The sequence below is a fragment of the Carlito syrichta genome, unplaced genomic scaffold (genome assembly GCF_000164805.1).
Source record: "Carlito syrichta isolate Samal-C Ts95f unplaced genomic scaffold, Tarsius_syrichta-2.0.1 Scaffold304335, whole genome shotgun sequence".
Lineage (NCBI taxonomy): Eukaryota > Metazoa > Chordata > Mammalia > Primates > Tarsiidae > Carlito > Carlito syrichta.
Genome location: NW_007248431.1, coordinates 530,756 through 593,037, shown reverse-complemented (window position 1 = coordinate 593,037; position 62,282 = coordinate 530,756). Strand labels below are relative to the sequence as shown.

The following is a 62,282-nucleotide window of genomic DNA, read 5'->3' as shown; positions in this document are numbered from 1 at the left end:
CGGCCACGGAAACTTTCCAGCGGCACGAGGGGCAGCAAGGCCGGGAACTTTCCCGGGTCGGCGCAGGGGCGCGGACCGGCCAGGGTTTGTCCCCGCGCCGCGCTGCTCCTGCCTCGGGGGAGTGCGGGGTTGGGAGTGCTGGGGGAGGGGTGAGCAGGGCGCCGCCCGGGATTCCTGCCGGGTGCCCTGGCCTGGTTCTCCTCCCCGCGACGCCCGACACCCCCTCGAGCACTCAGAACGCAGGAAGGTGTTTCCCACTTGGAGTGATGCTTAGCCATTAAGCTGTGCAGTCGCCCCTGAGCAGGCAACCTGAGAACCCTGGTCTTCCTATTTGATTTTAAATAATTACAATATTTCACCGTTTCTAACCTACATGTAATGTGTCCTACTGAAAATGGACTAAGGCACTCCTACTCCCCTTTCCCTGTACACCCTGGCATATTTAGAAACAGAGAAAACCACTCTAAAGGTTTCAGCTCTGAGGGTAGGCTTTTTAATGTTTCTGACAACCTTAAGCAGTTACCCACGCTCCTGAGGAGGACCCTCCCTATGAGTATGCACCAGGAGTGCGGTGAGAGCCTCCATCCCCATGACCCCAACCTCTCTGCCTTTACTTAATGATCCAGGCTGTGGTCAGAGGTCTAGTCTGTCCAGGTTAGGTGCTACCCATCTCATGCTCACTGTGTCTTTGGACCTGGGGTGGTGCTAGATGCAGGGGACAGTCAGAGCCCTCTTGTCAAGTGTGCCAGCATCCGGTCAGTTCCTGAGCAGGTGGTTAAGGCCTTTGGTCAAGCCACAGCATGGGGAGGCAGTGTGTCTGGGAAGGCATAGACCTTTCCCCCATCCTTCCCCCATCCCATCTGCACCCCACCCCCACCCCTAGTCTGGGGTCTACCAGGGCCCAGCACCAAACTGGGCACAGTATGTTCACTCAGCACAGAGATCCAAGTCCCATTCTGGTGAGGAGGGTTGCCAAGCACAGCCAAGCCAGCCCCTGCCAGGCTTTTGGTTGAACTGCTCTCCTGGGATTTTCAGCAAAAATGCAAGGCCCAGCACCAAACTGGGCACAGTATGTTCACTCAGCACAGAGACCCAAGTCCCATTCTGGTGAGGAGGGTTGCCAAGCACAGCCAAGCCAGCCCCTGCCAGGCTTTTGGTTGAACTGCTCTCCCGGGATTTTCAGCAAAAATGCAAGGCCCAGCTGACTAAGGTCCCTCCTGGGTGACTGGGTCTGGCCCTCAGTCCTGCTAAATTAGGCACCACCCCCACCACATCTGAACTGAGCGGCCCCCATTTTGCTTTGGCACCCCTCTAGAGGTGCTTCTCTGCACTTCAAGCCTCCGTGAAAGCATGGTGGCACCTCATCCCTGTTTGTGCTAGAGTGATTCAGGGTAAGTTCATTGTGTTCCTTCACCACAAGAGCCTGTTTTGGGGTGCTCACAAAATGGTAAGGCAGTAGCAGCAGGGTTCCAGCCTCTGGGATGAGCTGGGAGTTGCACACAGCTGGCAGGGCCACAGACTCTAGGCCCCTCTGTTTAGCCCGCCTTCCCACTATCTGCCTGTCCCCATTGAGGGAGTTGGTAGAGCTAGGGGTGATGGGCAGGGTCCACTCTCTAGTTGGATCCAGGAATGGAGGGCTGTTCCCAAGGGCAGCACTGCAGGATGCCAGGTGGGCCACAAAGGGTTCTAGGGACTTCCCTGACTGTGACTCCAGTCAGGGCAGAGCATCTATGCTTTTGCTGCTAGCTTCCACAATCACTAGGGTGAAGTCTTGGGGTACTCTGCAAGAGTCCCAGGATTAGGGGGAGACAGGATCAGGACCTGCATGGCCTACAGAATTACCTTTTCCTTTCCGAAACCTGAGTCAGGCATGGACCCTGACTACGGCTCCTGGGGACTGAGGGCCTGCTGCCTCTAGCAGAGCAGCCAGAAGCTGAGTGTGGCCACAAGAGGGCAGAAGGAGTCCCATGACTGGCAAGACCAGCTCTGCCCAACTGCCCCCATGGTCGGGATCCTTCCCCAGGTGCCTGGCTCAGGAGGCCAGAGCTGGGCTTCCTCTGTGCTGTCTGTTGAGGGTGTGGAGCTAGAGAAGAACAAAGGTTCCTGGAGCACGGGTGCCTGCACATGCTTGGTGCGGCAGAGAAACCCTGAGGGCCTGGATAAGTGTTTGCATAGGCTCACGGGGACAGGGAAGGATGCAGCCCTGTCCCTTGTAGCCCCAGAAGCACAACCTCCTTAAGGTGTGTGCCCAGGAGCCTCCTTGGCCTCTCCATGTCCAGCCTGCCTCTGCTTGGGGGTCCAAGCCTCATCAGTGCCTCAGTGTCCACAGTGAAAGTGGGTGTGTTCTCATAATATGCCCAGGGTAGCTGCAGCCTGGAGGAGTGCATGGGTTTGCCATAGTGGATACCACTGTCATTGAGCAGCACGAGTCTTTCTTGCCTGGTGGCCGAGGGGCACTGCACATGCCTACCACATTGGCCACTGCAAGTACATGTTTCCAGTGGTCAGTGTCACTTCCTTCCCACAGAGCAGGAAGCTGGGAGGCTTGGCAGGTGGCAGTCTGCCGAAGCCATGCTGTGAGGAGCACAGAGCAAGTTCTTAGGCAGGCCTGCTGACCCTTACCCACACTCCTCATTGCCCACCATGGCCTTGAGCAACACTCCCCAGTCTGCATTGTCCCTGCTCCAGTTCTGGAGCAGTTTGTGCTGTGGGAGCTGCCTTGTGCACCCATCCGAGGACCCTTGTCTGCCAGTCTGGCTTTGTGGTTGGCCCTTGCAACCTGGGCTGGCCTCATGCCCCAGTCTGAGACCCCTCAGGTCTCTGGTTGGGCCACTGATGCAATGCCAGAGCCACAGGCCTTCCCAAGGCTGGGGGCGAGCCTATGGGGTATAGGCAGAGGCCGGCCAAGCCCCATGGCCAGCCAATAGGTCTGGACAGTTTGGCAGGATGTGGGGGGCCCCAGCAAGAGTAGGCCCACCTGGACCATCCTCTCATGGGTAAGAGAGCCCAACAAGGATCACGGCCATTCCTTGATCTTGAGACTGCTGGTACTGAGTCCTTAGCCAGGCAGGTGACCCCAGAGCCTGCACAGCAGACCTTGAACTGGTGCTCAGAGGAGCTGCCTGAGTCAAGCACCCCCACCTTCCTGTCATGATCCCATCACCAGTTCTGCTGTGCGAGCTGCCTTGTGCAGCCATCTGAGGGCCCTCACTACCAGTCTCATTTGTCCATCTGCTGTCCAGGGCCCCTGGCAGGCTGACTGCAGAGGCTCTGCCCTGTCCCTACCTGTGTGGCATCACTGTGACAAGGGCATCCTGAGGGTGGAGACCCATACCCTGACTATGCCCCTACCCTGCTTTCTGCAATCTTCTGTTCCCCTGCTCACAGCTGCTTCCTAGAGGAAGCCCTCAATGGGGTCCCCCATGTCTCCTGCTGGCTTTCCCATTTCTGTGGAGTCTTGGCTAAGGGGGAGTATCATGGGGGGTGGCCCGAAAGGGAGGAGCCACATTCATCTTGTGGCCACACTTCCCCAACTGAGTAGGCAACTTTCGGGGGGCCCTGGGGCAGGAAGACCTGAGTTCAGATCCTGGCCCAGCCACTTTCTGGCCTGGATCCAGTTCCCCATCTGTAAAATGGGGTGTTAGGCCTACCCGCAGTACCCAATGGGAATCAGGAAGGTGGCAGTCGCAATCAGCATTGCAGGGCCATGGCACATGGCAACTCCAGGGAAAGGCTGGTGCTTTTCAGGGCTGGTAAGAAGGTCACATGATTCTCTGTGGGACAAAACCTATGTGAATGCTTAAACTGAAAGCAGAAGTGTCCTAGAAATGTCACAGTCAGAGCAAAAGCAGGCTCTTGAGCCTCAGGCTGCAGGTAGGAGCAGCAGCCCCTCTGCTTGGGGGTAGTGTCAGAGGCTGGCTCCTAGGCACATACACATGCACACACACACGCACTCACACAGGGCATGCACACGTGTGCACACATGCCTGGCTCAGTCTCAGTTCTCTCCTGCCTCTGGCCTGGGTGTTCTGCTCCACTCCATGATCCCACCCTGACACCAGGCCAATCTTCCACCCTTGCTCCATCCGCTTCTCCATGAAGAAGTGGCTGTTGTGAGGCAGGGAGGCCCACACTTGAGCACCTCAGTGAACCTCAACCACAAAAGAATGTTGGGCAGAAGCTGAGAAGGATCTGGAAAATGCAGTGGAGCTGGGGGAAGAAAGCTCTGGTTACCTACATTCCCAGAGACAGCCTTCCCCAGGCCTGGCTCTCCTGCCTGTCTGTGCTGTCCTGTTTTTCATTTTTATGACATGAGCACTTTGGCAGCATCCCCGGGCCTAGATATAATGAGAGGAAATGTATATCCTGGGCTGTCGCCTGAGATGGGAGCCACAGTTCTCTCTTCCCCTAGGCAGGGCTACAGGCTATGTAAGTGTAGGCCCCACCTTGTCCCTACCCCAGCCCATAAATCTGAGCACCCCAGACTTGAGTGCCTATACTGGGGTCTCTGACAAGTGGTCACACTTAGCCATAGTCCCAGGGTCAGGTGCTTGTCTGCCAGTAGCACCCTGGGTCCTGGCAACGAGGGATCCAGCTGCATGCCTGGGAGAAATCAGGACCCAGCTGGGGAAGTGTGGCCACAAGTTTAATGTGGCTTCTCCCTCCTGGGCCACCCCCTATGATACTCCCCTTAGCCAAGACCTCACAGAAATGGGAAAGCCAGCAGGAGACATGGGGGACCCCAGGGAGGGCTTCCTCTAGGAAGCAGGTGGGAGCAGGGGAACAGAAGACTGCAGAAAGGCAGACTCTTCGGGGCTATAACCCCCTGTGAGGGCCAGGAGACTTGAATCTGGCTGCCCTTGGACTGGGGAGTGTCCTACCTGCCTGCATTTATCATGAAACATGCCCAGTCTTCTGGAGGGGAAGACATCCTTCTCTCGCTACATCTTTGACCAATAACATGTTTGGAGGATGGTCCCCAGTGATAGAGATGCTCAAGAGGACACGTGGCCACCCTTGTAGGATGCAGCCTGGACATGTGGGGCATGAGAAGGTGCATATGTGTGTATAGTTATGAGCCAGGAGCACCACAGGATAACCTTGCTGTCAGGGATGACAATATCCTGCTTAGGGAACAGTCTGGCCAGTATACCTTTATCCAGCAGGACCCTAACCTGGCCAAGTTGGCCTCACCTTGTGCCCTCTGGTTTCTCTGCAGGAGTTGGCATGATAGGTATCAGGACATGCTGATCTGCTCTCCCCTCAGGACAGGTGAGTGGCCTGGGCTCAGCCTGGGGATGTCCCCTTCTCATGTGGGACAGCAGAGTGTCTTGGTGGGCTTAGCAGGTGGGGGTAACAGGGATGCACCATGACCCTGGGCACTGTGTGCTCTTGGTCTGCTTTACCCCAGGCAGGTGCCACCCCTGGGCTGGATGGGGTGGATGTGGGGCCTTCTGCCCCCTGTGTGTGTTACCAGCCTGCGTGTGGACAGCAGCCCCCAGTGTACTATCTGACATGAGGGTGCAACCTGTCTTGGAGTCAGCCAGCAGGTTGCTGGTGGGTGTTGACTAGGACACACATGGGGTCTGCACTTGGCTGACTTGGCATGGACGCCAGTCTGATATTGACACTTGGCTCTGGGTGGCCCCCGGCTACCCTGCAGGGACAAACCGACCCCAGGATAGGGCAGGCCCAAAGGCCAAGCTCACTCAACTCGCCTGAAAGGGCCAGGTGGTAAATCTTTCCATACTGCAACTGTACTGCTCTGTGGTTGGAGGGTGGGCACAGCCACGGATGGCCTGAGGTGGGGGAGTCTGACTGTGTTCTGAGCTCAGCTGGGTCCAGTGTGCTGGCCGTGGCCTGGGGAACTACCCGTACTTGGGATTCATCTGTTTCTTCTAGCTGCCAACTCCAGCAGGACTCAGGAGTGGTGCTTGGGATGTGGCCAGGGTAGAGCTGAGCAGCTCCCCTGGACCCTCCATGCCCTGCCTACACATACCCATCAGGATTTTGCTCTGATGGCTGCTGTTCTACAGATGGGTGATAGCTTTAAAGTATGTCCCCTGCCCACTCTTGCTCCTCCATGTGGCCCAGTCCCCAGCTTGGCCGGCTGTAGTCTCCCAACTGAGCTCTGTGTCCGTGGGAGGCTTGGCTAACCTCAGCCTTGTGATTCTCAGTGAGGCTTCAGTGCCCAATGTGGAAGCCACACAGCCAGTGCCGTGTATGGGTGATAGGAAGGTGCTGACCTCCAGATGCCTGAGTATCCTGTGCTGAGGGCTGGGACAGAGACAGTGTGAAACAGGCCAGGGCAAATGGAGTCAGTGAGACAGCATAGCCAGCTGTTTGCCTTTTCCCAGGGACCTCAGGTGTGGGAAGCTGCTGGCTAGGCCAGGCTGGTGGAGGCAGGTCTGCTGTTGCCTGACTGTGTGGGAGGCCATTGTATGGTCAAGCGTCTTGCCACTCAGACTGTAGGCCACACAAGGAGCAGCCATAAGCCATGCGGGGCCTTTGGGTTGAGACAAAAGAGGCTCAGGCGGTACCCAAAGCTAACTGGACAGGCCTTGGAACATGACATTGATTGTGGCACAGGTGACATGGTATCTAAGGGCAGGGGACCAAGGGGGCAAGGGGACTGCTTCACCTTTCCTTCTCTCTTCATAGGCCACCACGCTTCAGGCAGGCCTGGTCAGCCAGATGCCAGATGACAGCCCTGGTAACAGGGCCTTTAGAAGGGTGGTGGGCCAGACACCCACTCTCCTGGCTGTTGCTCATTCCTCTTCTGTTCCTCTTTCTCCTCCCTGCCTCCAGCTCATGGTCTCCTCCCTGTCTCTCTGGCCCTCTCTGTGTCCTGCTGTCTGGAATTTTGGAGTGAGGTAGTTGACTGTTCACATCTGCCTTGGGTTTTTGGAAGAGTAGTGGTGACATTCTTGCTGTCTCTGCTCTGGGCTGGGCCCTGGTTCACAGTCTTTGAAGCAGACCTGGGTCCTGGCTCAAAATTGCCTGCTCTGCTGGGCACTGGCATGTGGTCCTGCCTACACCAGGAGGTAGACAGGGCTCAACTGGGACAGGGGCTGATGGTAACAGCCTTGGCTTCCCCAGGCTCAGCTCAGCTCACCGAGCCCCATGCCAGACCCTGGGCATCACAGCCACATCAGGCCCAGCCCTGTCCTGGCTGAGATGGGCAGCACACAGAAATCAGTGGCCGATAGATTATTGCAAGGTGGTGGTGCACAGCAAGACTACCTAAGGAGGGGCTTGGAGGGCTTGAGGGCATGATGCGTGCTGAGACCAGGCCCAGGTGAGAAAACTGGTAGGGTCGCCACTACTCTGCTCTTTGCTGCAGCCAGGTCAGCACTGGTGCCCCTCAGAGACTGCCACCAGTCTGGCCCCCACCGTCAGCTCACTTGCACCTGCAGAGGGTATGGCCACACGTTTCCCTTGGGTTTTGGTGTGTTTCTCTATGCTGGTCTGAGTCTCTGTGTGTTGCAGATGTGAACTCCTCACTCAGCTCTCTGCCTGCTGCATGTTTATTCTCAGCCTTTTATTTTCTGTTTATGATGGCTTTTGATGTTCACAGATTTTTTTGCATTTTGTGATGAAGTCTGTTGACTCTCTTGCTCATCATTAGTTGTTGCATCCCTCTGTGCAGTCGGCCTTCCCTGGTGTGTGGCCAGATAAGTGCACATCTGTCTTTTCTCCTGGTAGGTGTTCCCACTTAGGTTCTGCACAAGGACCGACTCCATCTGCCCTGTCCTGTTTTGTGCTGCCAATCAGAAGACCCAAGACTGGGTAGCTTGTAAAAAACAGAGCTGTGTTCTTACAGTTCTGGGAGCAGGGAAGTCCAGAGTGAAGGGGCCATATTGGGCAAGGGCCTTCTTGCTGCATCCTCTGCAGGGCAAGTGGAAAGGGGGAGCGTGGATGGGGGACTTCTCCCTTTGTCAGGAGCCCACACCTGAGACAGCATGCCTATTCTCACGCCCACTTAGCCAGAGCTCCCACGGCCTAGTCACCTTTTACAGGCCCACTCTCAGCTCTGTTGTGCTGGCGGTGAAGTTTCCTTTGTGAACTTTGGGGGATACATTCAGACACAGCACCACCTAGTTAGTATTTGTTGAGACATAAATGCAAGGTGATGATGTGACTTGTTTCTACAGCTGCTTCTGAGCCATTTCTTGACTAGTCTCTTCTGTCACTGGAAGCTAGAAACATCACATGTTCTCAAGTCTGTGGTTGCTGGTGTTAAAAGGATCAGATGGGCACCCCCTCACATCAGTCTTTGTTCTCAGGAGTCCCAGTTATCCCTTGTGTGTTTCTGCAGATGCATGTGCATTGTATTTCCCTCCTGGAGCCTCTGGGGACACCCCACAAGTTGGCATTGTCCAAAGTAGGCCAGCTCTCCCTGTGCAGGTCATGGTGTGCCTGGGTCCGTTGAGAGGACAGGGCCTGGTCCCAGCTGTGGTGGGCCTTTGTGGGTGTCCAATCTTGGATGCCACGTGCTAACTGAGGCTGGAGATGCTCTTGGGACCTCAGGCCTCCCGGCCCCTCAGCCACCCTGCGGTGAGGGGCATATTTCCTGACATGAGCTCATGTGGCCTTTCACATGGGAGTGTCCCTTGCCTGAGTGACTCTGGCATCCTTGTGATCCAAGACAGAGGCACTGCTGGATCAGGGGCTTATGTGCATCCTCCCATTCATGTCCCAGCCTCAGGGTCTGGTGAGCAAGTTGCGGTTGACCCTTTCCCTCATGGCTGGAGAACCTCATACAGGCCAGCCAGTTGCCTCCACCTTACCGTCCCTACTCAGGAGGACTCGTGGCTGGCTGTGTGGTTCGTACTATAGGGCCAGCCTAGTGGGGGGCCTGGTTGTACACTGTCTCGGGTTCTCCTGCTCAGTCTCCACAAGCTGCAATTCTGGTGCATCCCCTCCCTGAGTCTACCCAGCTTGGCCATCAGCAGGGCGTACTCTTTGAGCTGAGTCCTGTGTAGTGGAAATGACCCCATGGGAACATTCCTTGCAGCTCGAATTTGGGGAGTCTGTCATTAAGGCATTTCTCTTCTACAGCTGGGAAAGACAGAAGTTGGGTGCCTGTACTCACCCCCCCCATGGCCCCTGAACCCTCTTCCTATCATGCCCATACCGCCTTTCCCCTGGTACCCATACCCTCTCCCCTGTGGCACTCAAACCCTCTCCTTGTGGTTACCACACCCCCTCCTGTGGTGCCCGCACCCCCTCCCCCTCCCCTGGTGTATCTTGCCGGTTGACATGAGTTGGTATTTCGAATATGCCTTTTGTTAAACTTTTTTTTTTTTTCCAAAATATTTTCACTCTCCCTGAAATTCTAATCAGGCCATTCACACATCTGAATGTACTTGCTGCTGTCTGCATTTTGCAGGATAATGAGGCTGCAGAGATGGCTACCAGCCCTGTCCTTCCTGGGGCTTTCACTGTCAGCCACTATGTGCCCTGGATGAAAGTACTGGGCACCTCCAGGGCCCATCCTGGAGGGATGGATCTGGCCACAGTGCCTGGGGTGTGAAGGTGGGAAAACTGAGGCCTGGGCTATTGAAGAGTCAGGGATGACATAGGTGGAGGGGTCTCAGCCCGGGCAAGCCCCATCCTTCACAAAGCAGCATCTCCCCCCAGGCCTTGCAATCCAAGGATGTGCCACCCTGAGGTGTACTCAAGAGACCAAGGTCAGGTGGAGACCAAGAGACCAAGCAGCAGAGGTTGGGTGACTGTGGTGCCTTTATTTTTTAATAATAGAGCAGTGAGGCTGGGCATGTTCGTTCCTGTAATCCCAGCTACTCAGGAAGCAGGAGGATCACCTGAGCCCAGGACTTTAAGACCAATGTGGGCAACATAGCAAGACCTTGGCTTTACAAAAAAGGTAACAATAACTAGTAATAATAAAGCAAAGTACCCTTGTTTATAGAAGAAAGTAGAAGACAGAAAAGAAAGAACAAGCGCTCATGCCTGCCACAGGTCCACAGCCCAGTGTGTCTGACCTTCCCCACCTCCCCAAGTGTGGTCTCTGAGTATGAGGTATGTTGTGATTCCATTGCTTCAGTGCTACCCTGTCTTCGTCTCTTGCTGTCACACCCACAGTGCCCAGATGCCCACGTGCTGGGCTGTCTCCCCTCTGACACGCCCGGTTCCTTCCTCACTTCCCCCAGGCATCCCATTTTGGACATTCAGGCTGTTTCTAGCTCTTCTCCACTGCCAGGGCCACAGCAATAGAACTCTCATCCCCAAAACTGCTCTTCTGTATTTGAACACCTTGGGCTTAACCTTGAGTTCCCAGCGGGCAGGGCATGTGTACAATAGAGTGGATCCTTGATGGGACATTAGACACCTGCAAGGCCTGGGGGAGGGCCCACGACAGCTCCTCTCCTGAGAGACAGCCAAGAAGACCTTCTGCAGACAGAGCCCATCCTGGGCTCTGTACAGCGGACAGACCCCCACTGAGAGGGCAGTTCCCCCACCCTGCCCATGGTTCCTCATCTACAGAATGGGATCCCAGATCCACCAGCAATTATGTGTGAGGTGACACTTCTCCTGGTGTTGTGCTGATGGGCCCAGGCCATCCTGGGCCATCCTGGGGCCAGGGTTTATCCTCACGAAGCCTGCTGCAGGCACCATACACAGTAGGTACTGAGGCTTCCCCCTCAGCCTCTGCCCCTGCCACATCTCCCTGCTGTGTGCACTTCCTTCACCTGCCTGGTCCTGATGGGAGTTGGCACCTGGCAGTGCCAGCACTACCACAGATCACTTCCCAGGTGAGGCAGTAAGACCTGCAGCAGTTGCCCATGGACCTGATCATGAGGGTAGTGGCTTCAGAGCTGAGCCTCTGCACACAGCAGGAGGTACCTCAGCTCCCCCACCCTCATCAAGAGTCCTTTAAGGGATGAGAACTGCAGAGCTCTACAAAGGGGTTGGCCATGGGCAGTGCCCCTGGGAGCATGCATGGGCCTCTCAGTCTGCCACATGGGTGAGGGTGGGGCTCTGGGACCCTGTCTGGAAGGCCTGACAGCATGAGGGGAAAGTAGGAGGAGTGTAGATGACAGGAAGGATAGGAGTACAGGAGATAGATTGGATACAGAAGGAGGTGAGAGGTGCAGGGGACAGAGGGCATGAGGCTGTCAGCCTGGGTCATCAAGTCACAGATGGCCTCCTTCCTTGCATCACACCCTGGAGCCTGCCCATGCACACTCCCAGCAACACTGGAAGACCCTGGCTCTGTAAACATAAAAGCCTGTGAGCACAAAGCCTTAATTTAAAATTAACCAATGCCTCTGTCTCACAGGTTTGGTAAACAAATGTCTGGAATTATTTCTTCAAACATAAATACTCACTAAATTAGTCTCGTCACAAACAATAGCTCCCTGCAGACTGGCAAATGCCAGAGAAACGTCATCAGGAAGACTGGAAAGGGAAGGCATGTGCTCTGCTCGTTGAGCCTTGGTTTTACCAGTGTAAGATACTCCCCTCCTGCCTGGTATAAGGCCCAAGAGGAAGATGGTCTTAGTCTCACCCTGGTCCCTGGCCCCATTCAGGTCTGGGGCTTCAGTGGGCAGGGGAGTGGTCAGGGAGAGCCCCAGTTGAGAGTTGGGCCCAGGTGGCGTCCTGGTCATACTCTGTCCTCTCTGGGGCCCTGGATATGTTACTTCCCTCCTGGGAGGCAATGAGTACCCCATCCTCCCTACATAGGAGGGAATAGATGAAACTTTGCCCATTGACCGGGCCTCCCAAAGTGTTGGGATTATAGGCATGAGCCTCCAAGCTCAGTCAACTTTGTTCTTTTTCAAAATTGTTTTGGCTCTTTGGGCTCCTATAAGATCTATTATGAATCTTATATATTTTTCTGTTTCTGCAAAAATGTCATTGGGATTTTGATAGGAATTGTATTGAACTTGTATGTAGATCACTTTGGTTAATCATTGTAACAATAGTAAATCTTTCAGTCTATGAACATAGGATGTCTTTCCATTGATTTAGGTCTTCTTTAATTTTTACCTATTGTACTTTTGTAGTTTTTAGTATACAAATCTAACATTTCTTAAGTTTAGTGCTAAGTATTTTATTCTTTTTAATCTTATTATAAATAGAATAGTTCTTCATTTGTTCATTGTTAGTGTGTAGGAATGCAGCTGATTCTGTGTATTGATTTTATATCCTGCAACTTTGCCAATTTCACTTTTTAGTGTCTAATAGGTTTTTTTTCAATGTGTAGAGTCTTTAAGGTTTTCTGCATATAAGATCATGCCATCTGTGAACAGAGATAATTTTACTTCTTCCTTTCCAGTTTGGATGCCTTTTTTTTCTTTTTCTTGCCTAATTGTTCCGGATAGAACTTTCAGTACTATGTTGAATGGAAGTGACGAAAGCAGGCATTCTTGTTTTGTTCCTTATCTTAGTGAAAAAGTTTTCAATCTTTCACCATTGGGCATGATATTAGCTGTGGGCTTTTCAATTATAGCTTTCATCATGTTAAAACAGTTTCCTTCTCTTCATAGTTTGAGCGTTTATCATGAAAGGGTGCTGAATTTTGTCAAATGCTTTCCTGTATCATTTGACATAATTCCCCCCCCTTAATTTCTATTGCTGTGGTGTATCTCATTGATTGATATCATTATGTTGAACCATCCTTGCATTTCAGGAGTAAATCCCACTTGATTAGGTTTTTAATGCTTTTTATATGCTGCTGAGTTCAGTTTGCTAGTGTTTTGTTTTATTAAGAATTTTTGCTTCAATATTTATAAGGGTTATTGGCCTGTAGATTTATTTTCTTGTAGTGTCTTAGTCTGGCTTTGGTATCAGGGTAAGGCTGGCCTCATAAAATTAGTTTAGAAGTGTTCTCTCTTCTTCAGTTTTTGGGGAAAGTTCCAGAAAGACTGATGTTGGTTCTTTGAATATTTGGTAGAATTTATCAGTGAAGCCATCTGATCCTGGGTTTTTCTTTGCTGTGAGGTTTTTGATTACTGATTCGATCTTCTCACTAGTTACAGGTCTATTCAGCTTTCTTTTTTTTTTTTTTGTAAAGTCTTCATGATTCAGTCTTGGTAGGTTGTGTGCTTCTAGGAATTTATCTATTTCATCTAGGTTATCCAATTTGTTGGTACATAATTGTTTATAGTATTCGGTTACAATCTTTTTATTTTAAAATAATAGCTGGGTATGGTAGTATGTGCCTGTATTCCTAGTTATTCAAGAGGCTGAGATAGGAAGATCTCTTGAGCCCAGGAGTTTGAGGCTACAGTGAGCCATGATCACACCACTTTGCTCCAGCATGGTTGACAGAGTGAGACCCTGTCTCTAAAAAAAATATTGTACAAGGAAAAGAAATACCAAAACAAATGAACAAGTGGGGATTTTTGTTCTGTTTTGTTTGATTGTGGGTTGCTATTTGGCTTGGTTGGATTCTGTTTTGTGCTTCTTGGATTCATACCCAATCTGTTGGAGTCATCAGTCCACAGATCCATGGATTTCCTGAGATAGTGAAAATGCTCCCATGGGCAGCTGACAGAGGACTGCTACAGACAACTGAGTTGCCTTAATGCATTCAGAATTGCAGGCCCTTGCTGAAAAAATCGATTCTACACTTCAGCAGCCTTGTTCCCGCATGGGGCATAGCCTTCGTGCCCAGGCTATGGACTTCTCACTAGCTCTAGTGGTAGCAGCCCCTGGATTTGAATCCTGACTGTATGAGCACAAGACCCCTTGGATTATCCAGGCCTCATGGACTCGAAATTTTCTCTTTTTGTGGGGGGTGGTTCTTAAAGCAAAACTGCTTCTCCAAGTCATCAGGGCTCCAGGTGAGATGAGTTTGCCACCATCTAAGGGAAAGAATGGCAGAATCTTGACTCTAGAAGTCCAGAAACCTCACCATGATGTTTCCATCAGGAATTTCAGAGCTAGGTTAACTTTATAAAGGATCTCAAGTAAGAAGGAGAGGCGTTTGTTTATTTTAACAGAGCTGCCAGCTCTTCTTTATCATAAAACAGTGTCTGAGCCATGACAGACGGGCGCCAGGCAGCCGTATGCTGGAGTTGGTGTTTGTGGACAGTCAGCATCCAGCCTTGTAGGCCTGTGAACAGCTGGCGGAGAGAGTGACCCAGCCTTCAGCATGGCCACAGGTCAGGGCTGGACAGGCCTCCCTATACCTTGAAGTGGACACAGAGCATTCAAGGCCGAAGGAAATGTCACTCTGAGGACGGGCCTGAATTGGAAAGCCAGAGAGGTACGTGTCCAGGCTTTCCTCTGCTGCTGGCCATCCACTGGAGGCTGTCCCGTTGAAGGATAGTCTTCAGGATTGTCCTATGGTTGGAAGAGCATCTGCTGTCCTTCTCCTGCTGGGAATTCTCATTCTATGGAAGCTCAGCCTTGAGCTGTCTCTCATGGCTCTTTTCTCTCCTCTCTCACCTTCTGTCACTTTCTGCCAGGACTGGAAGGGCTTTTGCAGGTATGCTCCCTGCCTCCACTCTGTGTGGGTTTTCTGCAGGGTTCTGTCTGCTATTTGTTCCTCTCCTGGATTTTTCTCTAAATCTCCACAGAATTCTCATTGTGAAATGCAGCTCCTTCTCATTATGGTCTGTCCCCACACTGTCTTTAACCTTTTAGGGGACATGTCAGCTGTTCCCTAATATCTGTACTAATAAATGTTCTAAGTGTGATTCACAGAAGGCAACATTCTGAGTTCTCCCGTGGCCACAGGTTTTCCTGGGCACTGAGTGCAGTGGTGGTCTCCTCCCCACAGCCACGTGGGCCCAGTTCCTCCCACCTGCCTCAGAAGGACCCCCAGTAGGGATCAGAGGCAGGGTTTCCTGCAGACTGATGTTAGGGGTCAGCCTGGCCTTAGGGCTTTCAATAGGGATACCTGTGTGTTCAGGATAGAAACCTAGTCTGCCCAGATGCTGAGCCACCAGTCCCCTACCACCTGAAGAGCCTGTCAGGGTTTTCAGACCACCTACCACTGATCTTCTAGGCAGAATAAGCAGTAGCCACATGAGTGTGGATGGGTGTGCTGCCTGTGTGTGCCTGTCCTGTGGGTCCCTATGTGTGTTCTCTGTGTGTGTGTGTGTGTGTGTGTGTGTGTGTGTGTGTGTGTGTGTGTCTTGATCTGTTCAGGCTGCTGCAACCAAATACCACAGAGTAGGTCATTTATAAACAACGGGTATTTATTCCTCAATGCTGGAGCTGGAGGCTGGAAACCTAAGACCAAGGCTCTGGCAGACTCAGTATCTGGTGAGGGTCTGTTCCTCAGAGGTGATGCCTTCTGTGTGTCCTCACATGACAGAAGGGTGAAAAAACTCCCTCGGGCCTCTGTTATAAGGACACTAACTATATAAGGGTACGAACCAACATTCAGATCATAGCGGTATGGTTGTCTGTGCCTGTGTGTCTTGAGGAGAGCCCCATGCTGTCGGCATTTCCTTCCTCAGGGTACCACCTGGACACAGTCTAGTTCAGAGGTAGTCATGGTACATGGAGGGGAGCCTGTCGGGATGCTGGAGGCCTAGAGTCTATAGGGGGAAGGGGAGGTGTGTGGGGGTATGGGAGGTGGAGCCCTGGCCCGTTCCCCTTTGTTGTTTCCATATAAAAGGCAGTCCTGTTGTCATGGGCATTCGAACTGAGCTGGCTACCAGGCAGGGGAGGGATGGGAGCGGCCAGACTGCAGCATCTAGCTCAGCTTGTGGGAGGGAAGCGTTGTCCTGGGGAGCCTAGGGAGCAGCCAGAGCTGGCTAGGGGCAAGAGCAGAGCAAAGGCCCTGGAGCCCCCTGTGCACATGGGGTGGGCTCCAGTTCCTGAGTGGGTCCTACTCTGAGTGCTGGACCGAAAGAATGGTATGCTGGGAAACACCTTTCCCCTGAGTCTTGGGACTTCCAGTGGATGGGTCGTCATCCCTCAAGGATGGCAGTGCTGCCTCCTTTCTCAGGCTTGCCTCTCAGTGTCAGGTCCCAGTCTTGTCCCTTCCAGTGCAGGGTAGTTGTTAGCCAGGAGAATGTCATGGTGTTCTTGTTCCTGAAGCTGGGACGCCTTCTGGGAGGTGTGGACTTCACAGCTGTCTTATGTCTTGACTTCATGGCTGAAGGTGCCAGTGGTTTCATCTTGGGCCTGAATTCCTCTCTCCCAGAACCTTGTGCATCCAGTGGCCCCAATAGGACCCTCATGCTCAGGGCTGCAGTTTCTTTCGTCTGCTGCCCAGGCCTGAATTCTTGCAGTTAGTATGTCCTATTCTCTCACTCACTCCTGCCTCTGATGCTTCTGGAGCCAGATAGTCCCGTCTACCACAGCAGCCTCCCCAGGCTGCCCTATTGGTCCTACCTCATCCCCGTAGGCATCAGCAGATAGAGAATGCTAGTGGGGCAGGCAGGCTGGGAGGGGGGCAGAGTGGGGGCCGCAGGGAGGCACAGGGTGCTTGCTGACTCAGTCACTGCTGTATACCCACATAGATATGCTCACAAAAGGATGGATCACTCTCTGGACCAGCACTGCTTCATGCTGCTACAGGGCTAGTGCCCCTCACCCCACCCCAGGGCTTAGTTAGCAAAGCTGCTGTGGGTCAGACTGAGGTCACCTGGGGAGGGATGCGGCAGGGCACCCAGCAAGCAGGGTGGGCTGCCAAGCGCCTGGTCAGCAGGAGTCAGGGTGGTCAGGGACCCTCAAGCCAGGCAAGATAGGGGTGTGGCCTGGCCCCCTCTGCCTCCCTGACATGGGACTGGAGCATGGACAGGACAATCATGCTGGGGGGTCTGCGCTGGGTCCCTGTCACTGTGCCTGGGAGCCACGTTGTCCTTAGGGCCCTATTTCCCTGGCCCAGGAACAAGCCAAAGCCAGTCCATGATGAGGTTGCCTATTGCCTAAACCTGTCCCAGGGTTGAGGCTCCCTCCAGGCCACACAGCCCGAACAGTTGCATTCTTCCAGAGGAAGGCAGGTAAAGACGGAATACCCTACCACAGGTTCTGCTGCTGAGAACTGTGAAGCAAGGTGATGGTGAGATGGGGCAAGGCCCATACACCACCCAGTCCTGAGCAGACCTGACTCCAGACCACCTGTCCTGGGACCTGCTGACCTCACAGCCCTCACTCACCCCTCCAACCCCCTGTGGAGGGCTTCCTGTTTCCAGCTCCCACTGGGCACTGTCTCTGAGCTGCCCGGGCATCTCCCACCAGGCAGGGTTCCCCTGTCAGTGCCATTTTCCACTTATCTGAGCAGAACGCGTTCCTTGTCAAAGTGATAGGGAGAGAGTGGGAAAGCCCCAGCCCCTGCAGAGAGCCACTCCTTGGTACTATGAGGCTCTGCCCAGCCTTGGCCTGGCTTCCCAGGCCACAGAACTTGCCCACCCAGGGACCCTTCCGTGGGCAGCTTGGGGTGGGTGGCTCTGGGTCCCAGCCCCTAACCACCAGGCTCTCCCTGCCCCAGCTTTCTTGGCTCTGCAACCTGGGACGCGGGCTGGGCTGGGGGTGGGCCATCTCACCCTCCAGAGGCCCTTTGGCCGTAGGCTCCCGGGGCTGTACCCTTGCTGCCCCTCAAAGGAGCTTTGTGTCACCACAAAGACGCTCTGTGCCTCTGGAGAAGCCTGAATGTTGCCATGGTGACAGAGGGGCCAGGAAGAAGGGGTCCACCCACCGTCTACAGCGGGAAAGGGCGTTCCAGATGGAGGGCACCGTGCACACAGGCCAGTATGGTGACTGCTGCACCTGCCCTGCAGCAGCCCCTCTGCCTGGCTGGACAACTGTCCCCTGTGGTGCTTCGCTGGGGCCATCAGGGCATCAGTAGGGCAGGGCTTCCAGACCCTGTGCCCATCTGTCTCTGGTCCAGCCTGGCTGTGAGCCTCAACTCCTCCTCAAGAATGCCTTGGTCCCTGTTCCCACCCCAGAGTGTGGGGGACAGAGCTCCACTGGGTGCTTCGGACCTCGTGACACCCCTACTACCCTGTTCCTATTATCCCTGAGAGGTGGGATGAGCCACATGGGGCACCTTGCAGGCTGGGTTCCTGTCTGGGGAGACAATGGAGGGACCAGGCTGGTCACTTCCTCTGGCACTGACCCCACTGGTGGGACAGCACCCCTCCCGGTGTCTCCACAGGCTTCCTGTTCATGACTGGGGGCATGGGTGGCTAAGCATGCAGGGGAGACAATATTGTGTCAACTGCCCTTATAACCCTCATGCCTGAGCTCCCTAGACCTTAGGGGTGCCCTGGACCAGCTGCTGCAGGGACCCCGGAGGAGGTGGGCCCTCACTGCCCATACCCCTACCTCAGATCCTTCAGGGCATCACTCTTCACCACAGCTGCAGCTAGGATCTGAGTCTAAGCACAGGAGGAGTGTTAGGGGGATACTCTGAATCCCAGCCTGGGACCTGGGGGACTCCTGTCCACTCCCATTCCATGTGTTCTTATGGAGAGCTGGGTCCCAGGGAACCAAGGAGCCTTGTGAGGTGCTGCCAGTGGAGCAGCAAGCACATGTCTTTAGCCTGCCCCGTTGAGAATCTTAGACCTAGACCCTTTAGGGGGCTTCAGCAGCAGCTCTGACCATCCACAGAGGAGGGCCAGTTGCTGCAACATTCACCTGCCCACCTCCTACCCACCATGTCCTGCCTGCAATCAACAAGCTTGTTTGGCCATTGACAATCCTTTGCACCAGCCCTGGTACCATGCTCAGGCTGCCAGAATCCAAGGTTGCTCAGATCCCAGGCTCTCCACACCTCAGGCTGCCCAACTCGCTGGTCCCCAGCAGTGTCCCTGCCTCCACCTGATCCCTACCCTCCTACATCAGCCCCCTGCCCTTAGTCCCTCTGGACCTCCAAGCAGCAGCACTCCCACCATCCTGGGCTTTACAATGTTGCTCTGGTCCTGGCCTCAGATGCCTGTTAGTACAGGGCAAGAACCCCTTGGGAAGAGATAGCCCTAGGGTGTTCTCCCTGCATGTGGGAGTTGTCCCCATGGGATCAGCAGGTGCTGCCAGGTGACATGTGAACACACTGGGGGCAGGAGGCTGACCCTGAGGGGTGATCTGTGTCCCCATTGCTCACCCATAGCGTCTTGTCCCGCCTGGTGCCTCTTGCACTGGGGAAATCAAATTTCCAGGTTGAATCTGATTAGGGATCTCCCACCAGTGAGCGGGCGAACAGGCACCTCCCTGGCAGGGTTGTGGGGAGCAGATTCCCCTGGCCTCCATACTCACTTGCCCGCATAGCTGGACAGGTGCCTCTGTTTCCATTTATCACTGAGGTTCTGACTATAGCAGTGGTGCCTGCTCCTCCTAGCACACAGGCCATGGCACGTGCTGCACTGCAGAGCCCTGAGCAGCTGAGCTGGGAGCCCAGCCAGCTACCGCTGTGACCTCGGAATACAGGTCCTTCCAGTCAGTTTCCTGTGAATGTATGTTTACATGTGTGCACATGTGCACTTGCGTGTGTATGCATATGTGTGTGTACAGGTGTGCTCATGCTCGTGTGTGTATGTGTGTATGAGCATGGTGTGTGAGTATGTGCATGTGTGGGAGTACCTATGCATGTTTGTGAATGTGTGCATGGATGCACATGTGCATGTGAGTGCACCTGCACAAGCAAGCATGTCCTTTTGTATTTGCGTGTACATGTGTTTGTGCATGCACACCAGCATCTCCATGCTTCTTGTTTTGCACCATTTCTCTGACCACATTCCTGGGTGATACCGACCACATTCCTGGGTGACCCACTTCCAGTTAGGTTCCTAGTGTGTTCTTACTGATTTTTGAGACCTCCTTATAGGCTGAGGATGTCATGTTGATATTGGACATGACAAATACTTGATCCCAACATGCCAATAGTCTTTTGATTTTCTTATAGCTTTCTTTTCTTTTTTTTTTTTAATTTGAGGTGGAGTCTTACTCTGTCACCCAGACTGGAGTGCAGTGGCACGCTCCCAGCCTCCGCTGCCTTGACCTGCTGGACTTCAGCGATTCTTCCGCCTCAGCCTTCCAAGTAGTCAGAACTATAGGCATGCACTACCATGCCTGGCTAATTTTTTATTTATTGTAGAGACAAACCTGTGGACTCAGGCAGTCTACTCACCTTGGCTTCCCAAAGTGGTGGAATTACAGGCTGAGCCATGGAGTCCGGCCTGGCTTCTTTTTCTATTGTGGAAAGTTACAAATGCACAGAAGTAGAGAGGCTAATGTGATGGGTACCACACCCCACCCTGGCATCCTGTGCTGAGTCACCATCTAGAAGTAGAGCCATTCCATCCAAAAAGCTCAGTGTATGTGTTGCTCTGTGGTGTCACTTCTTTAAAAAACATGCCCACTCTACGTGGTGCTTTTTTGGTTGTACGAAATGTTTCACTCTCACAAAGTCACACTAGTGCATCTTTCCTTGGTGCTTCAGAGAGAATGGCCATCCCCAGCCCAGGTGCCCCAAGCCCAGCACTGCCTGTGAGGGACTATGACCCTGGCCTTGGCACAGATGGACGTAGACTCATTCTGCCTTGTGAGCCCTACACCCAGGCCTCTGCTCCAGCTCTGTCCCCAGAGTGGGCACATTGCCTGTGTGCCTGGACAGAAGCTATCCCTGAGGCTCTGGGCACTATCTGACAACAGCTGAGGCAGCAGGGTAAAGATGAGGCCCCCACAAGTCCTGTCTGGCAGGTGGGGAGCAAGACAGTGCTGGCAACTCCCATAGTGGCCTCCCAGTGGGAAGTGGTCTTTGGCATCCCTGGACCTGGGCTCGACTCCTGTTGGACCACTTCCTGGCACCGTCTTCTCCTCATGGGGATGGGCAGAGTATACAGAGGGTTTGGGAGGAGTCTCAATGGTCATCAGCCCCTCTCCTCCCTCATGGGGGGCCAGTGTAGCCCTGGCCATGCTCTGGTAGACAGCTGGCCAGGGATCAGGACAGGAGCCAGCCCCACCCCCACCTCCTCCTGCTGGTCTGACCTTTAGGAAATTCTTCTAATTCCTTATCCAAGATTGGACTCAGGCCCCATAATTTGATTTTCCGGAGCAGGGCTTTGGCAGGACAACTTCTGAGGAGGAATGTCTGGGTTGCCTAGAAGACGTCAAGTGTCAATTTGGGTTTCAGGGGGAGATTTTGTTTCTCCCGTCAGGTTCCGGTGACCATGCCTTCACTTTCTTGACAGAGTAAGCACTGACCAAGCTTTGCCCCACAGGATGTGGGGACACGGCTTCCTCTTCAAATGGGTTCCATCTCCCATCTCCCACACTGTCCACCCACTCATCCATGCATGTATTCGTGTGTCCCATTCTCATTTCTCCTCCATCTACTCCTCCAACTGCCCAGCCTCTGACATCACTTCTGTCCACAGCCTACCCATGTTCCACCTTCCTTTTTATCCATCCACTGCCAACCCATTATCCACTTACCTACTATCTCACTAATCAACATTCACTCACCCTCCCATTACTTCTAATCCTCTTATTTGACTGTCTACTCACCCTCCTGTCCACACCCTGCTCACCCACTCATCAGCTGGCCTCTAATCCCCCCATCTCCCCATTCAGTCGTCCACCATCTATCTGCCTCCACAGTTCATCTGTAAATCCATCCAGTGACCCTTCTAGCAAGACACCTTTCTGTCATTCCATCTCTCCATCTACCCATCTCTCATCCATTTGCCACGGACCCACCATTACCCCCTGCCCACCCATCCATTTACCATCTTTCTGTTCACCCCCTCACCCCCACCCATCCTTTCACAATCTGTTCACCCCACCATCCACCCCTTACCTACTCATGCACTCACTATCTGTCCATCCCACCATCCACCCCCTACCAACCCATCCACTTACCATCTTTCTGTCTATCCCATCATCCACCCACCTACTCATCCATTCATCATCTGTCTATCCCACCATCCACCCCCACACCCATCCACTTACCATCTATCTGTCCACCCACCTACTTACCAATCCCTCTATTCACCATCTATCAGTCTATCTCACCATCCATCCCCATTCACCCATCCATGCACCATCTTCTGTTTATCCCCCCACCCCCCCACCCACCCATGTATTCACTGTCTATCTGTCTTTGTGTCTCCCACCATCCTGCCTTTATTACTGTTTCTACAGTCTCTCTCTGAAGGTCTTTGCTACCACCTTCTTGCCCATCTTTTTTTTTTTAGCATCAGGGAGATTTTCATCCTGATCCTGGGTCACTATGGATACGTAGCCAGTGTTTATTTTTGCTGTGTGTGCGGGCTATCACTTTTGTGTGTCAGTTAACTTTTTCAGGGATTATTCCATCTCAGACTTTTCCAACCCTTTCCCAGTTCCTGATGTTTTCTGGCCTGGACATGGTGTCTTATGTCCTGGGGACTGGTCACTCCTGAGCTGCCCCTGTCATTACCATCTTATTGCTGAATCAACTTGGTGAGCAGGCACCTTTGACACAATTTGGCCTCCTCTGAGTTGGGTGTGGAGTTGAGTGCTGCCTTCTGGGTGGGGTGTGAGGGGACTACCCAACAGGCAGTGCTGGGCCCTTCCCAGGTCAGTGGAGGCTGTGATGTCATTGGCCAGAGAAAAGAGCCAGGGTCCCCACAGCATCCTCCCTGCCTGCTCTGTGGCTCTCCTGGGCCCCAGCAAAAGCCCATCCAGTGTCCACCCCACTCAGCATCAGCTGCTCTGCCCCAAGCCCCTGCTTAATCTTAAAAATTCATGCACATTTGCCTTCCATTACACCACATGTTTATTGTTTTAATATACAAATTATGCCTTGAGTCACCATCTGCAAAGCTGCCCTCTGTGGTTCTAGGCTGGGTCACCTGTGTCCACGTGTGCTTCTGTCACAGGCCTAGGGCCACCACATTGAAGGAGCTGGCCTGGGCCATTCATGATTTGCCTAGAGTACCCTGGGCTGCTCTCCTGGCCCCTGAGCTGCAGAGGCTGTGGCCAGCAAACTCAGGGAAGCCCTGAGGGCAGGTAAAGGGCTCACCCTGGGGTTGGGGCAAGTGGCCCAGGCCAGCACCTGGGTCTCTGCTTTCCTGTGGGGAAGCTGCCAGGACTCTCTACACCTGAGCTGGCTAGTATTTCTGGATGTCTCCAGGAAGACACATGGTAATTTTATCCCAGCTGAGCTGAGTTGAGCAACTGGAAGGCCATTGTGGGTTTGTCCTCCTTTCACCTTGACCTCAGAACTCTGGGGCCCCAGCCAGCCCCCAGTCTGAGCCAGTGGGCCTCTTTCAACATGGACCTCCTTGGACTTCAGAGCCAGGGCAGCTGGAGGGGCTCAGGGCAGGGCAGCGGTCCACAGGGTCTGTAGCCCAGCCTGGTCTTGTGGATGGGTGTGGGCCACAGTCAGGCACAGCCAAAACCCATGTCTCCACAGGAAGGGAAGTGAGCCAGCAGCTGTCCCACAGATCGTGACCAGAGGCAACATCCCATTCCCTCCCACCTGTGGTTCTGAGGCTTATGGGTGAGACACACCAAAGCCGCAAACAAGACTCAGTTGAGGGCTTTGGGTGACCTGACTTCTGCCCACCACCTGGCCCTTCCAGGAGGAAGGTGCCACCATGCCCACCATCAGGTTCAGCCATACATGTACCAGTCCTGGCATCAACACCAGCCTGTACCCTCTGCTGGCATGTCTGGAGCCTGTAAGTGGGCTGTGGTGAGTGTCTTCTCATGCCATGGTGGCTGGAGGGCCTAGTCTGCAACCCAGTCCTCACTCTTCCCCCAGGCAGTGGCCCCAGCCTCCTACATGCTTCTAGTCTTGACTGGCTGACAGCAGCTCTCCCCTCACACTGGCTTCCTTGCAAGGTCATGTTGACAGTTTAATTGTGTGACAGGTGCCAGGGAAGTGGAGAGCAGCTTCAGGGGCCCTCGCTGACTTCTCACCCTTGTGGAGTCTCCTTTTCCCCAGCTGTCATGGTGGGGCTGGACTCCATGGTGTTCCTTCAGCTCTGAGGTACACCCACACCCCTACAAGTTTCTCTTGCCCGGCCAGCTCTGGTGAAGCCAAGCCCAGCACTGCTTTTCCTCTCAAGGGCTCTGTCCTTACAGCTGGCTCTGGAGGGTATCACCTGTGGTGCGTATCCCCCCATGCAAGACTGTTGGTGCAGGAGCTAGGGAACCAGTGGAGTAGGCCTCAGCAGGTTGGTGGGACCAGGCTGGGAAGAGGCTGCAAGTAGCACTGGGCAGTATGGCCAGTACCCACCCCCTTGCTAAGCCTGGGTCTGCATGCTGCATACGTGTCCTGCTGCTTCTTGCCCATGAAAAACAAAGGCAGGGCAGCCAGGGAACAAGCTGAGGGGAAGTGCTGGCTCCTGCAGCAGCTGCCAAGCCCCCACCCCACCCGCTCCTCTGGGGCCTGGGGGCAGTACTGGGCAGCAGGCCGGATCCTGCCCCAGCACTAGGCCTCAGACGCTGGCCCTACCCTCTCTGGATGGGGCATCACACATCCAGTCACCTCCAGGAATCTTACTTCATGCAACCCAGCCTAAGCCTCAGCCAGGTTTGTCTTCAGTGTTCACTCTGCCACAAGGGTCAGGTGCCACCCTCATTCATGGCCAGCATGGCTGAGTGGCAGCTGGACTGCAGGTACACAGGAGCTCTGAGGCTGTGGTCCTCCTGCACTAACCTTGGCATCCAGGCACCCAGCAGTGGACTGGCCTCTCACTCCCTGCTGCTAGTCACACCAGCTGTGTGGCTACACACAGTCTCTTACCCTCTCTGAGCCCTGGCATCTGCCTATGAGCGAGATGGGGTGAGCTAGCATGTGCTGGGGGCAGCAGAGGACCTGGGAGGTAGTAACCCTCATCACACCAGCTCTTCCCACTGTCCCAGCGGACATGGAGACACCCACGGCCTGTGGTTCTGCTGGGCCTGACAGGAAGCAGAGGAGCCGGGTCAGAGTCCCACTCCAGGGGGAGTGGGCCAGCTGCTTCCGCCCAGCCTCAGATTAATGACTTTTAATTTAGAATTCAATCAATGCAGCTTCCCTCCAGAGAGCTGATGCTCTGGTCTGGGAGTACATTGTATGGTCTGTGAGTGGGGAGGCAGGGGGACCATGACGGCCTTGCCAGACCTGCCCCACCCCACATGAGTTTGCTCTGCTTTGCCTGCAGCTGGCGGCACCCAGTCATGGAGGACTGCAACGTGCACTCAGCTGCCAGCATTCTGGCCTCAGTGAAGGAGCAGGAGGCCCGCTTTGAGCAGCTGACACGGGCACTGGAGCAGGAGCGGCGCCATGTTGCCCTGCAACTGGAGCGTGCCCAGCAGCCTGGTGTGGGCAGTGGTGGCGTTGGCAGTGGGCAGTCCCTGCCAATGGCCTGGCAACAGCTGGTCCTGCAGGTAACAGCCTAGTGACTTGGGAAGTGTGAAAATGGCCAAGTGGGGAAACAATCAAGGGGTCCTAGTGGACCACTAGCCAGCATGCAATGGATTATAGCAAGACCTGCTGGAGCACCTGGGGAGGGAAGGAAAATAGGATCCCAAGAGTGCTGGAAGTCCCACTTGGGTATGCTGGGTACCATGTGAAGAGTGGGCAGGGCACAGTCTGACCCTCAGAACAACGCTTCCATGAAATGAGCGCTCAGGCCCAGGCAGCTAGTCTGTTCTGGGCAGTTGCTTGGTCAGCCTGGAGACCAAGTTTTGCCTGCCACAGAGTCTCTGTGCCATGGTGTTCTCCATTGCACACACTGCTGGGTCAGCCCCAGGGCACTTGCAAGGCCCGGGCTCTGCCTACAGCTCAGGGGGTGACCTGGGAGCCTTGTTTTCCTACAGGCCATGGTCCAGCTCCAGGAGGAATGGGCCCTGTCTGTTCCCTGGACAGGTCCTGAGAACTCATAAGTCAGGGCACATACTCAGAAATCAGGCCACTTGGACACCCCTTCCCTGTACCCACACCCTTGCCTGCAGATGGGCAGCAATGACCCTTGGATCAGGTGGTGAGAGCAGAACGAGGAAATGCAGGGAAAGCTGGGGTTCTGTGTGGTTATTGTGGTTCCAGTTATTGACAGAGACCCAGGGCAGGAGGTAATCGGACGGACGGTCCCAGCAGCCAGTGGAAAGAGGAAGGCCTCTCCTTACCAACCAACTCAGAGGCTGAGGGACCACCTGCTGTGTCCTCTGGATGCCTCACAGAGGAACCCTAGAGGGCCCTTGCAGTAGAGTCCTGTTTCTGTGGCTTAGCTCCCTGACCTCCAAAACCCAGCAGCTAGACCTCCCCCCAGCATTCCCCCAGCACCTACACACACCTGCCCTTCTCTGGTCCTGCTGGACCCTGGCTCCAGAGACCTGTGCCTGGCACACATGTGCTGGTGCCTTGAAGCAGCCTGGCTCTTGGTGCCTAGAGGGGAAAGGATCCAGGTGCTGGGCTCTGCTGAGGCTGGCCCTGTGGGCTCACCTCCCCAGCTAGGCATGTGGGCACAGAAGCAGCAGCCTATGTCAGGCTGGGGAATCTGGGGCTAGTGACTACTCCCTAATCCTTGATGTCTGCCAATGAACAGGTGATGGTTTCTGTGTCCACTCATGAGATCCATTGGAATGTGCAACCCAGCACAGGTGTAGTCAGAGTCAATATCTCCAGAGGACCCCAGCCCCACTAGGAGCCCACTTTCTAAGCCCCTGGTGCCTAGAAGCCTCCAGAGGTTTAGGTGCCAGGGCCATCCCCATAACCCCAGACTCCAGACACTCCAAAGGATGAGACCTGCACCCCCCCAGACTTAAGGTGGAAGCAGAACACCCTGTCTGGGCCACATGGAAACAGTGGCAGCCAGTGACCCCAAGGCTGCCCTTCTGGCACCAGGGCCCTCAGTCTAGCTCTTCCAGGCTGGAACAGGCTCTATTCTCCAGCCCATGGACAGGCAGTGTGGGAGGATTGACGACATCCCAGAGGGTTGATGCCCTTGTAGGGAGATGTTCCCATGGCCTGGAGCTGCCCTGATCTCCTTAAGGCGGAGGAGTGCAAGACATTGGGCTGTTGCCCCACTGCCTCTGCCCACCTCCTTGATTTTTCTCAGGCAGAGATAGGGAAAGCACATGCTCCCAGGGCTATAGCTGAGTGGGCTAATGGGAGTCTGGGGGAAGAGGGACCACAGCTGACCAGGTCCAGCTGCCTCCATGCCAGACTTGTTTTCCAGTTTGATCTCAGCAGAAGTGCCTAGTGATCCACCCACTAAACCCCAGGGTCAGAGCTGGGGGTTTAAGAATCTTAGGGTTGGTGGCGAGACAGGTGGCTGTTGGCAGAGGCTGGAAAGCCAGGCGAGGTTGTGCTACTTGCTCTGCATTCTTCAGCAGAAAGGGCCCCTCCTCCAGATACCTAGCTGGAGCAGGGCTGCTCCCCGGCCCTGTGGACCTGGCCAGCTGGACTGTTGGGCTTACCCTGAGCTCAGAAAGGTGGGTATGTGGCCGGGGCACTGGCAGTTGGTGAAATTGAGAAGATGGAACCAGCTTAAACATCAGATCCTGGTCATTCCCTTAGGGCAGTGTTCCGGTCTTCCTACACACTGCCCTGGGTGGCTCCACAAAGGCCTGCGCTAGATGGAAGATAAGGGCACCAGCAGTCAGGTGGCTCACCCTGTGCAGGTGGGGAAACTGAGGCTCAGAGGGGCACGTGGTAGGCACCAAGTCTTTAGCGTGCTGGCCACATAGCTTCTGTACATGGTACATGTGGAAGCAGGGGGTGGAGGTGGCCCCAAGAGAGGCTGTTTGCTGAGAGGGTTCCAGAGAGGAGCTGGTGGGAGGCCTTGGGCTGGGGGCCTTTCTCTTGCCAAACCCACTAGGTCTCCCTGAGCTGGTCCCAGCTCTTTTTATCTCAGAGCTGTTCACATGCTGGAGCCATTGGCTTGCCTCTGTAAGGTGTGACTCAAGAAGGTGGTCTTAGCTGGGTCCCTCTTTCCCCTTGCCTCCAGCAGAGCCAGACTCCCCAGGGTGTGGCTGAACATTTGTACAGGCTCCGGGAGGGGTCTCGTTAGGGAGAACTCAAGACACAAAATGGAACCCTTGCAGGACTGTTGTCTAGGTCCTCATTGAGCTCTGTGAGGACGGTTCCTTGGAAGCCCATTCTGGTTAGGGATTGGTCTGCGGCGGGCTCTGGGAGACCTGCAGGACCTTGCAGCGCCGACACCAGCCCCCATTTCACAGCAGGGTGACACTGAGTCGCAGCCAGGCTGAGCGGTTTATGCCAGTGGGGGTGACCTTATGCTCGGCCCATCGCGGCACCGGTCCCTACCCTGCGGGAGTTCACTTTCTCCTTCCACAGGCAGAGACACTTATGCTCATTTATGGGGAAAACGGAGGCCTGGGAGGCAGGGCCTGGCCCAAGTCACTCGGCGGGGAATGTCACCCTTGCCGCGGAGAGGGGTGAGGAGCTCACAACCCTGGCTGAAGATCGGGGAGAGGGAGGGGAGGTAGCCAAGCTACTGGCCCCACTCCACCCGCCCAGGTGCCCCGCCCACTGGCTTGTGGCCCCGACCCACCGGCCCAGGTGCCCCTCCCATTGGCTACTGGCCCCGCCCCACCAGGGTGCCCCGCCCATTGGCTGCTGGCCTCGCCCTGCCGGGGCGCCCCGCCCATTGGCTGCTGGCCGTGGCTGCCGCCGGATCCGCCCCGCGGGGAGCGAGTCCGCAAGCCGAGCCCGAGTGCCGGAGCAGCCGAGCCCGGTCCCGCTGCCGCCTGCGCCCCACGCCCCGGCCCGATGCCCGCCGAACTCAGACAGGTTGGAGGGTGCTCAGCGGGGGCACCGGGGGGAGGCCAGCCTGTCCGCAGGACCCGCTTTGTTCCGCGGATCCCGGCGCGGACTGCTATTGTCTGTCCTCTCGGTCAGGCTGTGAGGGCCGGGTCGGGCGGGGTGAGCGCTGCCCCCCGTGTGCAAGGCGCAGGCCCCGGGTCTCTGGAGCGCCTCGGGGCTGGGATTGGGCCCAGGCTGTGCGACCCTGCGCGGAGTGTCCGGAACCCTGGGGGGCGCACCCTAGCGGGTGCCCAGGACAAATACGAGAACCTGGCGGGGGGGGCATCCCGACCAGTACCCAGGACAGGTGCGGGGACCTGAGGGAGGCTGAGTCTGGAGGGGGAGCCCTGCTGGGCCTCCTGCTCCCTGGAGGATTATTCTCCTCTCCCCTGCACCTCCCACTCCGGGGACCAGCGAAGGAGCTTCTGGAGCTTTAGTGGAAGCCCCCCTCTGCCAGGGTGCACATGATGGAAGGCCGGCCCTGCCCACATGCAGGCGGTCAAGGGGGTCTCCAAGGAATACCAGGACCTTCTGCCTAGGTGCCGAGGTGGAAGGGAAGGCATGGGCAGCCTGCACTCTGCCGACAGGGGCCAGGTTCAGTAACAGGCAAGGAAACTAAGGCTGAGCTGGGTAGAGACCACCCAAGACCCCCTGGGGTGGGAGTCAGGTCTCCCACACACCTGCCTACCTGGGCAACCAGCTCTCTGCCTGTTGTGCAACCCTGATGTGGTCCCCAGGTTCTGGCTGCTGACTGCCCCAGAGATGGAGGGGCCAGTTGTGGGAGAGATTTATGTCACAGTGTGGCTGATCATCCAGGATAAGCTTGGGGAGGCTGGAGATGGTGACAGCTAGCCCTGCTCTCTCCCAGTTTGGTCTTCCAGCTTGGCCTTTTGGCCCCTCTGCCTGGGGCCACACCCTCGAAAGTGCACTGCTGTGTGGAGTGGTGAGCTCTGGGTCCCTGGGATTGGGCAGAGACCATGGGCACGAAGGGAAAGGGCGTTTTGTGATGGCCAAGGGCTTGCTACCTGGTGAAAGAGGTCAGCCTGACTTCTTTACCTGGGAGAACCATGCTGGGAGTGGAGGAACTCACTCCTCCATCCTTCCATTCATCCATCCATCTGGTGGCAGCCATCTCATGCTCTCAGAGAGCCTGGCCCATGGGTGTGGGATCCACATGGTACAATCTCAGCCCATCCCCTGTGTGTGCCAGTGGGGCCTTGGACAGGGTGGGCACCCACCCCACAGTCTGCTCTTCAGAACACAGATTGTGGGTGTTGTAAGGTACAGACAGTGCAGGTAGATAGGTGCCTCTGGGACACCAGTCCAGTCCTCATCCCAAATTAGGACTTGACTTGTTTCCTCTGCTGTCCCCGCTCCCATTCGGGGCTGTTGTGGACTTTGCCCCATGACAGCCCCTCTGTATGTTGGTCCACCTCTTCACTGCTCTGCATTGCTTGCACCTGGCTAGTGCTCCCTGGCATGTCCCATGGCCCTGGCCCCCATGTCCTTTCCATCTCCTTGTGAGAAAGCCCAGCCCCAGGTGTGTGATGGGGCCCAGAGCCCTCATGCTGGACTCAGACCTGTACCTCTGGGACCCTCTTAAGAGCAGGGGAGAGTGGGTGGGTCCACATCCAAGGAAGCTCATGGGAAACCCCAGACCTGGGAGCAGTCCCTCTCCAGGCCAAGTGTGAGGGACAGACCTGGTACACCACAGATGAGAGAGCCACGGGAAGGATGAGTAACTGGATGAGAGGCTGGTCATAATCCCTGCACAAGGGTTGGGGAGAGGTGACAGGAGACAGTTGGCAGGACACAGCCTGTGGGGTTGGATGTCCAGGATGGAGTTAATGTTTGGGGTGCAAAGGGGAACAGCCCAGGATTCTGGAGCACAGGCTCTGTGGGGCTGCAGGGCCAGGGTTCCTGAGAGCAGGACAACCTGGGCAGGTCCATGTGTGACGTGGAGTCCTAGGGTAGGGCATGGGGGCAGACAGGAATCCAAGGACCCACTATTCCATGGCCTACCCTGAAGATGATGCAGAGGCCTGAGCCACACAGCATGTAGGTGGAGGAGATAAGGATGTATGTGCTGAGGGTGCCTCAGGAACAGTGGGTGCTGTGCGCTTAGGGTGCTCTTAGGAGAGCATGCAGGTTGACAAGCTCAGGCCTGCGCCAGGCTGGGCACTTGCATGTGCACATATGGGTTCCTGGGGGGGCCAGGTACATGCATGTGTGTTCAGATTCCTATCTATGTGTGTGTGTGTGTGTGTGTGCCCAGGCGTGTGTAATGGAGCCACTTTCTGTGATCACCGGGTGACTCACGCTCCGCCGCCAGGGTGAAGTCATCACTCACTTTTAGCTCCCTGAGGTCATTTGCCAGCAGGGACTCGGGGCCTCAGGATCCAGAGGCTGGGCTGCAGGGCCTGGGCCAGGTTGGTGGGTGATGCCACAATTTTGCCAGGCTCCCACCCCCTCAATTATACTGTATCAGACCCTCGCCACTGCCAGGGTGAGTGGGTGAGCTGGGCCCACAGAGGGACATTGAGGCCCCAAGATGTCCTTCTCCTCTTCCTCTCTCCCTTATCCCCGCTGCCTAGCTAGGGAGTAGGGAACTGTTCTTTGAGTGTCTAATATATGCAAATATATGCAAATCTGCGGGCCACATCCCAGTGACAGAGTGTCCTGGGCAATGTTCCCTCAGTCTTGCTTCACCCTCCACCCTACCCCACCACCAGAGCTGTAGCCCCTGGGAGCCAGGCCCCCATGCTTGAGCTGACCAGTTCCATGGGCCCAGTAGAGCGAGCTTAGGTTGTAGCATACATTGGACCTGCGATTGCCAAATACAGACAAGGCAGCCAGGCCCCTGCTCCAGAGTTTCACTTCCCAGTACCCTTGGAAAAGAGCCCAGCTCACCCTGCCTGGCAGCCCACCAGTTGTCCCCACTCTGGGCCTCAGTATATTTCTTTTCCTCAAAGAACAGGGTCCCTTTTTGGTGTCCAAGTCCCCAGCAGGCGTTCTACCTGCATCCTAAGACTGGGGATGAGGTGTAGCCCAAAAGCCTCCTTGTCAGTCTCCATTTACCTGAAGTACCTACGCCAGCATTGCAGAGTTAGGGTTAATCCTCTCCCCCATGCCAGGCCTCAGTGTTCCATCTATAAAGTTATCCATCATCTTCTGAGGCCCTGCTCCTGAGGGGCAGGGAGGTGCATTCTGTGGCTGCCTCTTTCCTGTGTCACCAGAGCCTGAGGGATGAACTTAACATGTTGGTGCCAGCTCCTCCTTGTACGTTGTACTGTACATATTAGGGGCCAAACTTTTCTCTAGGGTGGGACCCTCCACCTGGGGAGGGGAGGCTTCCTGTACAAGGACCTGGGCAGGCAGATCCTGAGGGCAGCGTGGGCCCCTTGCCCCAGGAGCAGGCAGAGTCAGCTCTGGAACCAGGCCCCCAGGCAGGGGACCCATTGTACAAGGCCCGGGGGCCTGGGCCACCGAGTGGGGCCTATCCTCCTTATGACCTAGCCCTGGCTGCCCAGGAATGTACTCCCCACTCACCCACCCACTAGGACTTGGGTTTCAGCCCCTGCACGTCCTGGCTGGTTACAGCTCCCAGGGTGTCGGCATGGTGCTGCCCTAGGACTGGGAACCTGTGTGATCAGAGGCCCTGGGACAGGCTGTGGGTCTCTAGTTCTCATGTCGCTCAGCACAGCAAGGGTTGGACCTGGCTGTGCTGTGGTCAGCCTATCCTCTTTGAGCCTCAGTTTCCCCACTGGCAAGACTAGCCAGCAGGCATGGGGCCTCATTCAAAGCAGTCTTGCCCAGAATTCCACCACTGTCGGCACCTACAGGGTGGTGACAAGGGTGGCTGTCGGGTTGAATCCACCGTCTCTGGTCTCTGATGATGCTCAGGGTCTGTAGGGCCAGGCTATGCCCACTTGACGCCCAAGAATGTTCAGGCTGAAAGAAGCGAGGGTATTTTAGTGCTCTGGGTACACAGGGTGTTATGGGAGCTGGGTATTTCTGTCCTTTGAGGGCGTCTGGCTGGCCACGGGGGTGGCAGCCTGGGTGTGGCCACAGGAGTCTGTGAGCAGCACTGAAACTACCCCCGCTCAAGGCTTTTGCACTCAAGATTTCTGGGGTAAGGACGGGAGGGGCCCAGGACACCATGAAGGCCCAGCCAGGGGTGGCGGATGATGTCAGGAGGGCATCTTGCAGGTCTCATTGGCGTCTCCTTGGGCCTGGAGGGGCCTGTGACTGCCAGGCCTCACAACTTGTGGAGGATCCCCAAGACTATACCTCTGGGGTCTGTGCCATGGCCTCATCTGCCAACTCAGCCCAAGGAGGGATGGGCAACTGTCAGGATCCACCTTGATGTTCAGAGGGCAAGAATATGCCATGGGCCTCGCCAGCTCAGGCAGACACGGGCCCTGGGGTAGATGTCTCGGGCCAGGAGGAAGGCATGCTAGCCAGCACAGGCTGAGACAGAACCGCCACGTGGGGACCTTCACTACAGGATGCATGAGCAGCAGGCCTGCCCACCAATGCCCTCCTTACCCCAGGAGCAGAGCCCAGGCAGCCAGGCCTCACTGGCCACCATGCCAGAGGCGCCTGAGGTGCTGGAGGAGACAGTGACAGTGGAGGAGGACCCTGGCACACCCACTTCCCATGTGTCCATCGTTACCTCCGAAGATGGCACCACCCGGCGCACTGAGACCAAGGTATGACCAGACCGGGTAGTGGGAGTACAGGCTAGATAGCCATAGCTGTCCCATGCAGAGCGGGCATGTGGGCCGGCTGCCTGTTCTGGTAGAAAAGTGAGGCCAGCCAGGCCCTGTTGTGGCAGTTTCCAGGCTTCTAGGGCTGCCCAGCCTACCCATCACCCACCTATCCACCAGGTCACCAAGATGGTCAAGACAGTGACCACGCGGACAGTACGCCAGGTGCCTCTGGGCCCGGATGGACTCCCCCTGCTGGATGGTGGCCCCCCGCTAGGTCCTTTTGCTGATGGCCCCCTTGACCGGCATTTCCTACTGCGTGGTGGTGGCCCAGTGGCTACTCTTTCCCGAGCCTACCTCAGCAGCGGAGGTGGCTTCTCTGATGGCCCCGAGCCCCGGGAAGGCCCCAGCTATGGCAGCCTGTCTCGAGGGCTGGGTGTGCGGACCCCACGTGCTGGACCCCTTGGCCCAGGCCCTGGTGATGGCTGCTTCACGCTGCCTGGCCGACGCGAGCCCTTCCCAGTGGGCCCTGAGCCTGGGCCGCCGGGTGGCCGCTCCCTGCCAGAGCGCTTCCAGGCAGAGCCGTATGGCTTGGAGGATGACACACGCAGCCTGGCCGCCGATGATGAGGGTGGTCCCGAGCTGGAGCCTGATTACAGCACGGCCACGTGGAGAAGGCCCGAGTGTGGGCGGGGCCTTCGTGCCAGGTGAGCACCCATCCCCCCACCTGCCTCATCTAGGAAGTCTACCTTCTACTCTCTAGCCACAGAGTACCCCATAATGTAGTCAAGCTGCTGTGGTTGAGTGGTCATGAGCACTTTAGCTTGAATTGGCCTTGGCACTTGTCAAGGATAGCAAAAGGGTAGGCCTTGGGATGGTAGAAGTTAGGTGGACCCCCTCACAGGTCCAGGGCACAAGAGAAGCCGGTGACAGAGCCTAACACCTGCTGCCTTTGTTCCAAACAGATGACTGTAAAGACTCAAATACAAGAGGTGGTATTATTAGTCTGAGGCCCCAGCCTGTCCCTGGGCCTCAGTTTCATACATGTATATTAGTAACCAGAGTCCAGAACCCCTCGCCTTTCTGTCCCCCTGCCTCCAGTTCTATCTCTGCTGCCCTCTGTGTCTGTATCTGCAGAGTCAGAACATGACCACAACCTGGGTCTAGATTCAGCTGTGACTCTAGGCAAGTCACCTGACCGCTTCTGCCCTCAGTCCCTCCCCTGGGTGGTGGGTTTAATGATCACAACCCAGCAGTCTGAGGAGCACCAAGGACATCTCGTGTCCTAAGGGGCTGGTGGCCCAAATATCCCTCGAACAGTCCCACTGGGGTGGTTGTATGCGGAGAGTCACCCACTCCCCCCACATCCTGGCATCAGCCAGAGATGGGCCTCATGAGAAGATGGGTGGGTGGTTTTTTGGTTTTTGTTTTTTTAAGCAGGATTTATTGAGAGAACAGAAAAACTCCCACAGGGAAGGGACCTGACGGAGTTACCCGTGGTGGTTTTATGAAAGGGAGATAGCCCCCCACCCCAATCGTGGACAGATATTGCATGGAACCTCCATTTAGCTCAAGACTAGGGAACAGCAGTGAGTGAGTTCCCTGTCCTGGGAGGGATACAAGCCCTGAAGGCCATCGGCTGGGTTTGGCTCTCATTGGTTCTGGCTATGTTCTTGCTGGACCGGGTAGCATGTGACTGTCTGTACCCTGTGGGCACCCTGGGTCTGTGCTTGGGGCTAAGACACAGACGTGCTCAACCTGGCCCTGTTGAGTGTGTTCATGGTCCTTGAGAAGGTTGATGGGGCAGCTCAGAGGCAGGGCCAGTGGCTGCTGTGACATGTCCATGCACCCCACTCATCTGCACAGGGCCTATGAGGATGCGGCAGATGATGCCGGTGAGCTGATGGACGAGCGGCCTATGTTTCCGGCAGCAACAGCACCCCTAGCCCAGCCTGAGCGGGGCAGCCTAGGCAGCCTGGACCGGCTGGTGCGGCGCTCACCCTCAGTGGACAGCGCCCGCAAGGAGCCTCGCTGGCGGGACCCTGAGCTGCCTGAGGTGCTGGCCATGCTGCGGCACCCTGTGGACCCTGTGAAGGCCAATGCGGCTGCCTACCTGCAGCACCTGTGCTTTGAGAATGAGGGTGTCAAGCGGCGTGTGCGGCAGCTGCGGGGGCTACCGCTGCTCGTGGCCCTACTGGACCACCCTCGGGCTGAGGTGCGGCGCCGGGCCTGCGGGGCACTGCGCAACCTCTCCTATGGCCGGGACACTGACAACAAGGCCGCCATCCGGGACTGTGGTGGGGTGCCTGCCCTGGTGCGCCTGCTGCGTGCTGCCCGGGACAGTGAGGTCCGTGAGCTCGTCACTGGTGAGTGGGGCCTGGCCATGTCTGCCTCCCTCAGGAGAGGTGAGGCCACCCTGGGTCTCGTGATTGGGAAGCCACCCGGTAGTACAGAGTCCCAGTTGCCCTGGGAGGTAGGCGTCAGGCCCAGATGCCATGACAGGTCCCCATCCTCAACCACAGGAAGAACTGCCACCAGGCACCTCAGGGGGCACCCTCCCCACTTGTCCCCACAACAGCTCTCCTAGGGCCCACTGCTCTGCTTCCCACCCTGATGGTGCCATGGTGTGGCTTGTGCCTTGTGGGCCTGAGGGACAGGTACCTGTCTCTGCAAGATTTTATGACCTCAGGAGTATGAGTCCCCACCCACGTAGCAGGGAATAGGTGGGATGAGACAGTATGCCTGTGCCTCCTCTGTACCCTACCTCCTTTGGGGGCAGTCTCCCAACTGGAAGCCACTGTTGGGGCCTAGGCCAAGTTAGCCCAGAACCTCTCCAGGCTTTCATCACTTCCTGCTGTTCCATGCTAGCCGGGGCACAAAAAGGGTCCTGAGCATAGCCACGGGATGCAGGGAGGGATGTCCATGGTCAGTGTGGTTGGTTGATTGTGCCCGACAGGCACACTCTGGAACCTGTCATCCTACGAGCCCCTGAAGATGGTCATCATCGACCACGGCCTACAGACGCTGACCCACGAGATCATTGTGCCCCACTCAGGTTGGGAGCGCGAGCCCAATGAGGACTCCAAACCGCGGGATGCTGAGTGGACAACTGTCTTCAAGAACACGTCGGGCTGCCTGAGGTGTGGGCAGGGCTGAGCCTGGGCCTCTGCCTGGTGCTGTTCCCTTTAGGTGACCAGCTACCCAGGCATCTTCATGGTCCCACATGGTGTGGAGGACAGCGTGCCATGTTATGAGTCCTGTGGATAAGAAATGGACTGACGGGGCTGCATTTCCCCAAGGGCACCCTCTGGCCAAGGCCTCCTGCCTGTGCAGTACCCCAGCCCTGCTCAGCTTCTCCCCAGTCTCCCAATGACCAGAGGGGAGCCAGGACCTTCATGTTCACTTGCCTGGAGGCTCATCCCAATTCCTGACCCCTACCCTCTCCCCAACCCTAGGAAGCCCTGCAGAAACCCTACAGACAGAATCCTGGGTCCCCACATTCCTGCTTGCCCATCAGGATATGGCCCTATGGGGTCCTGATCTCAGGGCAAGGTGGTGCCCAGAGCTGCCACTGGAGTGGGGCAGGGGAGCCAGAATTCAGGCCTCTTTGGGCCCACCTCTGTCCCTTTCCAGTTCAGCTGGGAGTCAGGGAAGCCCCTTCTTCCTGGACAGAGATGCCGGTAGGTAGGGCACAACCTGGGGTTCAGACTCTTTGGCCCCCTTCCCTTCACTGTGCTCCAGCCTGTTCTATCCTGTCCCAGTCCCTGGGTGGCAGCAGGTCCTGTTTTGCAGTTAAAAACAAACTCTGGAGGCTGGGGCGGTGGAGGCTGGGGTGAGCTGGGGGAGTTTCCATGGGGGCTGAGGGTCATGGGAGTGCTCTTGGCCACCCAGAAACGTGAGCTCAGATGGTGCTGAGGCCAGGCGGCGCCTCCGGGAGTGTGAAGGGCTGGTGGATGCGCTCCTGCATGCTCTGCAGTCGGCGGTGGGCAGGAAGGATACGGACAACAAGGTGGGCAGGCAGGATGGGGAAGGTCCCACAACCTGCCCCCAGGGTGGAAGGGAGGAGGAGCAGGCACTGGACCTGGGGGCTGGAGGTGTTAGCTGTGACACAGGGGAATGGTATGCAGTTTGGGGGCAGCACCTGCACGTGGTCCACCACCTCACGATGGTCCACACTGAAGCAGGTGTGGTCCTCCATGGGTCAGGTGCTGCATGAGGCTGGGCTTCCTTCTCCAGCCCCTCCCTGATGACTAGTGCCATGCAGGCCCCTAGCTGAGGCCTCAGGATGCTCTCGGGACCCTGGGTGTATGCTGGCTGGCCAGCCGTAGCATCTTTCCTGAGCCAGCACTGTGTGTAGGGTGCCCCAGCCACTCACCTCTCCCCACAGTCAGTGGAGAATTGCGTGTGCATCATGCGGAACCTGTCCTACCATGTGCACAAGGAGGTGCCTGGAGCCGACAGGTACCAGGAAGCTGAGGCTGGGCCCCCCGACAATGCTGCAGGCTCCCAGCGCCGGAGGCGGGATGATGCCAGCTGTTTTGGTGGCAAGAAGGCCAAAGGTGGGTGGTGAGACTGGGACACCATTCTGGACCCCCCCCCCTCCGGTTGAAGGCTCTCCATACCCATGACAGACCATCACAGAGGCCAGGGCACACCTGGACAACCCCTGATGGGCTGGCAGCAGGGAGCCCAGGAGGGTGTCCTGCCCCAGGTCACACCACAGATGAGAGCCAGAGTGCAGGACGTAGTCCAGGGGAGGACAGGAAGGAAACCCATGTGGTCCCATAGTGCCCAGACCCAGTCATTTCACTCTAGGGCAGTGTTCTGCAGGCTGCTGACTGGGAAAGTGCACAGATGATGCCACCTACTGGCTGTCCACAGAGTGGCTGCAGCCTTGACCAGCCTGAGGGCAGCCCCTATCCCTGGCGAGGCTCCCCCACCCCATTCCCTCCCCACCGCATTGACAGGGTGTAGTTTCCCAGCAGCTGCAGTAGCCTGGCATGGCCTTCCCCAGGCCCACTGACCCTAGGCCTCCCCTTCCCTGTCCCTTTGGTGGGCATTCAGCCCCCAGAAGTGATTGAGGTGAGGTTCTGCGTGCCACCAGACTCAATCCAGAGTGTGCAACGGGAAGTCAGACCTCCAGGGAGGGCATGGGAGGGGGGTGCTGCGTGCTCAGGTTCCTCTCCTCTCTCCTGTGCTTGCTCCGTCACCAGAGGAGTGGTTTCATCAAGGTGAGTCCCTGTGTGTCCTAGTGTCCAGTCCTGGTGCAGTGGGCTTCCAGGAGTGGGAAGCGTGTCCAGCTTGAGGCCTTGCCCTACCTCCTTGATGGTGGCAGGAATGTGAGCTCCTGACTGGCAGGCAAGCCAGGGACTGTCCTGTAACCTCAGATGTGCCTACCTAGGTGGGGCTGGGCTGAGCAGAGTGGGCAGGAGCAGGACCCAGGGTGTGTTCCTTCCTAGGGTACCAGAAATTGGTCTGTTCCTATGATGGAATGGGGTGATGTGTGGCTCAGTGGGACAATACAAAGGTCCAGGAGGGTGAGTGGGGGTGGGGTCAGGCAGGGAATCTGAGCTCAGCTCTGCTGTCTTCCAGAGGGGCAAGCATGTTCTCATCTGAGATGAGGGTGGCTGGAAGGCAGTGAGTTTACTGTCACAGAGGTGTACAAGTAGGGCTCCACAGATGTTAGGTGGGACTGCTGCAGGGGTCCAACCTGGGCATGGGGGTTTCTCCAGACCAGTAGAGCCTAAGATGGTTCCCCTTGGGAAAGTTCTTGACCCCAGCCCTATCCTGCTGTGTGACCCTTGCAAGCCCTGTCCCTGCCAGCCTTCAGTCTCTCTGCTTGTACCTACCTGCCACTCAACCTGGGCTCCTGGCTTTCTCAGTGGCACAGCTGGCAGCCACAAGAGAGCCACTGAGAAGGTACAGCCTCTGGTGGGAGATGAGCCCTAAGTGCTTGGCTCACGGCTGAAATATCCCCAGGCGCCACTGTCACCACTGTCCTCTCCTGGGCCTGCCTGCTCAAACTCTGAGAATGATACTCCACTTTAGGGTCCTCTTGGTGTCCAGGCCTGGGCAGTGTGCTCACCCTCCTAATATACTCCCATCCCCATGGGGTCCACCTCACCTCCCACCCCCTTTCCCTTCCAGGGAAGAAGGATGGTGACATGGACCGGAACTTTGACACGCTGGACCTGCCCAAGCGAACTGAGGCCGCCAAAGGTGAATGGGCTCAGGCAGGGCCAGTGGCAGATCCCAGGCCTAGGTCTGTCCTGGTAGTGAAGCTTTGGGCTATCAAGCAGGCCTGGAGGGGCATGCACATGGAGTGTGTGGGAGCAGGCAGTCCGGAGAGGCTGGAGTGGAGGGAACATAGGGCATAAGAATGGGGGAGGGTGATGAAATGTGGAGGATGACAAGGAGAAGGAGGTGTAGTTTCCCAAGCCAGGAAGAAGTCCTAGCGTAGAGACAGGCGGGCTTGGAAAGCTGCCTCAGCCCCTCGACTCCAGAGCACTGAATAGAGAAGCAAGATGGGGCCTCAATTGCCAGGGAACCTGTCACAGTTGGCTGGGAGAGTGCGTCCTGTTGTCCTGTTGCTAAGGCAGCCGCCCTGAATGCAGGAAGGTGGACTGTTGCCAGAGAGGGCAGGCTCTGTTGCTAGGGGAATAACTCCAGTTGCATAGCCTCAATAACATATCTGCAGACGCTATTGCCAGGGAAGGTGGGCCCTGTTACTAGGGGCATGGCCCTGGTTGCACAGCCTCAGTAACATACTGGCCAGTGCTGGTCCTGTTGCTAGGGAGGGTGAATTCTGCTACTAGGGGTGTGGCCCTGGTTGCACAGCTTCAGGTACCTACAGAGAAATGGTTGTCTCCTCCCTCCCCACCCCAGGCCTCCTGGACGCTCCTGCTGCCAGGCAGGTCTGACTGAACCTCGGTTTGCCCCTCTGTGAAATGGGAATTCTTTCTTCTTTGGATGATTGTGTTGATAGTAGACATTCCATGATTGTCCCACATTTATCCCTGGCCCCAGCTCACCTCTGCCCTGGGAGCTGTGAGGACACTGACGGGGTAGGAGGTAGGGGTATGATGGAGGTTCTGGGTGACCGTGGGTGGGCTGTCCTGTACCCAGGCTTTGAGCTGCTGTACCAGCCTGAGGTAGTGCGTCTCTACCTCTCCCTCCTCACCGAGAGCCGGAACTTCAACACCCTGGAGGCCGCCGCCGGCGCCCTGCAGAACCTCAGCGCTGGCAACTGGATGGTGAGGGGTGGGGTCCGGCAGGGAGGGCGGACCTGAGACAGAGAAGGAGCCCCAGGCACCCTGCTGGTGCAGCTTCTGCTGGGCTGGCAGGGAGAGGAGGGGACACGGGGCCCCCAAGGCCTAAGAGGTTCAGTGTGCCTGGGTTGCAAGCAGTACACCCTGACCCGTTGGGATACTGCTTGTTAGAGGTGGTGCTGGGCTGTCGCAGTGGGGCTTTGTTGAGCAGGGGAGCAGGAAGACCCCTCCCAGGGTGCAGGCCAGGGACAGGGAGGAGCCAGCCCGGCAGGAGCAGCTGAGCAACCCCTCCCACCCTCGCCACTTCCCCACCTCCCTGACCCCTCCACTCCCTCACAGTGGGCCACATACATTCGTGCCATGGTGCGCAAGGAGCGCGGACTGCCAGTGCTGGTGGAGCTACTGCAGTCTGAGACCGACAAGGTGGTGCGCGCTGTTGCCATCGCCCTGCGTAATCTCTCGCTGGACCGGCGCAACAAGGACCTCATCGGTAAGAACACGGATGGGGAGGTGGCTTAGGGGTCCAGGCCTCATCCCCGCCACTTGGGAGGGTCCCAGGTGCGGCGACGCTTGTCTTCCCAGCCTTATCCTTGAAGCTCAGCTTTCTGTTCACGGGGTGGCTGCAGTGTCCTAGGGCATTGCCGGGCTGGCTTTCACCAGGTCATCTCTCCCGGAGGCGTGGGCAGGGCATGTCCTGACAGTGTACCCCCCACCGCAGGGAGCTACGCCATGGCTGAGCTGGTACGGAATGTGCGCAGCACACAGGCTACAGTGCGGCCCAGCGTCCATCTGGAGGAGGACACAGTAGTGGCTGTGCTCAACACCATCCACGAGATCGTGTCTGACAGCCTGGATAATGCGCGCTCGCTCCTGCAGGCCCATGGTGTGCCTGCACTTGTGGCCCTTGTGGCCTCCAGGTGGGGGAGGAGACCAGGAGGGCAGGGTGGGGTGGGGTGGAGGATGGGCTGCCGCTGACACCGCCCACTCTGCAGCCAGTCTGTACGCGAAGCAAAGGCAGCATCGCACGTGCTGCAGACAGTGTGGAGCTACAAGGAGCTGCGTGGGGCCCTGCAGAGGGATGGGTGGACCAAGGCACGCCTTCAGGTATAGCTGACCTCCCCTTCACTTCATTGAGTCACTGGGTTGGGTCCCAAAGAGAGTGCCAGCCCCACCTACCTCTGTTTTGTGCCTCCTCAGTCAGCGGCTGCTGCTGCCAAGGGGCCCAAGGGAGCACCGAGTCCTGGGGGCTTCGATGACAGCACGCTGCCACTGGTGGACAAGAGCCTGGGTGAGTGGTAGGAGTGGGGCCTAGGGGATAGGAGGCAAGAGTGGCTCCCCACCTGCTGAGGGCAAGAGGGGGTGAGGGTGGAGGAGAGAGACAGGCCTCCTGCTAGGATGGCTCCACAGTTGGGGCCTCCTTCCTGCTCTGTCTCTGGAATATTCCCTTTCCATGGCGTTCATCTTGGTGTCAAGCTGGTGGGGTGCCATCTGGCAGAGAATGGGCAGAAGGAAGCAGAGACCTAGTGACCCAGAGCACCTAGGGTCACCTGGGCCAGCTCTGCATGGGCTTATCTGCCCTGTCCCCACTGCCACCACGTGCCTGCTCATGCCTTGCAGATGGTGAGAAAACAGGCAGCAGGGATGTAATCCCCATGGATGCACTGGGCCCAGGTGAGTGCAGATGCTTCCTGGCTTGTTTCCTGTGGGGGATAGGTGAAACTTGATCGTCCTCCTGGTTTTATGAGGTGTGACTGGTGCTAGTTGGAGAGGAGAGATTTGGTGTAGGGATCTCAGGGAGTTACCATGGGGGGTTCGAGCTGCCATGGAGGGCTGGAGCTGGCACCTGTGCAATCCTGCTGTGAGGGACAGGTGGGAACCCCCTCCAAAGCTACTGTCCCAGGACCCTCCTGCATCTGGGCTGAGAGGGAGAGCTGCTTTGACAGGCCTGTCCCTCAGAGCTCCTGTGTCCTCACCTTCCCCCACACACAGATGAATATTCCACAGTGGACCGGAGGGAGCGGCGGGCAAGGGGTAGCACCTCTGCAGGGGAGGCCTCTGAGAAAGAACCATTGAAAGTGAGTGGCTGTGGGCAGGCGCCTGGGGGCTTTGTGCCTTGGGGTTACCTGAAGGGTGGCCCAGGTTGTGGTGAGTCTGGTCTGGGCCCCAAGGGGGAAGCAGCTCTCTCACACCAGTCTGGCTGTGAGTGCTGATAGTTCAAAGCTTACCCTGCTATGAGGGAGGGATGGGGCAGCACTCCCCGGCCACCCATGCACGGCAGAGAACCTCTGAGCAGCGAGTCCACACTCCCTTACGCATGCGCTTGCCAGGCAAGGGCAGCACCTGCTGCCTGCTCTGTGCCAGTCCCTGGCTTTGTGTGCAGGCTCTGTGTGTCTACATGCCACCCTGGCCTGTGAGCCACACCGGCTGGCTCCCCTGTGCTGCCTTGGCAGGCCCCCACCCCCACCCCACCTGGCCCTGGCCCTGCTCCCAATTGAGCGCTGACTAACCTGCTCTGTTATGCCTCTAATGCCTTCCTGTCCACCTGCCCACGTGTGCTGCAGCTCGACCCTGGCAGGAAGGCCCCTCTACTCGGGCCCAGCAGGCCTGCAGTCAGGCTGGTGGACGCCGTGGGGGACGCTAAGCCTCAGCCCGTTGACTCCTGGGTCTAGCTTGCATGCCTGGTATGTCCTTTTGTCTGATTGTCTGTGGACCGTTTTCCATCCTCTTGCTGGGCCTCTTGTTGTCCATGTCTGCACGCTCTGCTCTTCCTGCACGCTCCCTGCGGGGCAAGGAAGGCCAGGCTGAGGTCCGGGAAGGAGGGTGCTCTCTTAGGCCTGCAGCCCCATCCCAGGCCCTGTGGGATCAAGGAGATGGGACCAGAGTGGGGATAGACCTTGAACCTTCCAATGCCCCGAGCACAGGGCCCCTCAAAGGTCACCAGGTCAGGATTGGCCCTGGTGCCCAGACCCTCAGAATGGGCCCCGCCACTACAGCAACTGCTGCTGTCCACATCCTCATCTGTGTAGCCCTGGAAGGGGTCCTGCCCAGTCACAAAAGGTCCTGCCTGTGTTACTCTGTTGGCCTGTGTTGTGGCTGCAGCATCCATGTCCCCTCTCCCTCTGCAGGGCCCGGGCCCAGCCGCTTGTTCTTAGGGACTGGACCACTGGAGCAGGCTATCCTGAGCAGGCCCTGCGTGGAGCCTGGAGCCCCCTGGCGGTGGGGGCTGGCAGCACCTTGCCCTTTGTAGCCGCCCTCCCTCCCACCCTGGCTGGCTTTCCCCACCTAACTCCCTAGGCTGAGTTAGCTGTTTACTGACATGGTGCTGTGCGTGAGCCAGTGAGAGCAGGCTGGAGGCCGAAGGGCAGCTGGGGTGGGGCTGGGAGGTGGCAGGGGAAGCACCTGACTGTGCTATGGGGCAGGATAGGAGTGTGCCCATACACTGCCCAAGAGAAGACAGACCTGTGCTGGGGCCCTGAGACAGCCAGGCAGGGAGGGGCTGGGGGAGAAGCTGGACTCTGGAGGGTGGAGGGGCTCCCCAGGCCATCCTGCTGCAGTAGACCATGTGTGGGGCTGCTCCACGAGGCCTTGGCCATAGGGAAGCTTTGGGGGCAACAGGACAGGGGTCAGGCTGCCCATGCCCCCTCCTGCCCTTGGAGTCCTGCAGACTCGTGGCCCCAAGCAGTGGAGCCCTTCCCCAGCTGACTGTGGCCAGGCCCCCTGACTGCCTGGAGCCCAAGTAGCATCTCTGGGGCTGACCTTCTGTGGAGGATAGGGGACTGCTGTTCAGTGCCTGCTGTTTGTAACTTTAAAACAGAAGAGAAACACTGACAAAAAGCATTGAAAACAAAGCCAAAATAAGACTGTATTGGTATACATCTAAATTTTTGTACGAAAATTTAAAAATTAAAAACATCAGCAAAGGAACTTATCTGTGCAGCTTGATCCCTGTCACCAGCTGCTGGCTCCTCCCTGGTGTCGGAGTCTTGGTGTGTCTGGGTGGGGACTGGGTACAGATATCTCTCTGTTTTGCCCACTCATCCACTGGGGCTTGCTGCTGACCTCTACATCCAGAGGGAGGGGCTGGCTTTGGGAGCTTAGCTGGGCCCTGAGCCTAATAAGAGGAGTCCCTGCTAGGGGCTGGTCTGGACACAGGTGAGCTCAACCAGGACAGGTGATATGGGTCTGGGACCTGGGTCCTTGCTGGGGCATTGGGGAGCTTCTGAGGTGGCCAGAGTCTGGCTCCTTGGGAGAGTTGGGGCTGGAGCACCAGGGTGGGGCTGGGGCAGCTCTGGCTTCAGCAGACACACACCAGCACTGTGTCGTCACCTGCCAGTAGGGCAGTCTGAGGGGTGTCATGGCTACTCTGAGCCAGTCTCCTCTCCACAAGCAAGGCTGAGTAGGAACAGGGAAGGAGACATCACTCAGTGGCACTCAGGGCCCAGGGCACTGCTTTATGGCATGTCCACCCAGCTGCAGCATCAGCTCAGTCAGACGAGCGCAAATGCTGGCTGACTTCTCTGTTCTAGGTTCCTGGGCAGGCAGATGTCCCCATAGGGGTGGCAGGTGACCCTGGCCTGGCCACAGGAGGAATGGTGCTGAGCAGGGCTGGCGCCACACTGGCTGGGAGCTCCCAACCAGGCATGACACCCAAACCCAACCTGCCATGGGCCCAGGCCCGTGGTATCAGTGTCCTTCAGGAGAGCTCCAGTGTTTGGTGCCGGGGCTGAGGTGGCAGTAGAGAAGAATGGTACCGAGTTGATTTCTTGTATCTAAAATGTAGATCTTTAATTTCTGGTTTATATTTTTAAGATATGACATTAGCGTGGAAGATGATTACAGTTAGCAGATTTTAGTAAAGAGGTCATAAGTGAGTCTTAAAAAAGGATAGTCTAGAACGGCAGTGCAGAGGTCAGTGTGGCAGGCCCAGGCCCTGGCCTCAGTGTGCTCTGCATTTAGGACAGACCCCAGAGCCATGGGAGAAGGCTGGCGGAAGTATGCCAATCACGCTGTCTACAGCCAGGCGTGGTGAGGGATCCCAAGCAGGTGGGTAGTCAGGGCCTGGTAGGGCTGCCCGGGCCCATGTAGATGGCCTTCTCCAGGCCGTCCACCACCTCCATGTACTCCAGGTAGGAGGAGTAGTGCGTGCACTCGTAGTGGCTGCTCTCACGCACATGTACCAGAAAGTCTGGCGCACCTGGGCAGATCACGTTGTCAGCCAGCAGCACCGTCCCCTTCCGCAGCAGGCCACATTCCTGCAGGAGACAGACCAAAGGGTGGGGGTCAGGACAGGACAGGTCTCCCAAGGCCCCCTGTTCTCTCCTAGCATGGGTCCTGCAGGAGAGGGTGGTGTAAGGCTGGAGTCCCACCTCTAGAACATGGGCTTTCAAGGACAATGAGTCTTCCTCCCTCACTCCTCTGTGCAGCCCAACCCCTCAGACAGCATGTGGCACATAGTAGGTGCACAAGAAGTGCTAGCTGGGTGAAGGGGTAGGAGATGGTGGGGCCAGAGGCTAGTAGGTCTCAGACACCTGGTGCCAGGAACACAGGCACCTAAGAGGAAGAGGCACCAGGGCAGAGGCCACCGGCAGACCCACCTCCCTGCAACAGGCCTGACACCCAGATGGGCTCGGATGGGCCCAGGCTCCTGTGTTTGCAGAGCCCCATTCCCACTGGTGCCTGGGCCCTGAGAGGACATGGGGCTTCTCCTTCGGGCTCTATGCAAAAAGAAGGGGTTGTCACTGGATACATAGTCATAGGGATGACCGACAGGGCCCTTCAGCAGGAGCAACCTCATGGGATGCTTGTCTATCTAAGTGGGGGGTGGGGGATTGGGTGGGAGGATCTGCTTACAGCCCATGGAATAATAGAGAAACCTCCAGAGGAAGTGCTTGCCTATGGGGGAGTGACACCCTTGTCCGGGAGATCTGACTTACATATCAAAAACAAAAGTTAAAAAAAAAATCTCGAACACTGAGAACAAAATCAAACAACTAAGGCAGGAGGTATCTCAAGACACAGGCAGGAAGGGGGTCCCCAAGTGACTTAAAAACACTGGCATTTGCCTTTGTACCCCTCCAGGCAAGGATGTGCCTTTGAGAGAGCCCCACAGTCCTTGAAGCCCTCCCAGCAGGGGTGAGCAGTCATTCCAGCCTGTGGGCTCTCATGGGCTCTCAGGGGAGTATGGATGCCATACAGCTGTGAGGCCAGTGAGGCCAAGGGACAGCCCAAAGCTCCACAATTTGAATAGGAAGGACCATTGTGAATCATGATGCATTTTCTCTTAGAAAAAAGAAATGTCCTAGCAATGTTGGCCGAAAAAACTTAGGACAAAGACTGGCCCAGGAGGAGGGCACAGGCTGGCCTGAGGAGGGCAGCTCCCTCTGGGTCTGGGCCAGGAATTGCACAAAATGAACCAGGGCCCCGAGGCCTCCTGGGTTCTCAGGGTGGTGCTGGGAGACTCAGGAGCCTCCAGAAGCAGGCACCCAGAGGGAATCACAAAGGAGAGACAAGGGACTACAGTCACCTCTGGAGGTGAGGGGCCACTCTTTAAGAAGCTGGTTTCAGGGAAGGTAGTAGCACATGCCTGTCTGTGTCCACACACTGAGAGCCTCCTGATAGCCAAAAGACACCTGGAGAATCCCAGCATATGAGCCACCCAGGGCTCTGACCTGTGGAGGGGAGCAGGTGGCTCTCCTGAGGTAGTTTTAAGCTGTACCCTCCATTCTCTCTTCTTCCTTTCAAGAGGGGGAGCCTTGTCCCTCTCCCCTGGGGTATGGGCTGGATGCAATGGCTAGCAGAGAGAAGAAAGCAGAGTGACCTGCCTCAGAGATTGTCTTAAAGAGGTACTGGGGCTTCCCGTGCTGTCTATGTGTCTCTCACTTCCTCCTGTGGCTCTGTGGAGTGGCCTCCCCAAGGTATCAGCCACTCTGAGTTGCCATCTGCCCCTGAGTGCGTGCGCACGCACACACACACACACACACCCTTCTCCATGCTCAGGGAGCCCACCGAGGGGAGGGGACGGCTGGGCCCTGCAGAGCCAGGCTGGTCCTGACCCTATTAGCAGGGCTGCAGCGCCCCTGCTGGGTGTGCAGACGCATGTTTAAAAGCACAGCCGTTCCCAATTCATGATGCTGCTTCTTTTGAGATAATGACCAGTTTTGAACAACAGCACTGAAATGACTATTAGTTTCCTAGTTACTAAATGGCAGGCCTCTCATTACAACAGGCACCACAGCTGCCGAAACCCAACCCTGTGACACAGCCCAGTGTGGGGCTTGATCCTACCCAAGTGAGGCTGGCTGGCTGGGCACCTGCTCTCTGCCCCCAGTACCCAGTTGCCAGGGCCATCTTCCATAGTAGGGGGTGGGCCTCCCCCTGCCCAGGAGAGCCCCCCACAGCAGCCCTGTCCTGGCCCATGTCCTCCTGCCCCGTTGGCCAGCACAGTCCCCCCTCCCAACCCAGGGCTCAGTGCCTTCGACCTTCACAGTGCCTTCCTCACAGCCCCCCTCTGCACTCTCCGACTGCTGAAAATCTTTCTGGAAGACAGACCTAACCTCACCCTGCCTGCAAAGCCCTCCATGCCCTCAACTTCCCCATTCCCACAATGTTCCATGCCCTTTACACCACCAGCCTCTGCCAGTGCTGGCTCCTTCCCATCCACCTCCAGGGCTTAAGGACTATGCCCCAGCGTTCACAGTTCTGCTGCCAACAACAGCCTGCAGCTCCTAGGAGCACTGCAGCAGGCGAGCACTGGGCGGATAGCCCCAGGCCAGGCGCAGAGGCCATGGGGTGGTGTCCCAAGCCCATGGGGGGGGGCGGGGAGCCTCTCAGTGCCCCTTTGCTGACCACCAGGGAGGGTAAGCCCGTGCATCATCACATGAAGCTTCTTAGGTGTCAGAACCAATGCCCCCGCCTCAGGCACCAGGGAATGAGGGTGACCCATCCATGCCTGGCCTCACTCCAGAGGTACTCAGGGTCCTCAACAGGTGGGCTTGAGGGACTGGCCCTTCACGAGGGGCCTCAGGAGAAGGATCTTCAGGAGGCACCCACTGTTCCTGTGCCAGCAGCAGCATGCTTGGTGGGAGGGCAGCACGGCCCCCTGAGCAGCTCCCCATCTTTTCAGCCCTATGCTCCTTCTGCCCAGGCATTCTGGTCCAGGGTGCTCAACCTTCTCCCACTGCCCACCACCTGGCAGCACTCTGCACCAGTTCAGGCAGGCTGGCACCCTTGTGTCCAGAGCCAGGCCCCTATGCTCCCCACCAATCTCCCCTGCCAAAGGGCCTCCTACCCCTGCGCTCCCTGGCCTCAGACACCTCCTCTGTGTTCAAGGTAGCCCCCAGAGCCATCCTTGGCAGGGCTGGGCCAAGGCTCCTAGCTCTCTGGAGAGGCTGAGGCTCACCAATTGGGGCCCAGGGCAGCACCAGCAAGGCTGTCCTGGCAAGACGGGTTTGCTCACCTCCAGGAGGATCGTGTCTGGCAGGTACCGGTCCTTCCAGTGGTCAAGGAAGACCATATCCAGCGTGTCCACATCATACTTCTTCTTCAGCTGAGGGATGATGTCCTGGGATGCCCCAACCACCACAGTGACCTGGAACAGCACTCTGTTGGTGCCCATGCCCACAGGGAGGGACAAGAGGCCCCCTTGGACACACACAAGCATTCACCCAACAGTTTTTTGTGGGGCGATGAGGTCCTCCTTTGCCCATTCCTCCCAGGGCTGCCTTGGGGATTTCCTGCTCTGTAGAGCAAGGCTGTGAGACCACCCTCACTGTGCCGCTGTGGGTCCTTCCTTGGCTCTGGGCCCAGGAAGCCCACACAGGCCTAGCAACAGCCCAGTGAATGTGGCCTTGAATCAACCAAGTGGCAGGTGTGAATCAAGGCTGCCCCATCCACCGCCCTGGACGCTCTGAGCCCTGGTGTCCTCACTGGTCACCGAGGGGCAGGCATGCCGCACCCTGTCCTGAAGGCCTGCGAAGTCTACCATCCTCTGGGTTATGGCTGCGTAGTCAGGGTTGAGCTCAATGGTGAGCAGCCTGGCATCAGGTAGCAGTAGGCGGGCCATGCGCACAGCCGAGTAGCCACAGTAGGCCCCCAACTCCAGCAGCACGGAGGGCTGGTACTCCCGCACCACAGTGTCCACGATCTGGCCTGTGGTAGGGGTCGTGGGGAAAGCTGTGAGTACAGAGGAAGGATAGGAACCCAGCCCAGCAACAGCCCCTCCTGCACACCTGGCCTCTGGTCTTCTGATCACCTCCCTACCCACTGCCAGGGGTCTTTTTTTGTTTTTTGAGTTGGGGTCCACTTTGTCGCCCAGGCTGGAGTGCAGTGGCACAATCACGGCTCACCATGGCCTCTACCTCCTAGGGGCAGGTGATCATTCTGCCTCAGCCTCCCAAGCAGTCAGAACTATAGGTGTGCACCATCATGCCTGGCTGATTTTTATTTTTTCCTACAGGTGAGGTCTTACTATGTTGCCCAGGCTAGTCTGGAACTCCCAGGCTCAAGCAATCCTCCTGCCTCAGTCTGCCAAAGTGCTGAGATTACAAGTGTGAGCCACTATGTCCAGCCTGCTGGGGGAGGGTCTTTACCTCCCCCCGAAGTGCTTGGCCCAAGGACCTGCTCCCCACTGTGCATATACCCTTGGAATTCCCATGGTCCCTTGGCCTCCATGCTTTTGCACCCTCCCTGGCTGACCCCAACCATCCTAACCCAGAGTTGTCCCCTTACGAGGCTGTCACGCAGCACAGCACATGCTTATGCCCTGGGCTGCAGTCCAAGGCTGAGAGGGCCGAGGAAAACAAGCCTGACTGGTCTCTAGGCAGGTCCATGGTGGCCAGGGCAGAGTCGAAGGAGCTGTACCATCACTCCAAAATGTCAGGACTGCCGTCCCTGGGCAGGAGGCAGCAGGGTCATGAGTAACCAGGGACCCAAGCAAGGGAGGTGCATAGTTCAACTTCCCACTCCCCACCAGGACTCAGAACAACAGCCTTTGAAGACTGGCAGAGTCCTGCCATGGGTGTCCAGGTCCCTGCAGGACCTTTGCCTGGGGTGGTGAAGCCAGAGGCTGAGCCCGAGGCTCGGGCCCTGCTCCTACAGGAGCCTGTCCCAAGCCTCCCAGCCTCTCCGATAGGGCTGTGCTGCCAGCCTGGGTCCGTGGCCCAGGGCCCAGCACTTGCCAGCTAGGACTCACCTTTCTTGTCACCCACATTCATGGCCCACTCCTTCTGTGAGCAGTAGGTGTCGATGGCCTCCAGCACGCTCTGCGGGTTCCCACGCTCCGCGTGCTCCAACACATGGTTCAGGATGCGCTGCTCCTTAGTGTCACCCATGAGCAGGTTGCGGGCAGGCTGCAGGACTAACTCATACCAGTAGACCACACACAGGCCCCAGCCCCAGCGCCTCAGGAGCAGCAGCAGTGCCAGCAGCAGACCCAGCAAGGCGGCCGCCAGCAGCAGGGGCGGGTACTCCACCATCTGTGGGGCAGGGAGGGGCATCAGTGCCCTGCCCCTTCCTGGCATGTCCACATGCCCCCTCAGCAGTGTGGGGGTGCTGCCACCGGAGGGCCAAAGTTCAGAGGAGCAAACCACATGCTTCAGTTGCTTAACTTATGTCAGTGCCAAGGAGATATCTTCCCGTGCCCCCACTCCCTGTGCCCTCATGTGCCCCTGCCTGGGCACACTCTCCAGCTCAGGTGCTTTCCCAGACAGCCTGAGTGAGGGACAGTTTCAGCCCAGGACCCTTTAAAACTACAGAGAATACAGAGGCAGAAATGGATCAAGGCTGTCTCCTCCCAGCAGGCTTAGAAGACACTCAGGGTGGGCGGGGGCGTGTGGTGGAAAAGACTCATAGTGTGGCCTCCTCAGCCCCACACAGGAGACCCACATACTCTAGACAACCCGAGAGATTCCTGTGGCCCTTTTATTGAGTTTCCAGGTAAGGACACAGGCAGTTCCCAGGCCGTGCACACTAGGTCAAACCCACTCACCATGCCCTCAGGGACGGAGAGCAAGAAAGCTCCTCACCCCCATCATGGGGCACTTTGAAATCATGGCAAGCGACCCCACTTGAAACCCCATTTGAAATTCTGCTGGCAAGTGACCCCCTGGGCAGGTGACCCAGGACCCAGATGGGTGCTCAGGGAATCCCTGGCTGGCACAGAGCAGAATTCACAAAGTTCAGAGAAGAAGCCCATAATTTCCAGTCAGAGATTCTAAAATGGAGGATACAAGAAAGAAGGACTTGGGAAGCTTCTGCCAGGGACCTATGGTCACTCAGGGATCTTTCTGGGGTGGGACCTTGGAACCCTGGTGGCATACAAGATCCTACTCTGCAATAGAAGCTCCCTTTAGAAAGTCTCATCTGGGTTAGGAGGCAGGCCCAGGGCTGCAGTGGCAGAGGGGACACTCCTGGGGGACAGCCTCAGGTTTCAAGGAACAAATGAGAAAGCCGCAGCTCTGCCTAGGGGTGCCATACGGACATCCAGACTTCTAGCAGGCTTCTCTGACCACGGGGGCTGTGTACACAGGCAGAGTGGACACATGGCCAGCAGACCTGTGCATATGTACTCCCTCACTCTGCCCATGGGTTGCCATCAGGCAGCTGACCTTCAGAGCTGCTTCTGGGTCAGCACCAGCCTCCAGCTGCAGGAAGGATCTAGCCCTCCTGAGCTCAGCAGCAAAGCAGATACAATTTGTGCAGAGTGCAAGTCTGGCTTTGGATAATCATCTGGAAACAACGAAGGTCCAGATGTCTGAACCCCTTCGCCAGACTCACCTGGGCTTTCCCTGGCAGGGTGAAGGTAGTGGCTCACCTTTCCAGCTCTAGAGAGTCACCTGGAGTGTCTCCCAGCCAGGTATCCTGGGATGGTTTCCTGCCCTTGTCACACTGCCCCTTGGGGTGTGGTGGTGTATGCTCTCATGCCCTGTGAAACTCAGGTATGGGGGCCCCTTTGCCCAAGCTGTGCTCCTCCTAGCATCTGTATGCCTGGGAGTGATGCAGAAGACCAGGGGTAGTTTACAAGGAACATGTAGAAACCAGTGAGAAAAAGGCAAATTTGAGAGAAAAAATGGGCTGAGGTGGCCAGTATAAGCCATAGGAAAAGGCCAAAAGGTCAGAGCCCCAAGGAGGTGACAAAACCAGGTGGAGGCATGGGTGCCCCTGCAGGAGTATGGATTGTGCCACCTTCTGGCATCTCAGGGGCCACCTGCCGTCAAGAGTTCCAGGGCCACCTGGGAGGATCCCAGGCCTGTAGACCACCACATCTCCTGGAGCACGTTGTGCCATGACTCTCAAGGCCCCTGAGAAGAAATGCAGGGAAAGGTGTGGAGGACAGAGTGTCCTTCAGTGAGGAAGAGGACAGGAGACAACAGAGAAGGACCAAACAGGTCTGAGTGGCCAGAACTTTCCATCTTGCTCCTTTCTTCAGGGTTGGGATTTCCTAATGACATCTTGTCTTGCTTTATTATTAATCTATTATCCATTATTGCTCATGTGTTATGACCAGTAGTACAAGTATTGGAGTAGTGACATATGCAGGAACTAAATGGTCACAAAGAAGGAAATAATAGGCCAGGTGCAATGGCTCACCCCTATAATCCCAGCACTTTGGGAGGCCAAGGTGAGAGGATTGCCTGAGCCCATGGGTTCGAGACCAGCCTGGGCAACTTGGTGAGACCTCATCTCTACAATAAAATAGAAAAAATTAGCCAGGTGTGGTGGCTCACACCTGTAGTCCCAGCTACTTGGAAGGCTAAGATGGAAGGATTACCTGAGCCCAGGCTGCAGTGGCTGTGAACGTGCCACTGCACTCCAGCTTGGGCAATAGAATGAGACTCCAATTCAAAAAAAAAAAAGAAAAGATATAACAGACACTGGGGACACCAATAAGAGGGGAAGTGAGGGGGGCCTCAGAAATTACCTGTGGGCTACAGTGTTCACTATCCGGGGAATGGGCCACCTGAGACCCAGTCCCCACCACTATACAATATGTCCATGTAATGAACATGCCTGTGTACCCCTGAATCGAAAATAAAAATTGGGGGAAAAAAATACGGAGTGGTGAGATCATGGACCATTTTGTTTATTTTCTGTATTAAAAAAAAAAAATCTAGGACCAGGCGCGGTGGCTCAGCCTGTAATCCCACCACTTTGGGAGGCTGAGGCAAGAGGACTGTTGAGTCTGGGGGTTCGAGGCCAGCCTAGACAACTTGGTGAGATCTCGCCTCTACAATAAATCACAAAAACTAGCCAGGCATGGTGGCGTGTATCTGTAGTTCCAGCTACTTGGAAGGCTGAGGGGGAAGGATTGCCTGAGCCCAGTAGGTCAAGGCTGCAGTGGCCGTGAGCGTGCCACTACAATCCAGCCTAGGCAACAAAGAATGAGACTCCAACTGAAAAAAAAAAAAAAACCCAAAAACACAACTAGTAAGTGTTACAAATAAGGACCAAAAAAAGGGACATTTTGCTTAAGTACCAGAATACTTGGTAGACCCTGGAGTCCTGCACTATAAGTATGAATCCCTGTAATACTTGAATTGTGTAAGAATTTGACTTTTAAATCCCCACTATCTCAGTCTGTTTATAAATCTGCTGGTGTGTGTACAGCAGGGCCCAGTAGGAGGGGGCAGTTTAGGGGGCCACATCTGCAGGGCGTGGGACTGCTGAAGCCCCTTTCTTCTTGTTGAGAGCACCAAACTGGGTGTGTCCACACAGACACAGTGGTCCACCAGTGCTGACCTGTCCAACTCACCTACCACCCACTTCCAACTGTGCCCTATCCCAGGTCCACCTGGGCAAGAGGCATGGGGTCCAGAGAGGTCCTCAGTGCCAAAGGGCTGACCCCAACACCTGCTCACCCTATGCAGTGTCTGGGGAAGGGCCTTCAGTGCCCATTCCAGTCTCATGTGTTCCTCTAGCGATCTCAAAGGAATCCTGGGATGTTCCTGTGAGCATGAGAGCCTGAGACCCAAAGTGGGGGTGGGGCTGGCTGCCCAGGCCACCAGGTGAGTGCTGGCCACTGCCCACATGGCCTCTGGATGACCGCTTCCCAGCTAGTACACCCCTGACCCTGGCCCCCACCCAGTGAGGCCTCCCTGATGGCAGGGCACCAAGACTGTTCCAGACTACCCTCCTCTGCTTTGCCCAGCTGGGGTTGGGGGGAGACTGCATCTACATGGCCATGGTAGGGACATGGGACTTCACCATCCAAAAGCAGAGCCTGCCCAGTCACTGGTCACTACCCAGAGCTTTGCAGAACAAAAGAATAAGCAAGTGAGCGAATGAAGGGTGGAGGTCCTGGAAAACCGAGAATCATGCCACTAAGGAAAGCCACATAGAAACCCACAAAGGACATGGGGTCAGAGGGGCTCTGGCATCCCCATGCTAGGATTTCACTTCCAGGCCTCTATGGAAAATAAAACCGAGGTGTCTTGGGACATGAGGGGTCCTGGGACACAGTAACTCTGTGTTGATGTGGGACCTATGATCCAACTGCCCAGCTTTGGTTCCAGGGTTCTGGGTGAGGGTAAAGTGCCTTCTTACCTAACAGATGCAAAAGAAAATGGCTTCAACCCCTCAGGAGGGGGCGCTGGCCAGAAGACCAAGGGGGATCTTCTACTTTTGCATCTGTTTGAAACATGCTGTGGTTTTACATGGTTTGCCAAATGTACTTTTCACAGTTAGTGAAGGAGGAAAGCCTGTGTGCCCCACCTTATGTGTCTGGTCCCACCACAGCTCTCAGCTGTTCTCAGTGGCACTACTGGGAAAGGCTGCTCAGGAGCACTAGGCATGGCCCTGGAGGCTCGGCCATCACAGCGGCCTCCACAGTTACACCTTTAGTTCACTACAAGACTGCGCGCAAAGTAAAGGGAGGCACAAGTAAATGGAAGGACATCCCATGTTCATGAACTGGAGGATGTCAACACTACCCAGAGTAATCTACAGATCTGATGCGATCCTTATCAAAAATCCCAAGGGGGCCAGGGGCAGTGTCTCACGCCTGTAATCCCAGCACTTTGGAAGGCTCAGGTGGGGGAATCACTTGAGGCCAGGAATTCAAGATCCCCCTCTACAAAAAATAAAAAAATTATCTGGACATGGTGGTGTACACTGGTGGTCCCAGCTTCTTGAGGGGCTGAGGTGGGAAATTATTTGAGCCCAGAAGTTTGAGGCTGCAGTTAAAGTTATGATCAGGTCACTACACCCCAGCCTGGGTGAGAAAGAGTGAGACCCTGTCTCAAGGAAAAAAAAAAGAAAGAAAAAAAATCCAAGGGCATTTTTTTCAGAAATAGAAAAACCTATCTTAAATCTCAAGAGACCCAGAATAGCCAAAATAATCTTAAAGAAGAACAAAGTTAGAAGACTCACACTTCCTGATTTCAAAACTCACTACAAAACTACAGTTATCAAAACAGTGTGGTCATGGTCTAAAGACAGACACACAGACCAATGGAATAGAATCAAGTCCAGAAATAAACCCTCCTGTCTGTAGTCAAATGATCTTCCACAAAGGTGCCAAGACCATTTGATGGGAAAGAACAGTCTTCTCAAAAAATGGCATTGGGACACCAGGATATCCATATGCAAAAGAATAAAGTTGAACTCTCACCTCACATCACACACAAAAATTAACTCAAAATGGATCAAAAACATAACTCTAAGAGCTAAAACTATAAAACTCAGGGGAAAAAAAACCTAGGAGGAAATCTTCATGAGTTTGCATTTGGCAATGAATTCTTACATATGACAATATGACACTACAAGCACAGGCAGGAAAAGTAAAAGAAATTGGACTTCATTGAAATTAAAAACTTTTGAGCCTATACATGATGGAATATTATACAGCCATAAAGAAGGACAAAATTATGAACTTTGCAGCAACTTGGATGGATTTAGAGTCTGTAATACTCAGTGATCTATCACAGAAACAAAGAGCAGACGAACATATGTTCTCACTCATTAGTGGACCTAGAACAATTATCATAATACTATAAGAAAAGGATTGGCAGTAGTGGGAAACTGCCAGGGGAAGGGGTTGGGATTGGCAGTTGAGGGAGAGGTACACCTCATCAACAAGGGTCCCTGCATAATGAACATTTGTATACCTAACCCTGAATTGTACCCCACATCTTTAAAATAATAATAATTAAAATAAACAAAAAAATCTTTTGTGTATCAAACGACACTCTCAAGAGAGTGAAAAGACAACCCACAGGAAGGAAGAAAATATTTGCAAATCATTTTTCTGCTGAGGGTTTCATATCCAGAATGTATAAAGAAGTCCCACAATTCAACAACCACCACCAAAAAAACAGCTCAGTTTAAAAATGGAACATGGAGAGACTTTTCTCCAAGATACACAAACGGCTAATAAGCACATGAACAGATTATTAAAATCAGTAATTAGGAAAATGCAAATCAAAACCACAATGAGATGCCACCTCACACCCACTAGGATGGCTATTTAAAAGAAAAAACAAGCTGGGCTCCGTGGCTCAGCCTGTAATCCCACGCCTTTGGGAGGCTGAGGTGAGTAGATTGTCTGAGTCCGCGGGTTCGAGACCCGCCTGGGCAACTTGGTGAGACCTCATCTCTACAATAAATCAAAAATTAACCGGGTGTGGTAGTGCGCGCCTATAGTTCCAGCTACTTAGGCTGAGGTGGAAGGATTGCTGGAGCCCAGCAGGTCGAGGCTGCGGTGGCCGGGAGCAGCCACTGCACTCCAGTCTGGGCGACAGAGTGAGACTCCAACTCAAAAACAAATAAAAAAGAAAAAAATAAAAGAAAAAACAATAGCAAGTGTTGGTGAGGATGTGGAGAAACTAGAACCCTCATGCATTGCTGGTGTGCATCTGTGGAAGACAGTTTGGAGGATCCTCAAAAAGTGAAACAATTACCACATGACCCAGAAATTCCACTCCTAGGTGCATATCCAGAAGAACTGATAACAGAGACTAGACAGATACTTGTACACCAATATTCATTGCAGCATCATTCACAGTAGCTAAAGGTGGAAACAACCCTTCAATCCATCAATGCCTGAATGGATAAGCAAAATATGGTATATCCATACCATGGAGTACTACTATTCAGTTTTTTGGGGGTTTTTTTGAGTTGGGGTCCCAGGTTGGAGTGTAGGGGCACGTTCACAGCCACCCCGGCATTGACTTGCTGGGCCCAGTGATCCTTCCACCTCAGTCTTCCAAGTAGCTGGAACTACAGGTGCATGCTACCATGCCCGGCTAATATTTTTTTCTTATTATTGTAGAGACAAGGTCTTGCCAAGTTGCCCGGGCTGGTCTCGAACCTGCGGGCTCAGGCAATCCAGTCGTCTTGGCCTCCCAAAGTGCTAGGATTAGAAGCTGAGCCACCGAGCCTGTCCTATTCAGTTATTAAGATGAATGAAGTACTATACTGATTCATGCTGCAATGTGGATAACTTTGAAGATATTACGCTCAATGAAATAAGCCAGGTACAAAAGGACAAATATATGATTCCACTGACATGAAATACCTAGAACAGGCCAATCCATAGCAACAGAAAGTGGATTAGAGGTGACCACGGGCTGGGGAAGGGGATTATTGCTTAATAAATACAAGCTTTTTGTTTAGGAGGCTGAAAGTTCTGGAAATAGTGGTAATGGTCACACAACATTGTGAATGGATTTAATGCCACTGAACTGCACACTTAGAAATGGTTAAAGTGGTTAATTTTAAGTTCTGTATATTTTGCCATGATTAAAAAAAATTATAGTGGAAAAAAATTTTTTTAAAAAGGCAGGCAAGCCCTACTCCTGGCCCCGCTGTTCCAAAAAGGAAAAGGGACATTCCACTCCCCATAAGGAAGCAGGAGCAGAAAATCAGCACTGCTCCATCTCCCAGGGACTAGGCCCTCAGGAGGGCCTCTCTGCTGACTCACTGCTTGCCGGCTCAGCCCAGCAGTAGAATCTTCATGGTAGTCCCTTGTGAGAGTACCCGCCTCCCTTCTTCAAGGCAGGGGAAGGGGCCTCTTGATCATAGCAGAAACTGCCCACCTCAAGCTCTTCCTTGAAACAGGCTGTAGTGTAAGCCTCTTGCGGCCAGCAGAGCCTGTGACATCCTCCCTGCAGAAGGCACACGACCCGGCAAGGGTGGGCCCTCTTTCCTCAGAATTTTCCTTATCACAAGTCTGTGCTTAAGGATTCTCCCTGAGAGACCAACTCTCAAGCCTGTAGCCTCCATTAATTCCCACTACCACTCATCTTCCTTGAGACCCCAAGGGGCAATCAGGATGCTGGGCAGTAGGCAGAGACCCCCAGGTCAAGGCGCAAGATGGGCAGGTGGGCCATGGACCTTAGGGCTATGAACACCAGCCAACCATCCTGTGATCCTTTGTGGAAGCAAACATGCTTCTCTACACCCAGCTGGATGCCCAGACCTTCCCAAGGCCCGCCCCAACACCCGCATGTGGGGGCCAAGGGTCTGCTGCTCTTAGGTTGGCTGCTCCTGCCTTGCCCGCCAGGATGCCCAGCAGCCCTGGTAGTGCCTGAAAGTCAGGAAATGGAGTGACTCCTCTTTCAAGGACGTCCCAGAGGATTTCACAGTCATTCCCAGCAGGGCTTAGGGAGACAACCCCACTGCTGGTGTGGGATAGGGGGCAGGTTCCTAAGTGTGCAGATGTGGGAGGGGGCAGGACCCATGTGCCCTGGGACAGAGGGTTTGGGTGCCTCTCTTACCCTGTTGTGGGCAGTGCCATCTCAAGTCCATGCAGCCCTCTTGGGCCCCATGCTCCTCCAGTGTGTGACACCCACCTCTGACAGGATGGCCTCTGTCCCATGCTCAGCTGTCTCCCACTGACATCCTACCAGAGAGGAGCTGCAGGAAGAGCATCAGAATGCTGCACCCACATGTGCCACTCTCAATTTCCTGCACGGGCTGTCTCCACCCCACAGCTCCTGTCCCTCTCGGTGCCAGGGGCCCTGGGTATGGCAGAGGACAACAGATCTAGACTGGAATAGGCAATAGCATGTGCCACACCTATGGGGACCTCCTGTCCCTGAGCCAGGTGGGGGAGTATGAGCCCCTGCATCCAGGTGCACACTCCCCTTCTTCCTTCACAGGCGGGCGATCTCTGGCCCTTGTCTCATCCTGACGTGGGACCTGCTTCTTGGAGGCCCTCCTGCAGGTCGATGGGCTCCCAGCAGAAGGCAGGCTACAGGGAAGAGTGCAGGCTGGCCAGGATCCCCGTGCAAAGGACAGAAAGGACATGGTGCCTTTAGGTCAGGCTGGAGAGGGCCGAAACAAGCCTGCAGGGTGACGTGCAGGTCGGCCATCACCCCAGTGGGCCAGCCCTGCTGGGCTGAGCTCGAGAGCTTGCCCTGTCTGGGAACGAAGACGTTTCTGGTGGTTCCCAGGCACGTGAAAAGAGCCCCAGCAGTGTGGCCAGGCTCTGGGCCAGGCCTGCCTCCAAGCCTCTCCTGGATGCCAAGTGAACCTGACCTCCTCGTTTCTCCCTCAGAGGCAGCAACCCCACCCTCAGCGCCCAGGCCATGAGTCCCAGGGCCCTTCACAGCAGCAGCTTTGACAAAGGCCTCCTCTCTGCCACTGCAGCCAGGCCCCTCCGGCCTCACCTTGGCCTGTCTAGACTTGAACAAGCACCAACACGGCTTCTGCTGGCTCAAAGCTGCATCCCCAGAATCACCCCAACCCCTATGAAGGGGCCTGCCTGAGGATTCAAAGCTGCCTAGTCTGCTGTGTGTTCCAGCCTTGCCTCCGTGGAAGGGCGGAGCCTGATGTCCCAAGCCTTGTGGAACCCAGAGGGGAGTCACAAGAACCAACCCCCTTCCTGCCTTTTGTAATTCTCCAGGCTCCTGACTCTGCTCAAGCCCACTGGCCTCCCACTCCTCCCACCTTCTCCACACAGTGTGAGCTGCGCCCTCTTCCTGACTGTCACTAGTCACCAAATTGCTCCTCTGCTTACTTCAACTAACACCTAGCTGCATTTCTCTCTGGGACTTGGATCTGGATGAGAACCACCGCTAGACCTATGGATGCGCCAACCAGACCTACAGGGTCACAGAGCCCCGTGTCCTCTCTGCTCTGCTCGTGTGGTTGTCCCATGGTGAGTCTGACTCCCGACCCCATGTTCTGGGCAGGCATCCTTGGCAGCATGCTGGGGACAGAGCCTGCCTCTTAGGAATCCCATGTACACTTGGAGGCTGGGCTTGAGTCCTGCTCCTTTTGAAAGGTGTCCCCTCCCAGCCTGGGAGTTCTTCCACCTAGCTCCTTTTTTCCAGCCCATTCACTCCCTGCCTCCTGGGTTGGGGATTTTCCCTGACTCCTGTGAGGCCTCTTTGTTCTGTCTGTTTCTGCTCCAGTCCAGGCACTTCTCACTGCTCCTGCTGATCACATGCTCTACCGCAACTTCCAGGAACACAAGCACGGCTCTGTCTGCTTCTTTAGTTGGCGTGACTTTACCACTAAGAACAACTTGGAGCTCCAGTGGCTTCCTCAGGCCTTCCCTTGGCAACACCTCCGTGCCTCCCCTTCCCTGCCCCCACCTTCCCCTCCTCCCCTGCATCCCCTGAGACAATCCCCCTTAAGCCCTCCTCTACCCCTCGGGCCCCTGCCACTTCTCTCCCTGCCCACTCCAGCCCCTGAATCCCCATGGGAGGAACTTTAGGCCTCTCGCCCCATCAGCGTCTTTCAGGATCTCAAGGACCCCCAAAAGCAACCACCTGAGCTAACTGGAGACATTTAGTCCACGGCCTCCACAATACTGTCTGTCAGGGCAGAAAATGTTGTAAAGGCATCCTCCACAGATCGTGGGCAGAAAACCTTCAGCCTCTCATGGGCAGGGAGCCCTTCAATTGTCCAACCTCCAGAAATGTGGTGTGGATAAAATAGAAAATGGAGCAACAAGAATCAGCTCTCACATAAACCAGCGAATTGTGTCTATGAACTGTGTCTTATGTCTGCCTAAACACATTTCCACATCTTTTTGGTAACCTGCAACCTTAGATGTATGTTAAGGAAAGTTAATTAAGAGATATTCGTGGGATATCTAAGTATTTTCTAAATAAGAGAAAGTGTCAAAACATTCATTATTAAGCATATGTACTTTTGGCTTCTTATTTTTATATGGTACAGCTTGGCTAATGATATTTGGATATGTTAATAACCATATTCTTGCCACATTAAGAAAATCGTACTATAAAAAGGATGTCTCTCTAGAGATTATAAAATTTATGAAATTTTCACAAAATTTAATAATGAGCTGGTAAAGGACAGATAATTTGCAACTGTCTACTTCTTAGTTTTCTCTGTAAAATACAGGTTAATAATGGTTAAAAATTATAATCAATATATGAAAAATAGGAGTGCAGGGAAACAACCTTGTATACAAAGCAGGAAAATAGGATGCGTTTTTACATGAAAAGCATGCAAAGAATGCAGGATGCATTTTTGTGATGGAAAGGGGAGTAATTGTGTCCTTTTGCAGAAAAGGAATTTTATGTTGTGAGACTAAAGCTGGCTAGAATTAAATGAATTTATAAAGTTTTACAAAATGACTTTTAATAGCAATAGTGTACTGATATAAAACTGCAATTTAGCTTTCTTTCTGTTAAAAACAACAAAGTTTCTTGAATTATTGGCCTGCTTTTA

General features: G+C 55.6%; 2 protein-coding genes across 3 annotated transcripts; one reads left to right on the top strand and one right to left on the bottom strand.

The window, feature by feature from the left end:
* The first annotated feature begins 25,075 nt into the window (after window positions 1–25,075).
* ARVCF (armadillo repeat gene deleted in velocardiofacial syndrome) lies at window positions 25,076–44,567 on the top strand. Of its 2 annotated transcripts, XM_008059691.2 has the most exons (18): window positions 25,076–25,287; window positions 33,220–33,378; window positions 33,556–34,082; window positions 35,242–35,741; window positions 36,332–36,515; window positions 37,267–37,384; window positions 37,763–37,934; window positions 38,589–38,606; window positions 39,523–39,594; window positions 40,501–40,628; window positions 40,983–41,133; window positions 41,362–41,560; window positions 41,636–41,747; window positions 41,841–41,931; window positions 42,261–42,314; window positions 42,633–42,718; window positions 43,205–43,324; window positions 43,769–44,567. In XM_008059691.2, the coding sequence occupies exons 1-17, from the start codon at window positions 25,078–25,080 to the stop codon at window positions 43,310–43,312; spliced, it is 2,889 nt and encodes a 962-aa protein (XP_008057882.1). In that variant the 5' UTR covers window positions 25,076–25,077; the 3' UTR covers window positions 43,313–43,324; window positions 43,769–44,567. The 2 variants fall into 2 exon arrangements, with proteins under 2 accessions (XP_008057882.1, XP_021568865.1); XM_021713190.1 differs by lacking the exons at window positions 38,589–38,606; window positions 43,205–43,324.
* Window positions 44,568–45,398: 831 nt separating this feature from the next.
* On the bottom strand, window positions 45,399–51,115 carry COMT (catechol-O-methyltransferase). The gene is made up of 4 exons (XM_008059690.1): window positions 50,833–51,115; window positions 49,597–49,790; window positions 49,099–49,230; window positions 45,399–45,895 (listed from the first exon to the last, which is right to left on the bottom strand). Exons 1-4 carry the CDS (start codon window positions 51,113–51,115, stop codon window positions 45,695–45,697), a joined length of 810 nt encoding a protein of 269 aa, XP_008057881.1. The 3' UTR covers window positions 45,399–45,694.
* Between the last annotated feature and the right edge of the window lie 11,167 nt (window positions 51,116–62,282).

Bases quoted from the DNA above. Each gene is read 5' to 3' on its own strand.
- ARVCF (XM_008059691.2), top strand. From the start codon at position 25,078: ATGGAGGACTGCAACGTGCACTCAGCTGCCAGCATTCTGGCCTCAGTG. The intron at 25,288-33,219 runs GTAACAGCCTAG...TCCTTACCCCAG, and splicing joins GGCAACAGCTGGTCCTGCAG to GAGCAGAGCCCAGGCAGCCA. The intron at 41,932-42,260 runs GTGAGTGGTAGG...CATGCCTTGCAG, and splicing joins ACTGGTGGACAAGAGCCTGG to ATGGTGAGAAAACAGGCAGC.
- COMT (XM_008059690.1), bottom strand. From the start codon at position 51,115: ATGGTGGAGTACCCGCCCCTGCTGCTGGCGGCCGCCTTGCTGGGTCTG. The intron at 49,791-50,832 runs GTGAGTCCTAGC...CCCCTACCACAG, and splicing joins GAATGTGGGTGACAAGAAAG to GCCAGATCGTGGACACTGTG. The intron at 49,231-49,596 runs GTGCGGCATGCC...GTGCTGTTCCAG, and splicing joins TCGCAGGCCTTCAGGACAGG to GTCACTGTGGTGGTTGGGGC.